Raw genomic sequence first — 72,089 nt, forward strand, 5'->3', positions numbered from 1 at the left:
AGCCTATGGACGACATCTGCATACATGGAAGACACAGGGGCATGACTAGGTGTACTTGGCGCTCTACAGAGGTGGGGTGGGGTGCAACATGGCCTGCCTTACGGAGGTACCTTGACTACGGAACTTGCTCTGGCCTAGGGAAACCCACAGCCCACCTCCCCCACCCAGACACCTCCACTGCACGCAAAATCAGCAAGATGAGAGTGTACTCACCCCCTTGTGGCTGCTGTGATGCCCTCAAGCGCCCATCCAACTCCGGTTGCGCCACCGCCAGGATCCTGAACATCAGGGGGGTCATGGTGCGACGGGCACCCCTCCCACGTTGGGAGGCCATCCCAAGCTGAGCCTCCGCCGTCTTCTTGCTCCAGCGGCAAATGTCCTCCCATCTTTTCCGGCAGTGGGTGCTCCGTCTGTGGTAGACCCCAAGGGTCCGGACGTCCTTGGCGATGGCACGCCAAATATTTTTTTTCTAGTGGGCGCTGACCTACATGAATTGTACAGGGGGAAGAGGAACTTATTACCAACTGCACCGTCACAGTAATTGGCCCCCATCCCTACCCTTGCCATGTGGCACATGCACTCACCGTCATTTCATGCACTCCGCAATCTCCCCCCCCCCTTTTTACATCCACCCCACTCCACACAGGCATAGCCCATACAGCATGCTCCCAGTGTACTTACCTGTTTGTCTGGAGGACCGTAGAGTAGCGTGTACTGGGGGAGGACCCCGTCCACAAGTTTCTCCAACTCCTCCGATGTGAAGGCAGGGGCCCTTTCCCCAGACGCACGAGCCATTGTCTCTTCCAGACTGAGGTCACAGCAGCACTTACAGTGTAGGTCCTCTCCTGTCGAAGATCAGGTATCGAGTGATTGAATAGATAGAAAATGGCGGTCATGTCCGCGGCGGTGCTCCTGGGACCCATAGGGTCCAATGTTAACCAATGCAGCATTGCGCCGCGGTCTTTGACCGCCTGCCGCAACGGTGTACAATGCCAGCGAGTTACCTCACATCCAATTGTCCCACTTTACAGGTCAGGCAGCCGCCATTTCAGGGGCCCACATGGCTTCATTTTTAACTGCGTCACACATACCTAGGCCTAGACTCAACACACATACAGGCCACTTTTGGGATTATGATTGGTGTTCTGTGTAAGCTGTGAGTACGTACCTCTGAGTTGGTTGACTCTGTGCTCGCTGTTGTCCTTCATAGGCACCGTCCGCTGGGACATGTGAGGAGATGGCGGCATCCTCCGGTGTACCGACCATTGGTGGACCTGTTGACAATGGAGGAAAGACATGTGATCATCACCTACAGGCTTGACCGTGCCACAATCCAGGAACTGTGTACCCAGCTGGAGCCTGACCTGATGTCAGCTATCCGCCATCCCACAGGAATCCCCCCTCAAGTGCAGGTGCTGTCAGTACTCCATTTCCTTTTCAAGTGGGTCATTTCAAACAACAGTGACCATAGCATCAGGGATGTCCCAGCCTTTGTTTTCCAACGTGTTGTCCAGAGTGTTGTCTGCCCTGCTGAAACACATGCGGAGCTTCATCGTTTTCCATCAGGTGGAGGATTTGCCTACAGTGAAAGGTGATTTCTATGCCCTGGGACATATCCCCAACATCATAGGTGCCATTGATGGGACCCATGTGGCTTTGGTTCCCCCCCCACAGGAGTTAACAGGTGTACAGAAACCGGAAGAGTTACCATTCCATGAATGTACAGATGGTATGTTTGGCTGACCAGTACATCTCCCATGTGAATGCCAAGTTCCCTGGCTCAGTGCATGACGCCTACATCCTGCGGAATAGCAGCATCCCTTATGTGATGGGTCAACTCCAGAGGCACTGTGTGTGGCTATTAGGTGAGCACCTGGAAGCAAGACAGTGGGAATGGTTGTCTGGGGATATCCCTACAGGTTAGTGTGGGTCTAACAGTTGTTCCTCGCTATTTGCAGGTGACTCTGGTTACCCTAACCTGTTATGGCTAGTGACCCCTGTGAGGAATCCCAGGACAAGGGCAGAGGAACGCTACAATGAGGCACATGGACGTACACAGTGGATAATCAAGCGGACCTTCGGCCTCCTGAAGGCCAGGTTCAGGTGCCTCCCTATGACAGGTGGATCCCTATTCTACTCACCAAAGAAGGTGTGCCAGATCATCGTGGCTTGCTGTATGCTTCACAACTTAGCTTTGCGACAACAGGTGCCTTTTCTGTAGGAGGATGGTCCAGATGGCGGTGTTGTTGCATCTGTGGAGCCTGTGGACAGTGAAGACGAGGAAGCAGAGGAAGAAGACATGGACAATAGGGACTCAGTGATCCAGCAATAGTTCCAGTGAGACACAGGTAAGAATATAAACCTGCCTACTACATGTACTTTAACACTACTACCTTTCTACCGTCTGTCGTTTTCACACAGTGTATGGTCACTGAGTTGTCACTTTCCCTTACGATTTCACAGATGTGTGTAACCACAGTGTGACTTCTGCTTTGATTCATCATGGACTACAGCTGTGTGACATAGGTATGTTGACATTACAAATGAAAGAGCATTTTGCCACAGTAATTGCTAATACACTATTCCGAAATCACAGACTGACTACAGATTGTTTTGTGCTTTAAAGGTGTTTATTTTAGTGCTCAATATTGGAGGGGGTAGCAAAATGGTGAGGGGTGATGGCGGAGGAATGTCCATGGCAGAGTGCAGTCTATTAGTCTCACAGGTACATTGCCCATATGGGCATAGGAAGTGGAGCTGGGGCAGTTTAATTATGGACAGGGTGACAAAGTGGGACAGTAGGATGACAATCAGGGTGGTCTCATTTCTTGGCGGGGGTCTTGGCATCGTTCTCTGTCTTTGTCCTGGATCTCAGGGACCGTTTGCGAGGTGGTTCACCCTCTGCAGGGGGTGGGGTGCTGGTGTGGTGGTCCTATGGCAGTGCCTCCTGTCCACTAGCGCCGGCGGAGGTAGTGGGCAGTTCATCGTCCAGGCTAGTGTCAGGGGCCCCTTGTAGTGCCACAGTGTCCCTCCTGGTGTTGAGTACTTCCTTCAGCACCCCTACGATGGTGCCCAGGGTGGAATTGATGGATCTGAGTTCCTCCCTGAAGCCCAAATACTGTTCCTCCTGCAGGCGCTGGGTCTCCTGAAACTTGGCCAGTACTGTTGCCATCGTCTCTTGGGAGTGGTGGTAGGCTCCCATGATGTTGGAGAGGGCCTCGTGGAGAGTGGGTTCCCTTGGCCTGTCCTCCCCTGTCGCACAGCAGCCCTCCTAGTTCCCCTGTGTTCCTGGGCCTCCATCCCCTGGACCGTGTGCCCACTGCCACTGCCCCCAGGTCCCTGTTGTTGTTGGGGTGGTGGGTTAGCCTGGGTTCCCTGTAGTGGTGGATACACTGCTGATTGACGTGTCCTGGGGACGGAGGTATGGGCCCGCTGGGAGGGTGCTGTGCTGGTGTTTCCAGAGGGGGGATGCTCTCTAGTGGCCTGTGACTGTGTGATGGGAACTGACTGTCCCTAGGTCCCCGATGGGCCGGGCTGGTCATCTAGATCCAGTTGGGCAGAGGTGCTGTCATCACTGTGGGCCTCTTCTGTTGGTGGTGTGGACATGTCTGGACCCTCCTGTCCGGTGACTTTGGGTAGGGGTCCTGCAGGGGTATAAAAGGATGTTTATTACATCTGTGTGTGGCATGGTGTGCAATGGGTGGGTGACCGTGTACCCCAGTGCTTACATTCCTGTGTGGGACCTTGTGTGATGATGTTTTAGGGGGGGTGTATGGGTATGTGCAGTGGCCATGCTTTAGTGATGTGTGTCCATGCTTTGTTGTTGCATGTAGGGCTTGGTGTTGGGATGGGTGGTTTTTGATGTTAGGACATTTGGGAGGAGTTCGAGTGATGGGGGTGAGGGTGAGGGTGGGGGTATGTGATGGCATGCAGGTAGGGTGGGGGATGTAATAGTTAAGATTTGACTTACCAGAGTCCGTTCCTCCACCTACTCCTGCGAGGCCCTCAGGATGCAGAATCACCAAGACCTGCTCCTCCCATGTTGTTAGTTGTGGGGGAGGAGGTGGGGGTCCGCCGCCAGTCCACTGAACTGCAAGGTGGTGTCTTGAGACCACAGAACGCACCTTCCCCCATAGGTCGTTCCACCTCTTCCTGATGTCATCCCGATTTCTTGGGTGTTGTCCCACTGCGTTGACCCTGTCCACTATTCTGCGCCATAGCTCCATCTTCCTTGCAATGGAGGTGTGCTGCACCTGGGATCCGAATAGCTGTGGCTCTACCCGGACGATTTCCTCCACCATGACCCTAAGCTCCTCCTCCGAGAACCTGGGATGTCTTTGCCGTGCCATGGGGTGGTGTGGGTGATGTGTGGGGTGGTGTGTGGGGTGATAAGTGTGCTGATATGTAGTGGTGTGTTGTGTGAGGTTTTTGGAAGTTATGTGGGTGATGGTGTTATGTGCTTGTGGATGCTAGTATTGTTGATGGTGGTGTCTCTCTCTGGCCTTCTCTCGGTAATTGTGGTCGTAAGGGTTTGTGGGTGTGTGTTTTATTTTGTATTGGGTGTGTGGGAGTCGTGTGTGTATGTGTTTTAGGTGTGTGTATTTGGAATTGTCCAATGTGGCTGTGTTTTGGAGATGTGTGTGTATTTTGAGCGCGGCGGTGTGTACCGCCAATGGAATACCGCGGTTGAAAGACCGCCGCATGGATTCGTGGGTCATGATAGTGTGGGCGTATTTCTGTTGGCGTGAAGGTGGAGGTTTTGTTTTCGCCAGTTTATCACTGACCTTTGGTGTGGCGGACTTGTGTGGGTGTCTGAATATTGGCGGATTCCGTGCTGTGGGTCATAATAGCTGTGGCGGAATTCTGCGGCCGCAGCGATGTGTTGGCGATCTTCTGCACGGCGGTAAGCGGCTTTTACCGCCAATGTTGTAATGACCGCCTAAGACTGACACACACCCCATCCCCTGAGCTGATGAGCTCATTGGTCGGTTAGGGGCTGCCAAATATCTGAGCACGTTTGAGTAAACGTCTGGATATTGGCAGATTGCTCTGACTGAGGGGGCCAAGGAGAGGTCCGCATTTTCCACCCCAGATGAGCATTACCAGTTTATGGTGATGCCCTATGGGATGAAAAATGCCTCTGCCACCTTTCTGAGGTGTTGGCTGGACTGGATGATTTCAGAGCCGCCTACCTGGATGACATTGCTGTGTTCAGCTCCACTTGGGAGGAACATTTGCAGTACCTCTATTAAGGCTAGCAAGTGCCAAATAGGGCAGGGTTCTGTAGTGCACTTGGGGCACCAGGTAGGGAGTGGTCAGGTGGCACCCTTACAACTCAAGATTTACACTATTCTGGCTTGGGATACTCCAAGATCCAGACTGAGGTGAGAGAGGTTTGTTAAGGGGTATGGCACCATTGTTGCTCCCTTAGCAAGTTAACCTCTAAAAAGCAACCAAAGAAGGTGATCTGGACTGGGTCCTGACAGACAGCTTTTGATGCCCTTAAGGCAGCCATATGTACGGCACCCGTGCTGACGGTGCCTGACTTTTCCAGGGAGTTCATTGAGCAGACTGACGCTTCAGAGCATGGTGTGGGAGCCGAGTTTAACAGAAAAACAAAGGGGGCGTAGATCAACCTGTAGCCCTAATCAGTAGGAGGTTACTTCCCAGGCAACGTAGGTGGAATGCAAGAGAGCGTGAAGCTTTTTCTGTGATCTGGACGCTGAAGAAGTTAAGACCCTACTTGTTTCGGACTCACTTCTGGGTTCAGACTGACCACTAGCTCCTCATATGGTTAATGCAAATGAGAGGTGAGAATCCAAAACTGTTGAGGTGGTCCATTTCCCTACAGGGATGGACTTTACGGTGGAACACCGCCCTGGAACAGAACACGCCAATGCTGATGGTCTGTCTAGATTCTTACCCTTTAGTGATGAGAACTCCCATGAGGTTGGGTAGTTCTCCCCACTTTTAGCTGGAGGGGACATATGTTAGACCTGGCATCCTTGGCATGGTCTCCCCTAACGTTTTGCCTCTACTTCCCAGGTTGTCTTTGTGTGGTGGACTCTCTTTTTGCTGTTTTTGTTACTCTAGGCACTTTCCCACTGCTGACCAGTGCTAAAGTGCAAGTGTTTCAATTGTGAAATGGTATATGTGATTGGCTTTACCATGATTGGCATATTTGATTTACTAGTAAAGTACACTAGAGGTGCCCAGGGCCTGTAAATCAAATGCAACTAGTGGGCCTGCAGCACTTGTGCCACCCACATGAGTAGCCCTGTAAAGATGGCTCAGACCTGCCACTGCAGTGTCTGTGTGTGCAATGTTAAGCTGCCAGTTCGACTTGGCAAGTGTACCCACTTGCCGGGCCTAAACCTTTCTTTTTTATACATGTAAGGCACCCCTAAGGTAGGCCCTAGGTAGCAGGGTACAGTGTATGTTAAAGATGGGGCATGTACTGATGTGTTTTACATGTCCTAACAGTGAAATACTGCCAAATTTGTTTTTTCACTGTGCTAGGCCTATCTCTCTCATAGCTTAACATGGGGCCTGCCTTTAAACATTATTAAAGTCAGATTCCCTTTGAGGGCAGATAGAAATATGGACTTTGGGGTCTCTGAACTCACAATTTAAAAATACCTTTTTAGTGAAGTTGGTTTTTAGATTGTTAGTTTGAGAAAGCCACTTTTAGAAAGTGGGCATTCTCTTGCTTAAACCATTCTGCGACTCTGCCTGTTTGTGGATTTCCTGTCTGGGTCAGTTTGACAATTGGGCTGTTTGTGCATCTCCTTTAGACATTGACACAAAGGGAGCTAGGGTGTAGCCTGCATATCCTGATGAGCCATCTGTGCTAGAGAGGAGGGAGGAGTGATCACTTACAACTCAGTGGGCTGTGCCTGCCATCCCACAATGCAGTATCCAACCCCCTGGTGTGTGAATGGGGCCGGGTTTGGGCAAGGCAGGATCCTGTAAACAACAGAGACTTTTCTTTGAAGTTGGGAAACTTCAAAGGCAGAAAGGGGTATAAGTATTGGCCCCAAAACCCCAGACTTTAGATCACTTCTGGAATCAAGAGGAACCTCTGCCAAGGAGAAGAGCTGAGGAGAAGTGCTGCCCCTTCCTGTGACTGTGCCTTGTTGGGCTATCCTGCAGTTGCTGCTTCTGCCTGTGAAAGGGGGCAAAGACTAGACTTTGTTGTGCATTCCTGCTTGAGAGGTATCTCCAAGGGCTTGGAGTAGAGCTTGCCTCCTGTTTTGAAGCCTCAGGGACAGCCAAGGCTTCACCATCCAGTCCTGAGTCTGCAAGCTGTGGACTCTAGCTTGCCAGAGGGTGCCATTCCAGTTCCTGGGCCCCTGGAACTGAATTTCTGGTGAAAACCTGTCTAACGACGCCAGACGGTGCTGTGTGACTTAGCTAAGGATGGCACTGCACGGAATCCGCAATGCCACCTGGCCTCACGTCGCTGCAGCTGTTGACCCCACACAAATTTGCAGAAATCGGAGTGTTGTAAGTCCGACATCCATGACACCCGACGCCATCGCAGCACCTGCAGCCCTGTGAAGTCGTTGCGACCCCGTGCGGTCCCCCCACAGCATCGTGACTTTGCCGGATTTCATATCTGCTGGGACCAAGGGACTGACACCACGCAACTGATGTTGCCTCACCTCCACTGCTCCGCAGTAAGGACCCTATGCCTCTTTGCAGTGCCTCTGCTCTTCTGCCCTGTAGCACCAGAACCAATGCTGCATCGGATCCAGCCACGACTCGCTCCCAGACTCCGTGAACCAACCTGTCATGGATGATTTCTCCAAATATCCACAGGTGAAGATCGTCAGTGCCACATCTGCTAACCAGACGATTAAAAAAATCTAGATAATCATGGCTACCCATGGACTGATCCATGAACTACGCATGGATAATGGACCAACGATTACCAGTCAGTACTTCCCAGAATATCTGTAATCCAGGAAAGTTTGCCACAAGAAGATCACGCCCCAGTGGCCTCAAGCGAACGGAGAAGTGGAATGCCTAATGAGGAATCTGAACAAGACCATTTGGCCCATGAGTGACACCATACCTCACATAGAACTCCCATCTGCCATCCACAATAAAGCCTCAGATGCTCTCCGTTGGAGAAAAACAAAGAACGACAAGATGGCATCTAGGAGGAGAGCTCGACATTGATGCCTGCAGGAAGGAGATCTGTTGCTCGTGAGAGACAGACACCCCGGGGAGCAAGTTCTCTCTCGCTTTCGTACTCACTCCATGGAAGAGGGGAACTCTTCTTATACGATGGTTCCCAACACAGCTCGTCCTGAGAAGGATTCAAGCACTGCCAAAGGTAGTCAGGGAGAGGAAGCTGATACCACACCCTCAACCAGCTCTAACATGATAATTCCAGGTGCCAGTCAGCAAAGCCACAGATCTCACCATCCTGGATACCATTTTCGTTCCAACCCAGCGGTGTCCAGAGTCAGAGATTTCGTCCCCTAGTGACCTTCTGTAGAGACACGCTTTTGCCTTCTCTATTATCCAGAGAGTTTTGAAGTTCATCATTGTTCGTTATGTGTTTTTCAAATTACCGTATTTTTCTATTTTTCACTATGGTTGGGAGGGATGTTATGTTTCGTCCCGTCCCAACACCCTGTGCACCACAGGGGTAATCTTAATGTGACCCCCACTCCTTATCTCGTTTTTGGCCCTGACCATGAGGTCAGGTACAATTTAATAAAATGTCAGGCTTCCCGCCGGTAGTAAGGTATTTGGTGCGTTGAGGATGTCCCCAAAGACTGGTTTCAAGGCGTGGGAGGACTGTCACCGCATGATGTCGGTGACGGATCCGCACCGGGTTTGTTTGTGGTATCTCGAGCACGACCACGCCCCAAATTCGTGCTCCAAGTGTCAGGCCATGCACCTGAAGGCCTTGAGGGAGCGGTCCCTCAAACTCATGGCGGCCCGGCACTCGACTCTGCGTAAGTCCTGGTCTCGATTGAGAGAAAGGTCTCGAGACCGTGTGCAGAGCCATCACCACTCGTCGTCTTCAAAATCTTCGGGTGCAGGTAAGAAAAAGAAGAAGTCGAAGAGGTCCCATCGCTCTCTGACTTCACCCCATCACTTGTCTGACGCAACGAGGGAGGATCATCGACGCTCAAGGCCTCCATCCTCAGAGCCTGCGTCTGGGTCTGGTCCATGGTTCCCTGAGTTTCCAGGAGCCGGAGCGACCCCCACCCAACTTAAAGAATTCTATGAGGCCATGCGCCTCATCTTTGGGTGGACTGACCCCGATACTGCGCCTTCAGGTCCAAGTGGTTCGGTTCAGGGGCCTTCGGGTTTTACACTGGCGCCTTTGGCACCGGCCCCGAGGTCCACTCCGGATCCGCTCGCGGATCCGGACCAGCACCAGTCGCACCATTGAGACCTTCTCCGGCGCTGTGTCGATTGTCGGCGCTTCTGACATCGGTAGTGCCCACTACTGACGTCAACCTGATCCTTATCCCTGATGACTCGGAGTCGGAGCGGCGTCAGCCAATGCCCCTTTGTCTTCGATGGTGCCTATTCACCCCAGGTCGTATTCAGACCCTTTTTCCTATGGGTACGAATTCGGGGAAGGATTGGAGGGGTCCCTGGACCCTTATGAGTACCAGTATGACCCATCTTTGGACTGGGCACAGGAATTGGGCGACGCCAGTGGTCTGGATATTTCTCCAGATGCTGGCATGCTGTCTCATCCTATCCTGGCTACGGCGGAGGGAGCAACTTATGGTATGGTAGTCAGAGGGGTAGCTGAGGTCCTTGGCCTTGAGCTTCCTACTGTAGAGGTCAGGTCCAATCTCGTGACGGAGTTGCTTCAGTCAGGGGCTTCCACATCTGAACCTCTTTTGCTGTTCAATGAAGCCCTCACCGATGTCCTTTTGGGTACTTGGTCCAAACCCAACACAGAGGCTCCTGTCAGTAGGACTATCGCACGCTGCCATTGGCCCGCTCCGAAAGACCCTAAATTCCTGTCCCAACACCCCATGCCTGAGAGTCTTCTCATCCAGGCTTCCTCTTTTTAAGGCACATTCCCTTCCGCACCCCTGGATAGGGAATCAAAAAGGCTGGAACAATTTGGTAAGAAGTTGTTCTCTTCCACCAGTCTCGCTCTGCGGTCTGTGAACACCACATGCTTTTTGGGCCACTATACCCACTCTTTGTGGGATACGGTTGCGCAAGTCCTGACGCAGATACCAGAGGAAGCCCGCGCTATCGTCTCCTAAGCTGTCAACGATGGGAGAGATGCGGTGAAGTTCACAATCCATTGTGGGTTGGACACTACCGACTCTCTGGGCAGATCGGTTGCTATGACGGAGGCCTTGAGACGCCACGCCTGGTTACGTACTTCTGGTTTTTCTGGGAATGTCCAACAGTTCCTCATGGACATGCCCTTTGATGGCTCTCATCTCTTTGGAGACAAAGCGGGCTCGGCCTTGGAGAGATTCACGGATTCCCGTGCTACGGCTCCGTCCCTTGGTCTTTCCTCTGTCCCTCAGCCCCCACAGTCTGCTTTTTGCCCCTTTTGTGGCCACGGAAGGGGCTCCCTGTCGCGTCCTCCACCCAGCCACTGTGCCACCCATGCTGTGGACGTGAAATCCCACGTGGGCGTGGGACAGGGAACCAGAGGTCTGCCCAGTCCACCTCTTCCCCCGCTGCTGCCTCCAAACCCTCCTAGTCTGTCCCCTCACTCCCCTCCAGTTGGCGGCAGGATTCGCCCTCACCTGCCCCACTGGGAATCCATCACTATGGACAGGTGGGTTTTCCAGATCGTTCAAAAGGGCTACTCCCTCCCTTTCGAATCTGCTCCACCAGCCATGCCTCCATCACTCAGCCACCTCCCAGAGGATCATTTGGCGCTTCTCCACCAGGAAGTCGCAGCTCTCTTGGCCAAGGGAGCTATAGAGAATGTCCCTGTGCCCGAAGTAGGTCGTGGTTGTTATTTTCACTACTTTCTGGTGCCGAAAAAGGAAAAGGGCTTACGTCCTATCCTAGACCTTTGGGACCTAAACTACTTCCTCAAGAAGGAGAAATTCAAAATGTTCACCCTGGCTCAGGTTCTATCTGCCTTAGACCCAGGAGACTGGATGGTAGCGTTCTACTTGCAGGACGCTTATTTCCACATCCCTATCCTGCCTGCCCACAGACGTTACCTACGATTCATGGTAGGTAACAAGCACTTTCAGTTTACCGTGCTCCCCTTCGGCCTTACCAGCGCCCCTCGGGTGTTCATGAAAGTAATGGCGGTAGTTGCAGCTCATCTGCGCAGGTTAGGGGTATAAGTCTTCCTCTACCTCGACGACTGGCTGTTGAAGGTGAACTCACCCCAGAAAGTCGTCTCTCACCTTTAGACTACGGCTAACCTCCTGCACACGCTGGGGTTCACTATAAACATGCCAAAGTCACACCTGACTCCCTCTCAAATGCTCCCCTTCATTAAAGCTGTTCTGGACACAGTGCAGTTTCGGGCTTATCCTCAAGAAAAGCGAGTCCAAGATATTCAGGCTAATATTCCGATCTTTCAGCCTCTGTCTTGGATTTCGGCGAGACTTATTATGAGGCTGCTGGGCTTCATGGCCTCCTGCATCATGCTAGTGACACATGCCAGATGAAATATGCAGGCTCTGCAGTGGAACTTGAAGTTCCAGTGGGCGCAGCATCAGGGGAGTCTCTCCGACATGGTCCAGATCTCGGAGGAGACTGCGAAAGACCTGCAGTGGTGGTTTTCGAATCTGCATTGGGTCCATCCCAGATCCCTCTCCCTTCCCCATCCAGATCACATCTATAGTGACAGATGCCTCACTTCTGGGTTGGGACGTCCACATCGGAGAGGCGGAGATCAGAGGCCTCTGGTCTCCGGTGGAGTTTGGGCTCCATATCAGTATTCTGGACCTCCGGACGATCATGCTTGCGTTGAAAGCATTTCCTCCCTCTCTCAAAGGAAAAGTAGTGCAGGTGTTCATGGGCAATACTACCGCCATGTGGTACTGAAACAAACAAGGCAGTGTAGGGTCCTGGGCCATTTGTCAGGAGGCACAACGCCCTGGACATGGCTGGAACATCAGGGCATTACCTGGAGGGATCTCTCAATGACAGAGCGGACAAACTCAGCCGTTGATGCATAGCCTATCACGAATGGTGTCTCCATCCGGAGGTGGTGCAAGTTCTCTTTCAGCAGTGGGGAGAGCCTTGGTTAGATCTGTTCACCTCCGCAGAGAATGCACAATGTCAGTTGTTTTGGGCATTGGAGTTTCCAAGGCGGCACTCGCTCAGAGACGCTTTTCATCTTGAGTCGAACTCCGGCCTCCCTTACGCCTTTACGCCCATACCACATCTGGCCATAGTTCTCAAGAAGATCAGGAATGACCGGGCCCAAGTCATTTTGGTGGCTTCAGACTGGGGATGGAGAGTCTGGCATCCAGAGCTATTGAGCATGTCCATCGATCCTCCACTCGCAGCAACAGGAGACAGTTCTTCACCTGAATCTGTGCAATCTCCGCCTTCATGCGTGGAGATTGAGAGGCGACAGTTGATGACTTTTGATCTTCCACCCGAAGTCTGTGATGTTATCTTGGCAGCCAGGCGTCCCTCCACCAAAACTGTATAGGCCTGTTGTTCGAATAAATTGGTGGCATGGTGCACCAAAATATCTGATGATCCCTTTTCTGCCCCTGTTTTTTTCTGTGGTTCTTTTGTTCATTCTTTCTTTGGCACAGGAGGGCTCTGCTTTGGGCACCCTTAAAGAGTATTTATCTGCCATTTCGGCCTTACTTAGGTTTCCTGATCTGCCCTCACTCTTTAAATCTATTGAGAGTAGATTCCTAAAAGGCCTCACCCATTTATTTTTTCCCACTCCATTTATCATGCCTCAGTGGGACCTCAACCTTGTCCTTACTTATTTAATGTGTTCTCCCTTTGAGCCGATGCACAATTGTCCCTTACAGCTCCTCACCTTCAAAACTCTCTTTCCATTTCCTCTGCTCGCAGGGTGAGTGAGCTTCAAGCCCTTTCGTCCAAACCTCCATACTTGTCTGTGCACCCTGACAAAGTGGTGTTGCGGACTAAGGCTTCCTTCCTTCCTTCCAAAGGTGGTTACGCCTTTTCATGTAGGCCAGTCCATCACCCTGCCTACTTTCTACGAACCCCCAAATCCTTCCATTGAGGAGGAGAGACTCCACCTTCTGGACTCAAAAAGAGCATTGACATTCTATCTTAATCGTACTAAAGATTTCCACGTGGATGATCAACTCTTTGTCGAGTATGTGGGTGCGAAAAAAGGGAAGGCATTGCAAAAACATACCATCTCTGGATGGGTACTTCTTTGCATCAAAATGTGCCATGCTTTGATCAAGAAGCAACCCCCTGAGGGCTTGTATGCTCATTACGCCAGAGCAACTGCTGCTTCCACTGCGTTGGCACGCTGAGTTCCAGTCCTGGATATCTGCCAGGCAGCTACATGGGCGTCCATGGACATGTTTGCTAAACACTACTGCCTGGACAGTCAGGTCTGTCGGGACGGCTACTTTGGTTGTTCGGTCTTGCAGGACTTCCTAGTATGCTTTTGGTTTGCGGCCTACCACTGAGAATGGCATTGCTTGGGTATCTATTCAAAGGTAAGGAATCTGCAACTAGAAGTCTCTATCAGATGTACAAGTTACTTACCTTCGGTAATGAAATATCTGGTGGAAACATATTCTAGTTGCAGATTCCTTACCGACCCACCCATCCTCCCCGCTTGCGAACTGATTTCTAGGGACAGGGATTTCTCCCTCAGGTCCTTAGCTCTGGCGCACCAATCTCAGTGTTCTTAGCGGGTCTGCTCTTTGGTGTGGAACGTCGTTAAAAGAAACTGACGTCACTGCGCGAAGGCGGTGTCTATGTCCTACTCCCGACGTCATCACGGCAACTACTTCACCAATGACACCCGTGGAGTCGACCGACGCCACCTGCCGACGTGCAAGGGTATTGCAAAAAAAAAATCTCCAGATCCAGTCTGATGCCTGGGGGAAATTCTATGGTAAGGTATCTGCAACTAAAATATGTCTCTACCAGATATTACGTTATTGAAGGTAAGTAACTTGTACAATAGGGATGATGTTATGCCATTTGTTTATTTCATGTACTGTATTTATCACAGATGCCTATTTGGGTATGTTAACGGTTTCAAATATATGTTTACAGGTTCAGACCGAGGATATTCACCAAGAAAAAGTACCGGATAAGTTTCAAGAGGGGGCTTTTAGAACACCCTCACACGATGAGAGAAGAGATGCTGATAAATCTGTTGTACACTGGGCAGATTCCAAAATGAAATACTTAGATGAAAAGGCAAAATTAGAGTATGAGAAACAGCTTGATAAAAAAAAGTTAGACCTTTTTCTAGCTACGTATGGTGAAATCTCGGGTTCTGGAAAAAGACAGAAAATCACTTGTGGCAACAGAATTCGAAAGGTATGTTTCGAAAATGACAACTTGTCTTTTACAATTTGACGTTTACGTAAGTTTCTTTAGTTTTTTTCCTATTGTTGTTGATTACAGTCGGGGTTTAAACACAAACGTTTCTTCTTCTTTGTCCTAAGAGGATAGGTATGAAATAAGCGAAAGTGACGGCATAATTAACTGTTCCAGAGTTATCCACCCATGATTATACGGAAATTTACGACATGATTACAATTGTAGAACCTAATCTTGAAAGACGATTAACCTACCCATATCTGCCAAAATGCAATAATGTCCATTTAAGACCAGTGAGCCATATTAGATGAAAAGCATAATGTATAAAATTAAGCTATCATTGCATAGTTTTTCTTTAGTGTAGAATTTACAAACTTCAACCACGGGAAAAGGCACAGGGTTGAATGGGGGAACCATTTCAGAGAAGAGCAAGAAAAGAAATGAGTGTGAATATAAAGGGTCATGAAAGGGGGCAGCAGAGAAAGAAGCGGGTAAATTAGGAGCAGTTCGGTTTTGCATCCCTAATTTCGATTTATACAACACAATTAGGGAGGTGTGATAGCTTGGACACTGTCAAGACTGTATCCAGTAGATGCAGCAGTGACCGAAGGACTAGCCTCAGCCTAATAAAAACAGCAACTTGCACTGCAGCCCTCAAGCTGAAGTACCACTTCCAAGGATCAGGATGCTATCTCGAGAATGGTAGGTTTGGCTTGCTCACCGTATTATGAGCCCCATGCAAGACGAATGTCAAAAAGGGAAAGCAGAACCGAATTAAGGGAAGATTTGAGAACGATATAATGAAAGATGAACAATGGATAAGGGCCTGTGTGAATATATTAAACATATCTTAAGGAAATTAGAACTAAATTAATTCAGTTGAAGTATCTGCAGAGGACGTAATTCCAGTGATTTTACATACATTCCTGGGCCACTTCCTTGTACCCTCCTTACTCTACGAGGTAATGACAGGCCTCTCTTAAATATTTATTTTTAAAAATACATGTTCCAAATGGCTCTACTATACTCTATTGATGAAGAGGCATAAGAGGGATATCTGCCAACCTCTCCACCACCTGTTTTCTGTCTGTCTCTTGCCCTTAGAAAGTTGGTAGAATACTATGACTGTTGCTTCGATTGGAATGGGAATAGTAAACTTGACCCTTCCACAGTCCAATGTTTTCCCTAGTATTGCTTAGGTGGAAATGGGAGTAGTATTCTGACTCCTCCAAAGTCCAGCGCTTTCCCTAATGTTGTTTTGGTTGAAGTGGGAGTAGTAAATCTAAATCCTCCAAAGTCCAATGCCTTCCCTTTTGTAGCTCATGGCCTGATTATGAGTTTGGAGGTTTGCCGGCATTGTGGTTCGACCCCACAGCGTTGGGGGTTGGACCGCCGTATTACGATGCAGGCATGTGCATAGCCACAAGACCACTGTGGTCCCCCAGGCACCACCAGTGTGCTGCAGATCACCATATTGCCTGTCTGGGAATTTCAGCTACCATAAGGCAGCGCAGGTAAGGGGGCCACCGTCCAGATTACAAAGTACCTTCCCGTCTATCCGACTGTGGCGCTGGGCACCGCCAGCCTTGAGCTGACTGAATGGAGGGAAATGTGGTCTTTGCACCCCCAATCCTTTCTTTTCATGCCGGCCCCCGTTGGGGAACCCTTTGTCCAGGCCCCCCTTCACATTAGTAACTCCACCCCCAAAACAAACAGGTACAGCAGTGTACGTACCTGCCACATTTCCTGCCTGTTGGAAATGGCCCCTCTGCAGGGTCACCCCCAAACGTTTTGTCTTCCTCCTCTTTTTCTGACCTCATTTTTGGTGGCTTTAGGACTCTGCACACGTTACCACTGCTAACCAGTGCTAAAGTGCATATGCTCTCATCCTAAAACATGGTAACAGTGGCTCATACCCAATTGGCAATTTTAATTTACTTGTAAGTCCCTAGTAAAATGCACTACATGTGCCCAGGGCCTGTGAATTAAATGCTACTAGTTGGCCTGCAGCACTGATTGTGCCACCCACATAAGTAGCCCCTTAACCATGTCTCAGGCCTGCCATTGCAAGGCCTGTGTGTGCAGTTTCACAGCCACTTCGACTTGGCATTTAAAAGTACTTGCCAAGCCTTAATCTCCCCTTTTTCTACATGTAAGTCACCCCTAAGGTAGACCTTAGGTAACCCATAGGGCAGGGTGCTGTGTAGGTAAAAGGCAGGACATATACCTGTGTGTTTTATATGTCCTGGTAGTGGAAAACCCCTAATGTCATTTTCCACTGCTGTGAGGCCTGCTCCTTTCATAGGCTAACATAAGTGCTCCCCTCATTTACTGTTTGAGTGGTAGATTTTGATCAGAAAGGGGCAAACAGGTCACTATTAGTATGGCCAGAATGGTATTAAAAAATCCTGCTTATTGGTGAAGTTGGATTCGATATTACTGTTTGAGAAATGTCACTTTTAGAAAGTGAGCAATTCTCTGCACTTAAAATCCATCTGTGCCTTACAGCCTTTCTCCAATCAATGTCTGGGCAGGGCTGGTCTGGTTGACAGCTTCCTTGTGCATTTCACCCAGACAACCACAAACATAGGATACTCAGTCACACATGCACTCAGCTGCATACTGAATGGGTCTTCCTTGGCTGGAAGGGTGGAGGGGCCTGACACTTACATTTCAAAGGCAAGTGGCCTGCCCTCACACAATGGACTGCCAAACCCCCAACTGGGACTCTGGCAGACAGACCTGTACTGACAGGGGACCTTGTGCACTTCAAAACCAATCTTTGACGTCTCACCAACTTCAAAGGCACATTTGGGTGTATAAACCGGGCCCTTGACCACACCAACTCAGACACTTCTTGGGACAGACACCCTGAACCAGAGCCTGCAACCTACCAAGAGAAGCTGCCTGGCTGCCCATACGACTCACCTGGACTGCTTTGCTGTGAAGGACTGCTGCCTTGCTGGCCTATGGCTCTGTTGAGGAGTGCTCTCCAAGGGCTTGGATTGAGCTTGCCTCCTGTTCCTGACGTCTCAGGACCAAAAAGACTTCTTCTCTTCAAAGTAACTACTTGTGCGGCGAAAATAATTTATTATATTTACATCTTTTCATTTTATTTAGTACTTTATTTTGAGCACTGGCAATATTAATGATGTTTGTTAAGTGTAATTTTCGTTATTTAGTAATCATAATGTTACATTTTAATTGTTTTCAATTTTTTATTTTGAATATATGTTGCATATATACTTACTAATCTTACACTTTTTCAGATGTCATTATGTGTTTCAATTTGTGGAAAGAAATGCTCGATAATGTATTATTTATAATATATTTCTTTATTTAAATTTATATTTTAGGTATTACATGTTTAACATTTGGTATCATATAAATAAATGCATATATATGTATTTGTAGGCATGTATTTTATATATATATATATTTTACAGATCGGTAATAACCAAACTGTAGTTATAGTTAGGGTGACGAGAAATAGGGATTTTTTCAGATTTTTGTCCCTTTATAAATTTGCACCATTTGGCGAATATGTGTGAAACTGTGCAGACCTGCTGCCCCAATTTCATTTTGTGAGGACTGAAAGTTTTGCAGAGTTTGGTCAATTCCAATGCATTTTCAATAGATATTTGTATTTCGCATAGCGCAAAAAGTATCAGGTGGATTTTTCGAAATGTGGCAGTATTACATATTAGGGGGCATGGATGATTCTGTGGAATACTGCAAGTAGGTAGAATAAGTAAACATAAGTCATAAGGTTGTTCAACTTAGTGATATCTCTTAGCACAATACTTGTAAAAGCAGCAAGAAAGTCCAAAAAAATAAACTAGACTGCATATTTAAAGTTTCAGATTTACTACATGGACAATGGAAAGACCCATTTATGGCCACATGGTAATGGAAACCTATAAACAAAAACATAACTCCACTGTACGCCACTCAGGTGTACGCCACCCCACTCTACCTCACTAGATTGTACGCTATTCCATTGGACGCCACTCCACTTTACCCCACTCCTTTGTATGCTATTGCATTCTACACCATTCCAGTGTATGCCACTGGAGCCTACACCACTTCACTATCCGCCACTGTGCTGTGCGCTACTACACTATACATTATTCCAGTGTATGCCACTGTACGCCACTCCACTCTTCGCTATTCTATTCTATGCTATTCCAATCTCCACCACTCTACTGTACTCCAGGCCATGCTATTCCAGTGTATGCCACTTCATTCTATGCTATTACACTGTAGGCAGCTTCATACGTTGACCCTCTACCGTATGGTATTTCAATCTACACCACTCCTCTGTATGCCGCTCCACTATATGCTACTACACGCTACCCCACTCTACAAAACACCTCTCCAGTCTAAACCACTTCACTGTACACCACTCCACTTTACGCGACTACACTGTACACTATTACACTTTACGCCACTCCACTGTACGCTACTGCATTATACCTATTTTACGCTATGTCACTAACTGTATGCTACTCCAGTCTACGCTACTCCAATCTATGCCACTCCAGTGTACTCTCCTCAACAAAACACTACTACACTGTATGCCCCTCTAATAGACTCTACTCCATTCTATCCCGTACACTCGACTGTCCAAATTTGCAGTCAACTCTGTGCCCACGTACTCTGTTGTACAACACACTCTGCAACAGTTTGCAACACTGTACGACACAGCTCTGTACTCTACTGTAGGAGAAGCCACTCCAATTTATAGCAGTTTCCTTGAATCTACACTATGCCACTTCAACGTATGCCACCCCAATCGGCTGTACCCTACTCCACTCCACTGTACAACACTCCACTGCATGCTATTGCACTCTATGGTACACCACTCTTTTACAATTCAGAATTCTAAAGTTATAGTTATAACTTTCATTTACAGTGTATCCACCACCTTCAAATTATTATATAAATAGCAGACCTCATAATACACTCATTTCAGCTCGCTAACCAGACAACACTAACTACACTAACTATAACTCACCACTCTATCATGCACTGTGTTCTCACAAATAATTATGCTACACTGTACAACATTACACTGTATGAGACTCTCTGACACTGTACTGCACAACCCTACACTCGACAACACTGGACTATATAACACTCTACTCCACTTATCTCCATTCTATGCCACTACACTCTACAACACTCTGCTGCACCCTATGCCAATCTACAGCACTCTACTACATGACATTCCACTCCACCACACTATATTTCATAACACTCCTGTCAGTGACACTCCACACTCAGTTCACTGTAGAACACTCTGCTCCACTCTATGATACTCCACTCCAGGATCCGACACACCATGCCACTCTACTGTATAACACATTACACTGGTGTATGCTACATCACTCCACCCTATTCAACTGTAATGTACTCCACTAAATAATACTCACCTCTATGACACTAGACCCTATGACACTCTCTTTCACTGTACTGTACTACACTCCACATTAGAACACTCTAATCAATGACACCCCACACTGAGATTTGAAACACATTTAAAAAAAAACTAAAAACCATTGTGTCCTAAGGTAACTATAAATCATGCCACCGACATGCATAGTTTTTTTGTTAAAACTTTTACTGGAAATATTACATTGATATCATCAATGATGTAATAAAAGATGTCATAAGTGCCAACATTTGTGGTTAATTATCATTGCATCATTAGGGCCCGAGTTATAGTTACCTTAGGGCACGAGTTATAGTTAGTTGGGATAACTCTAACTATAACTGACAAATTTCCAATGTTTTGTACGTTTACAATGTGAGCCTAACTATAATGTCCCTGTAACCATTGTTTTTGTTCAGTGAATTTCTATGTTTTTTTTAAACGTATATTAATTTTCATTACTATGGGGGTTATTCTGACCCTGGCGGTCATGGACTGCCAGGGCCAACGACCGCGGAAGCACCGCCAACAGGCTGGCGGTGCTTCTGGGGCCATTCTGACCGCGGCGGTAAAGCCGCGTCAGAAAAAGGAAACCAGTGGTTTCCCGCAGGTTTCCCGCAGGTTTCCCGCTGGCCCAGGGAATCCTCCACGGCGGCGCTGCAAGCAGCGCCGCCATGGGGATTCCAACCCCCTTCCCGCCATCCTGTTTCTGGCGGTTTTCACCGCCAGAAACAGGATGGCGGGACCGGGTGTCGTGGGGCCCCTGGGGGCCCCTGCAGTGCCCATGCCACTAACAGGGCCCCATTGAGATTTTCAGTGTCTGCTTGGCAGACACTGAAAATCGCGACGGGTGCAACTGCACCCGTCGCACACCAGCAACTCCGCCGGCTCCATTCGGTGACCGCGGTACGGTCTTCTGGCGGTTCCCGCTTGGCGGGCGGCGACCACCGCCCGCCAATGTTGGAATCACCCCCTATATGTTAAACCAACCACTGCTGCGTATGGCCTTTGGACTTTTTGTTGTTGTTGTTATATTATGCACATTGTGCTTTGGCCATGCGTGGCGGAAGTTGTCTGCGGCCCTTCTAGGTGTGAGAAAGTGTATTTGAGGATGAGAGTGTTTGTCAAATTGTCTGTCTGGGTGTGAGAGTGCGTACATCAGTGTTTTAGTGGGTGCGTCAGTGTGTCTGTGGGACTGTGAGTGGGTGCATAAGGGTGTCACTGGGTCTGTGAGTGGCTGTGTGACAGACTGAGTAGGCGTGTGAGTGGGTGCATAACTGTCTGTATGTCTGTGAGTGGATGCGTAAGATTCTGACTGGGGCTGTGAGTGAGTGCACGAGGGTCTGAGAGGGATTGCAAGTTGGTGGGTGAGTGTCTGAGTGAGTCTTTGAGTAGGAGAAATTGACTGAAAGAGAGATAGAAAGAGAGAAAAAATGAGGGAGAGAGATAGAGTTTTTTTAGGGTTTGATATCTGATATACTTACAATGACATATTTGTGTACAATTTAAAATCAAAAATACATTTATTAATAAATAAAAAAAATATATATATATATTTTTTTTAAAGAGTCCAGATGGACTTGAACCCTCAATGCTCAGTGGCAAGAGCTATGCATTTTCTTTTTTCTTTTTTTTTATAGTCCTTTATGGGCTGTCGGACTGTGAGGGATCCCTGAAGGGCTCCCCGCGGTTCCTATTTATTTATCTATTTATTTATTTATCTTTTTTCTTTTAAAAATAAAAATGCCCTTTATGGGCTATCTGGGACCGCAAGGGTCACTCCTTATGTATTTATTTATTTATTTAAAAAACAAAATTAAATACAATTCCCTTTACGGGCTACCAGGCACTATGCCTGGAAATGCTTTTTTGCTAAAGGACTTCATCTCTGTCAGGGGACAGAGATGAAAGCTCTGCTATTTGACAGGAGGACCTGCTTTAAAGGTCTTGCTGTCAAATAGCAGAGTGTTTGCTGTGGTTTGGCTGCAGGTGCAGCTCTGCAGCCAAGATACAACAAACAGTTATGTACCGGGATTGGTACCCCAAGGACATCGCAGGAGTAGACCCTGGGGGATGGCTGTCCACAGGGCCATTTGTGGCTCCATGACAGGTTCTGAGTGTCCCCTTTCCCATGAGAATAGCCCCGGGGTTGGTGCTCCCTGGGGCTTTGGTATCCCATGGGGACCTCCCCTTTTTTTTTTAAAGATTTGCCCCAACGGGGTGATGGTCCCTGGGGCAGTGCGGGGGCAAGTGGCCCCACTCTAAGATACACTGTTTCCCTGGGGAGTGGTGGTCCTTGGGGCAGGTGGGGAGGGGCCTGTGGCCCCTCATAAAGAAATTGGATTTTGCCCTGGGGTGGTGGTCACCAAGGCAGTCGGGGGCGGTGTGCCCCCCTCCAAATAAAGAGTAGCACCTGGGGTGGTGGTCCCTGTGGTGTGGGGGGCATAAGCCCCCCTGCATTAATTAAATGGATAGCCCTAGGGAAATGGTGGTCCCCGGGCCTGTGGGGCAGGCCATCGGGCCTCCCCCACTTACTTTTTAAAAAAAATACTCTGGGGGGTGGTGGTCCCTGGGATGCGGGGGTTGCAGGCCCCCCACTCTTATTAGCACATTTGCCCCAGGAAGGCAGCGGTCCCCGGGTCTTATTAAAGCCCAAAGCAGGGGGCCCCATGCGCCTCTGTCCTGTATATTGCCTCCGGACCTGGCCCACCTGGGGCAAATAATGAAAAAGCACTGCATACCGCATTTTTTTTTTTATTTCAACAATCTTGAAAACATTTGCAGATCCATCTGTGGATTTTTCTGATGTTTTTTAGCCCTGGCAGGGTCCCTTAGGGACCCCAGCCCCAGGGCTAGGGGATAAGGGTGACTCTTTCCTGGCCCCTTTTCTCTTATTCTGGGTCTTGGCTTAAGCCGATTTCCAAGATGGCTACCAGCACTTCTTTGCTGAAGTGTTGCCAGCCAATCAGATATCAGCACGGGGGCAGTTGGATCTACGGAGAATCCACGTCCCTATAAATCTATATTTTTTTTGGCCTTAAATTTCTCTGAAACTTCTGAACAGATTTGCACCAAATCACAAAAAGCGAGATATCCATAACAGAATCTAGCTTCATGCAAATTTGGTGTAATTCCATTCAGTGGTTGGGGCTGTGGGCGTGCCTAAAGGTCCTATGGTAAAATGAAAGGGCAACACGCTTTTTGGGACCCCCCTTTTTCTCAGCCCCCACTTGACAGATCACCCAAAACTTTCAGGACAGAAGCTGCATTTAGCAAAGTATACGTTTTGATAATTTTGTCAAGATTTGTCATGCGGCGCCAAAGTAATAGGTAAAACAAAAAATGGTCTTTCTATAGAAAGTAGGTCCTAATTATTATATATATATATATATTTATATATATATATATATATATATATATATATATATATATATATATATATATATATATATATATATATATGTATATAAAACCTTCAACGCTCCCTTCGATATCAGGAGAACCAGGACACCTCCAATATGAAAATTCAATTTATTTCAGCACAAATATCCAACGTGTTTCGGCAACAGCCTTACAGTGTTTGTTTTCTTTCTTTGAGGGGACCCAAGTTCTTCCAGAGGTGGCAGTGTGGGCCGAAACAAGGTACAACAAGTTGACCAGTGTAAATACCGAGCAGATATAATTTTCAACTTGGGCGTGGAATTCCCAGAAGTGGAAAATAATTTAAATACATTTTACTTTAATAACAATTCTCATTGTAGAACCTGTGACGCAGACAATAGATGATGTCCTGCTGAGGCCAAGCAGTATGCAGCCCTGTCACTAATACTGAGAAACATGGGCAGAGCTACCACTGGGTAGAGCCATTGAACAAAGAACATATACAGAATAGTCAACTTGCCTAATTGTCCCCACTCTGCTATTGTGAACGCTAGTACCTACAGCTGTCAAGCTGAATATATGTCATGGATTACACACCTCCAAAGGAAAAGTGAGCCAGTCATAACTGAATGTAAGCATCTCCCTACTGAGTTCTGAAAACTGTATATTAATTAGTTAAAGTAAATTTGCATACACTATTTTGAGCGTCTTCTATCTATTATTTATATTTAATATAGTTGCGAATCTGAGGTGAAAATAAGGTCAGGTAAACAGTTTGTGGTGCTCTTTAAAATGTTTGTGGTATTTACTTTAGTTTATCCAATCATCAGAAATAGAGACAATACTTTATTTTATGTTTTTTCACACATAACAGTGGATAAGTGTGGTGAGCACTATTCTTCTGAAGCCAAAGCCAATACCTTCACACAGCCATAGCAAACAGTACACATTCTGAGGATGCTGGGCAGGGGCCCCACTGTGGCCCCCACCCCTGCATTTCCACCAGCACTGGTTGACCACAACTTTGACTGCCGCAAACTTGTTGGGACTCGTGATCCTGGGGGTGGCGGTGGTCCCTTGGTGGTCCGACCGCCAGGGTTGTAATCTGGCGGTTGGACCAAACTCGTAATAAGAGCCATAATCAGTAGCACCTAAATCAGTGGTTCCGAAATTGTGTGCTGCAGCACCCTGGTGCACCACCAAACCTTGCCAGGGACGCTGCAGTTGCAATTCTGAGCCGAGTCTACACAAATCACACTGGCTTTGGGAGCACAGGTTGGGTGTGCTGAGTGTGGCACCCACTAGGTGGTGCACTTGCTGCATTGTCATAACCTTAATTGTCACTAGTCCAGGTAATGCAGGTGTTACCTCTTTTTCTGTTCCCCCAAAGAGCAAAAATTGGGGACACAGAGGACAGAGCCAAGTAAAAATTGACACCAGAAGCAAACAAGCATTGGAAAGGTCAATATGTCTGACTTTAATGTCAATGTGCTAACAAAGGCAAGCAACATTTATACCATAATTTATTTGCATGCTGTACATGCTCTGTTTGCATACATTAGCACAGTGTTTTTTAACCTTTTGACATGTGAGGGCCCCCACTAAATCATTATTGGAAGCTGGGAACCCCCACTGACTCTTTACTGGAAGACAGGGTCCCTGACCTAAGCAATTTCAGTGATTTGAACCTCAAAATAAAATATGAAAATACAAAAACAAGTGTACTTGAAACAGATGCTCAAATATGTTTTACTTAATTCAAAAGTAAGTATAGAACAAGTTTCCAGGTTTTTAATTTTGCCTTTTTATTTGTATATATGTATGTTGTTAATTTTATTTGATTCATTTTTATTATATTAGATTTTGTAAAGCAGTCATGGACCCCCAGGGCTCCTCGGACCACAGATTAAGAACCATTCCATCAGCAAATTAAAGCCAGTCCTATTAGCTTTGCCAATGTCTGCTGTCTAATGTAATACATTATTAGAGGTCCATCTTGAGTCAGGCACAGATCCTTGAAGATTCTTTAAAAAAGAAACAGTATTGCAAGCCATTAACAGCAGTTACCCAAAAAAAGTATTCTAATGGGGATCCGGGGCCACCGGGCAATTGGTCAAAGGAGCCGCGGGTTGAAAAAAAAGTTTGGGAACCACTGACCTAAATAGTAGGAAAGTAGTCTTGTTGACTAATACACCTACTGCCCATCCTGCATAATAACAAGCGTCAAAATACCAGAGTAACCTAGGATACACTGAAACGACACATAACAGCTAAGATTCTTAAGGTAAAAGAAAAAGTATGGTGCTCATTTAAAACAAAACACTGAATTGGAAGCTAAATCCCCATTGTGCTTCACTACCCAACTCAGCATTCCTTTTTAGGTAGAAATGAGACATGGCACAACATTGCAGTGTTACTGCATGCTTTTGTACATTTTTACCTCTGCATTTACCACAAGCATATTCGTGGTGGTTATGAGGTCGTTTTTGTCTTTGTTTTTTATTAATATCTTTTTTATTTTGCAATTTTCATTGTAACCACTTTGAAAAAACCAACATCAAAAACAGTGGTGTGTAGGAACGTATATAAAGTGCAGTAAAGCATATTAAACTATATTAACTTGCAATTGGCAGTACACTGGAGTCATGGTATTACAATGCATGTTGTAGTTTAGCAGCGATTAGATTAAGCATTAGCAGAAGACATCTTGTATTTAGTAACTATTGTGAACATTTCGCAGAATCCATTTTGTATTCATGGCAGCCATTTTCTCTGCCACATGCTGCCATGTGCTCACCATATGCTCTGTCCTACCTTTCTGTTAACTACTCTTGAAAATCTGCCTAGTGACAAGTTATATTTAGCATCTCCCACTTTCGCACATGCTCAGTAAGGTCTGCAGCTGTTAGTCCTTGAAAACTGTTAGCTCCTCCTACCTGTCGACTGTGCATTTCCATATGACCTTACATGTATGCAAGTCTTGCTTCTATAATTGTACCACCTCCTTTTAGCCCCTGCGTGGGTATAAAAGGACCATGCTCTCTCAGTTCAGTGTGCTACTTCAAACATTACCGAAGGGTGCTGTTTGAACTGTAGTACCACCTCATGAGGTTAATAAGCTTTGTCTTTTATTTCAGTTTCTGTGCCAACTTCTTCCTACATGGTCTGAGGACTTTGTGCAGAGAAAGGTGAACCCCTTGCACTAGTAGGCCTTGCTGAGGCTTACTTCAGCATGCAGACAGTCATAATCTCTCACACCCCTCTCCAATGCCACAGTGTTTTAAGTACTGGCCACGCAATCCCGGGGCCCTGTCTAATGTTCATGTACTCCCAGGTCTGGTGCGCTGTTTTGACTATCACCCACAAGATCAAACCCATAATAGCTGATCCTCTGGACCCATATTTTATGTAACTTTCGGGGGCAGCCCATACTGGCATATGTTCCCTTCCCTGCCACCATGTAAAGGTCCACACCTCTCTTCCATTTTGTAAGGGTTGAAACGTCCGCAAATCCCCACCTCCGTGCCACATCACGTTTTACAACCACAAGGCTCAGAGAGAAGTTGGGATCTTGGAATATCTATATCGTTTGGATTACCCAGTATGACATATGTGATGATCAGTTGGAAGCATCACCTCCAGGATCCTGCCGAGTTCCACTAGGATTGCATTCCAGTACCCCTGGATAAGGGGACAATGCCATAATGTCTACATGGAGTCCTCTCTGTCATTGTTACTCTGGAGACATGCTGGGGATGTTGCTCTACCCACTGAATGTAATTTAGCCCTGTCATAGTTAACCCTGTGCAGGATTTTGTTTTGAATTAGCCGCAACCGAGACTTAATAGCAACCTCCCTGGGATGCATGAGCGCCGACTCCCAATAAGTGTCTTCCAATTCGCCCACTTCCCCCTTCCAGCGGTTCCTATGGCTGCATAGATTGGCGGGAATATTGTTGTTCAGTGTTCGATACGTGGCTGAGATAGCCACCTTAATGAGTTCCTCTTGCAGCAGTATCCCCTCCAGTAGGATGTATTCCGGGATCACAGTGCCGGTTAGGCCCTCAGAGATCGGGGCTTGTTTTAGTTGCACATATTTCAAAAACTGGGACTTGTGCAGTTTATATTCACAACAAAAAGTCAGCAAGAATGTAAGCTCCCCACTCCCAAGGATGTCCCCAATGGTTGAAATTCAATTTATGTCCCATGCCCCAACATCTTGTAGTTTGTTAAAAATGCTGTGATGCAATCCTATTTTGTCACTAATCCCAAAAAAACACATCACACTAGTGAATTTACCACAGGAGTCATAATGCACATACAAGGCAACAAGTAGACATCTGGTTTAGGCACATAGTTACTGTTCACATAGTACGCCAACATGGAAAATAAATACCATCATATGCCTATAACACCCTGAATTTAGATCTTAATATATTGGGCAACATTACGACCCTGGTGGTCTCGCGGTAGTGGTTGGACCGCCACCAATGTGGTGGTGTGGCAGCCACATTACGACCATGGCAGTCCCGCCACAGTCAGACCGCCAGCACCACCAGATCACAACTTTTCGACGGTCTGGCGGTGCTGGTGGTCCCTTCTCCCCCATGTAAAGGCTGGCAGCGATTGGGTGCAGGGTGCCTCAGGGGGGGCCCCATTGCCATTTTCAGACAGTGAAAATCGTGACAGATGCTGGTGCACTCTACACACTACAGCATTGCCGCTGGCTCAGTAATGAGCCGGCATCAATGTTGTAGCCGTTGGCCATTTCCCGCTGGGCCAGTGGGCTGAAACTCTGTTTCTACCCCCTGATCCAGCGGGAAACTCAATGGGGCCCTCAGGAAGGGGACTGCACTGACGGTAACCTGACCGAGGGAGTTTGGCAGACTGCCTTTTCCATTTGCCAAACTCATAATGACCCCCATTGTGTTTTGGGTTTTCAGTTTGTGCCACTTTTAAATAAAAAAAGGATATACCTAAAAGGGAAAATATTTAATCACTGGAGGTTTTTGTGCGAATTATGCACAGTAAAATGAACAGGTCTTGATTTGATGAACCTAGTGAAATGTTTGTTCCACCACATTTCAGAATTAAGAGACAATGGTGCTGCTTATATGTGTGTCAGAACATATTTAACTTAATATTGTTTTCTCTTTAACACAACCCTTTAACCTAGGAACAGTGTTGTTTAGTTCAATATACAGAAGTTGCCTGGCATTTGAGAGTGTCTTTGGGCAAAAATTAACTGCTGCTACAGAAAAAACATTTCATAGACCACTTAATTTCGCATTATGGTCTGACTTGATGGTGCATCTGTTGTCAGACAATTATGTGAGCATCACTGTAGTTGGGACCTAGGAGTACATGTTTTGATTGGGCAGATGTTGTATGGATCCATAAAAAAGTGCTTGCCCTCCCACACCAGCTGGTTTATCTATCTAGCTAGTTGAGCTTGAGATTTCAGGGGCACACACATAGCACTGTGATGCTGCTTAATTGTCTTGAATAACTAGATCCTTTATGGTGTTTTTCTCTGGGAAAGGGAAACTCATTAACCTACATAAATGTTTAGGTCTTGCTTGACAGTGCAACGGTCTCCTGACCTTTTGAACCTATGCCATTATTATTCTGCAGTTCTTTGCTTTAATACAAATACATATCCATTCCCATGCTATTCACTTGCAATACCTCACATTACCATAAAACATTCCTTTAAAGCCAGGCCTGTTGGTATTGCCAATGCTTGGATTCATTTGAATTCCTACGAGTTAATTTTGGGGGTGTCGCAAGGCCTCCTGAAACTCTAGTTCCAGCACCCCTGACTTTCCAGTTTTTGGATGAAAATTCTTGCACAATTTCTTGCATTGTTGCAGTCCAAAAGTGAATTGTACGTTTGCACGTCAAACCTAGGCTTATTCTCTGCCAGAATAACTGAAAATGCAAGTTCTTTTTACATGAATACTACTTTTAATTTCATTTTAAAGGATTGAAACTCTGCAGCAGTGGTCCGTCCAGCCAGGAGCTAAACATACACTATTTGCGCAGGCTCCCGGCTTCCTGAGATGAACTTTGCTGGGCTGAAGAATTCACAGCCTTGTGGTTTTGACCTCTTCAGCCTAGCAAAGGTGCCTCGAGGCCCTTCCCCCCATGACGAGGGGGAACGCCGCTGGTTGCGGTGATGGAGATTCAGCCCCACTCCGCCAACATAGTGGCCCCCCTGCCTAATTTAATTTTCAGTTTGGCCACAGCGGAGTCTATTATGTCTCTGCCATGGCTATACTTCTCTGACAGCCGTGGAGAGCAACCGCAATCTAGATGGGAAGACCTGTAACCATTTTGTTTTACTGTTCCTTATCTCCAGACGCAACATGATGGTAAGCAACAGTAACATTGTAATGAACCTCCCCTTGCATGGGAGAGTACTCCCATGGCAAGGGGAGCAATCTATTCTTTCTTTACAAAAAATAATCCTGTTTCAGGATTTTCTTTTTGTAAAGGAAAAGGAAATACTCCATGCTACAGGGCAGTGTCCTGCAGGTGTAGCCCCACACCACAGAGTAAAATACATTGCTAGGAACTGCCATGATGGTACATCAGGCCGCTTGCTGTGGTTTAAATCACCCCCTTAGTTTTTTTTTCATACTTAAGTCTTTCCTTAAACTAGACATTCCTATAGTCATATCATCTTGATTGATTTGTTCATTTTCATCATGTGATCATTATGATTGTTGAATGGCTCAAGAATTGTAAGTATAAAATGTATTCTTAAAAACTGCCATCATTATATTCCATAGAGATCTGAGTCATTAATGCTCAGATACTTGGAAAGTAGGGTTGATATGGACAGTAATTTTAATGTTAAAGTCTGTAAAATTGTTTCCTGCTGTTCACCACCACACTTGTTGAGTTAAAAGTGATATGAGCAACTCTTTCTTTGGTACTTGTCGCAGATGCCTGCTTATATTTAAATACAATCTTATTAACACATTTTCCCAGGTTGTATCTCATATCGAAGCAGCAGAAATACCAATCAACATTATTGAACGTAATAGTGACGCATCTTGTGTTGAAAGGAGGGATGCTGAAAAACTCTTTGTGCATCGGGAAGAATGCGAAATGTATTACACAGAAGGAATGACTAAGTTACAAGAAGAGGAGACGGACCATGATGAGGAGAAGAACAATAAAGCAAAAATAGACTTATCACTGATTCAATGTGGTCGAATCACAGGTTTAGGAAAACAACAGAAAGTGTCATCTGCCCCAGAATGTCAAAAGGTTTGTATCAAAATTGCCACACTGTGTTGTTTGTTTCATAGACGCAAAAATGAAAATGATTAGACTGAAATGAAAAATTGTAGCTACAGCTGTGTATACGAGTGATCTGAATGTATGTTACAGAGTTGTACACAGCTGTGGGAAATATTGTATGTTACTTATGTAAAGAAATACTACTGCTTTACTGCTAATAACAATAATAGTAATAATATTCTAGTTATATAACCACCCTACAATAACTTCTGGAGTTGAAACTTTCATGGGGGCCGGCTTCCTTAAACTCAACAATGCAAAAAATGGGGTCATGGCTTGGATGGCCATGGAGTAGGTTGTGCGTTGTTGCACTCCTACTGAAATCGGCCCCCAAAGCCAGTAATCCTTGAAAAAGACCGCCCGGCTTCTGGAATAATGAGGGGCTCAGGTGCTGGCAGGCTGGTGGTGTGAGGGAGACTGGAAATAATACGAGAGGGAGAAGCCCCAAGGCGAGCAGTGAATAAGACAATGTATGGCCAACATGGCGGCTGCCACTCCCTGATCGGACTGTGGGGACGAAACTGAGGCCTGGTGTGACAAGGGACGGAGTGACAATTGTGGGGGTGGCATGTGCAGTTCCAGTGTGGCCATCTGAGAGAGATGGAGGGATTGTGCTGGCTGAGCAGGAGGCGGGAGATAATGATCCTCATTAGGATCACAGAAGCCTTGTGATGCAGAGGTCATGAGCTGGCGTTGGCCCCACTCCCATGGATGCAGCAGATGACATTAATTGATGTGGCCCTTCTCCTCTCCTGTGGACATCCCAGCATCTCCCCCCCTGGTTTTGACCCCCGTGCCTGTGAGTCCCTGCAGCCTAAGGTACTCTTGCTGGAGGAGACAAACTTGAAAGGTGAATGGATGGATTAGGTGGTACTGGAGCACTGGGGGAGTATTGTTCATTGGTGCTGCAGGGAAATATTGACTGGCCTGAGGCTCCCTTGGACCACAAGTAGACGCTGTGCAGAGGGCCACAGCATGGGAGAGTGAGACAGAGGATTGGGTACTGAGAGGTGCTACATCTGAGGCTCCGAATGGACAGAGATGCAGCAGGAGGTGAGGGATTGACAGAGCGTCTGTTTATCAGGTACCCAGCAATGCAGTGGGGAGATGGGGAAGGTCTGGGCTGTCCGGCCAAAATCGCAGGGCACAATGGCAGCTGAAAACATAGACGGCGTAATGGCAGGTGAGAAGAGAGGAACCATGCTGTTGGCCCATACAGCAGTGGTGTAGAAAAGTAGCCTCTTTCTATCATGGTTACCCCCACTTTTGGCCTGTTTGTCAGTGTGTTTGACTGTGTCTACTGGGATCCTGCAAATCAGGACCCAGTAGTTATGCTCTCTCCCTTACATTATGGTTGTAGGATACTGGTAATCCAGTATTTCACCCACAATTGGCATACTGGTCCCCCTTATAAGTCCCTAGTATATGGTACCAAGGTACCCAGGGCATTGGGGTTCCAGGGGATCCCTATGGGTTGCAGCATTTCTTTTGCCACCCAAAGGGAACCCATGCAAAGGCTATAGGACTGCCATGCACCCTTTCACTGCCATTTACACTGCACCAGGTCACTTATAGGTCACCCCTATAGCAGGCCCTTCAGCCCTGAGGGCAGGGTGCAGAGTATCTGTGTCTGAAGGCACCCCTGCACTAGCAGAGGTGCCCCCACGACCTCCAGGACCATTTCCTGGAAACATGAGTGCGGGACACCATTTTACACGTGTACTGGACATAGGTTACTACCCATGTCCAGCTACATAATGGTAACTACGAACATAGGCATGTTTGGTATCAAACATGTTGGAATCATACCCCAGTGCTTTTTCAAGCATTGGTTGTATGATTCCATGCACTTTGGAAGAATTCCAGCCTTCTGCTGTTTTCCAGGCAGCCCCAGCTGCTGCCACCACTCAGGTAGGTTTCTGCCCTCCTGTTGCTTGAGCAGCTCAAGACCAGGAAAGCAGAACAAAGGATTTCCTTTGGGAGATGGGTGTTACACCCCTCCCTTTGGAAACAGGTGTTACAGGTGTTGGGAGGGGTAGCCTCCCCAAGCCTCTAAAAATGCTTTAAAGGGCACAGATGGTGCCCTCCTTGCATAATCCAGTCTACACCGATTCAGGGACCCCCAGTCCCCGATCTGGCACAAAACTAGACAAAGGAAAGGGAAATGACCACTCCCCTGTCCATCACCACCCCAGGGGTGGTGCTCAGAGCTCCTACAGAGGGGCCCTGAGTTTTGCCATCTTTGATTCCAAGTTGGCAGGGAACTCTGGGAGCATCTAAGTGGCCCGTGCCAGCAGGTGATGTCAGAACCGTCCCCTGATATGTGCTTACCTGTGTAGCTGACCAATCCCCTTTTCAGGGCTATTTAGGGTCTCTCTGTTGGGTGGTTCTTCAGATTCGGATTGCAAGACTCCAACATGAATCCTCTGCATCCTTTACTTCACCATCTTACTGAGGAAACTGCATCTGGACCCTCCAGGAACTCTACAACTGCAACAAAGAAGCAAAGATGACTTCTGCAACATTGTATCTTCAGTTCCTGTAACAACTGCAACTGTTTCCTGGTCTTGTCTTCAGTCTGCACCAGAAGAATGAAAGAATCTCCCTTGGAGTGAAGGAGTCACTCCCCTGCTTCAGCAGGCACCGCTCTGCAAGGATGACCGGTTGTGTGGGACCCCTCTCCTGATGAGCTGCGTGGATCCTGCATCATGGGTGGTGGACTGAAGGGGTCCCGATGGTCCTGACGTCCAACGTGGGTGGAGGTAAGAGCTTGCCTCCCCACGCAAGAGAGTACCCCTTTGCACCGCATGTTTGGCATTTGCCAAGGCTTGTTGGCATCTTTCCACAAACTTCTTTGTGCACCGTGCAGCTCCGGCCTTAGCACTCCTTCCTATGATGCACAGCTTCCTGCTTGCTTCTCCGGCGGTGTGGAATCCTTTGTTGTAGTGCTACATGGGCCTCATTTTGCATCTTCTTTGTCCCCTTGCTGTGGGACTCCTGTGCATGCTGCCTGGTCTTCTAAGGGCTCTCTGAGTTGCTGAGGGCCCCCCTCTGGCTCACCCTCCTGGGCAGAGTCCACCAGGTCCCTCCTGGTCCCGGGCATCGCCATTTTCCACTCACCACAAGCTTTGCATATGCCAAGACTTGTTGGCGGAATCCAGCAACGCAAACCAGACTACAATCATCCATCCAGCTTGGGTACTGTTGTTCTTTACCAGTGGTTCTTCTTTTGCACCTTCATCCGGGTTAGCAGGGGCTCCTGTTCTCCCTGGACTCTTCAGTGCTTCTTGGACTTGGGCCCCTTCTTCCAGAGGTCTTCAGGTCCAGAAATACATTGTTGGTGTCTTGCAGTCTCTTCTGGTTCTTGCAATATCTTCTTTCTCATGTTCTTGTGTGTTCTAGGAAACTTACTGTGATTTACTCCTGATTTCCTGGGCTCTGGGGTAGGTTCTATTACATACCTTTGGTGTTTTCTAATACTCCCAGCACCCCTCTACTCACTACACTTGCCTAGGTGGGAAACCGACTTTCGCATTCCACTTTCTTAATATATGGTTTGTGTTCGACCCCAGGCCCATTTCTAACTATTGTGATTTTCACTATTTGCACTGTTTTCTGTTTGTACAGCTATTTTCTGCATACTAGTGTATACAATTTGTGTATTACTTACCTCCAAAGGGAGTATAGTCTCTGTGGTATTTTGGGCATTTGTGTCACCAAAATAAGGTACCTTTATTTTTGTAACACTGAGTATTTTCTTTCATTTGTGTGAGTGCTGTGTGACTACATTGGTATTGCATGAGCTTTGCATGTCTCCTAGATAATCCTTGGCTGCTGAGCTACAGCTAACCCTAGAGAGCCTGGCTTCTAGACACTGCCTACATTTCACTAATAAGGGATAACTGGACCTGGTGTAAAGTGTAAGTACCTCAGGTACCCACTACAAACCAATCCAGCCTCCTACAAGTGGCAATACTGGTGGCGCTTAGGATACAAAGGTGTCGCTCGAGAACCAAATGGCAACATTGGCCAATGAGGTGGGGATCCTAAGAGATGACAGAGGAAACTGTCAGTGCGGATGAAAGAGACCGAATCACAGCTGCTGTCAGTCCAGCTGTCAGTTAAAGACCTACCACAGCAGTGCAGCAGAATGGCAAAGAAGATCAAGGTACTAACGGACCACCTGGAAGGTGCTGAGGGAAGATCAAGGTAGCATAACGTGCACTTGGTAGAGTCCCCAAAAAGGCGGAAGTCCCCAATAAAGAACTGTTGTCAAAGAGTGGCTGAGTGGGACTGTGATGCAAGGGCACCCGTCATGCGTTTTTTCAGTGGACAGAGCTCATGAAATCCCAGAACCGATTCAAGCTGGGGGCAATGCCCAGACCGATCATAGCACACCTAATGATCTTTAGGGACTGGGACATAATTCTGCAACTATAGAAGGAAGCAATGTAAATGTCTACCGGATTATGTTAACCTGTTGCAGAAACAGAGGGGATCCTTTGTGCCGGTAAGATAGTATTGAGGCAGCGAAATATAAAATATGCCCTTTTCTTCCCTGCAAAATTGTGAATCATCTGCAAAACACACTTCTTTGTGTCGGCATAGGAGGCCTGGATCTGACTGGAACACCAAGTGTTAAGGCAGATGGCGGACACTGGCTGGAAAAAGACCCCACCCAAGAGTAGAAATGGACTAAAAACAAGGCCTCCCCGACCAAGGTGCCAATTTGTGTGGAACAAGCCAAGACAGTGCTGGAGGTCAGACAATGTACTATTGCCCTTGGCAATAATAAATGGTGCACGCTGGCATGGGAAGACAGACAAAGTGAATCCAAGGGTGCAAAAATGGAGCTGGACACTGAGTAGGAGCGAATGCCGGGAATCACCTGGATGACAGCAGAACACACTGTTTGACTTTTGAGACATTGATCCTGCAGTACTGACAGTAAGAAATACACATGATAGGATGCTTGGCCCCTTCTGAGAGGTCGAGGGTGCAGAGACAATGCTTTGCAGATACCAGCTAGAAGTGTGATGTGGAGTGGCAGGTACTGTATTGAGAGACTAAGATACAGTGAACTTGGATACACACTCAGCAACAGGACCCAGGCCAGATAGCAGTATCTCCCTGCAAGAGAAGTACTGCAGAGTTTGTTACTGTGTTTGGTTTGGGATCAAACATACTGTGAATTACAAAGGGAGTTTATGAAACACACAGACGATCCCCAGGCATGACAATCAGCCATATGATAACATACTCAGGAACAGGGAGAGGGCAAGGCGATAGTCAAGACCAATGCCTCAGGGACAAACCTTGAAATTTTTGATGTGGAAAGTCAACGGTCTAGAGAGTAAAATAAAGAGCGGCCTGGTCACTTTCCAGACATAAAGCTTCCTCCAGGAAACACACATGATGGATGGCCAAACATGAATGCCTGGGTAGGGGCAGCTTTTAGGTGGCCTGTCATGGGCAGTACATATCTGGGTTCGAGGGGTGTGGTAATCTTGCTTAAAATGGTCAGACTCACTGAGCATCTATGTGGTGCTGCAGGGAGAGTGGGAGGGAGAGGCAATCATTTTAGTGAACGTCTATGCCCCACTCGGAGCTACAGTCAGTCGTACTTTGGACTCTAGGACACCTACTGAAAAAGATACCCTAGGCCCTCACAATTCCCAATGGTGACTTGAACTTTGCTTTAGATACCCACATGGAAAGGATGAGTACCAGGCCAGAGAGTGAGGCTACAATATGGAAATTGGCAGGGTTCACGCAAGTGATAGGGTTGGGAGACATATGGCGCACACTTTACTGCCAATCATTCTACTCCAACACCCATGGTATGTTGTTCAGGCTTGACTGTTTCTTTACCTCACTTAAAACAAATCACAGACTCACGGAGGCCAAATACTTAGCACAAAGTATTATGGACCACTCCCCCTTCTCCTCATACTACTATTAGCCAGAACAAAGCGGTGCAACAAATGGAAGATGGTAAAATGAGGGGTCACTAAAAATGGCACATAAACTGTGGGAGACCCACACGCTACGATCAGAGGCTGCGTTATCTCAGGAGAGGTGGGACTATAAGAGGGAGAGACTCAAATGCCTTCATGTCTTAGAGCATGAACTGTCACAACCGGGGACTGAATATAGTACCTCCCCAACATCTCAACTTAAGAGACACATCAACCTTAAAAGTTAAGAATATAGAGTGGTGATGAGAGATGAGGTACAAGCCTCTCATTTATCCAAACAGACAAGAATCTAGGAGGCTGGGGATGGGGCAGGTAAGTGGCTGGTGTGGCTGGGGTGTCCAGAACGGGAAGGAATGCATATAAGAGAGATTGTTTGGTGGATGGGGCAAGAGTGAGTGGGAACAGCAAGTTAGCAAAGGCTTTTGTGGACTATATGACTGCTTTTTACAAATCTAGGCTAGGCGTTCCCACGGCAGAAGTTGTGGAGCTTGTGCAGCACTGCCCTGCAAAGAAATGGAGTCCTACTCAGAGACAGGAGCTGGAGGCAGACCTTTCCAAGGAAGAGGTTGTACTGACACTCTCACAAGTGCAGACTGGGAAGGCACTGGACCCGAATGGGCTCCCAGTTGACTTCTCTAAAAAGTGGCGAAGGGAATGGTTGTCCACTGCATGCAAGGTATATGGAGGTGTGCCAGACTGGGGAACTACCCACAGACCTTCACACAGCCACTATACTTTTCATTCCGATACCGGGGAAGCCCTGAGATCAGTGTGATTTATATAGGCAACAATAAACTCCTGGCAAACGTGCCTGTGAATAGGCTGCGTGCGTGGTGACCGACTTGATCAACCTGGATCAGACTGGATTTATGCTGCACCGATTGACCAGGCTAAATCTGCAAAGAGATGACAGTAACCTGGCCACTACTGGAGGGCTGTTGGAACCATGGGCCATTGTATCGCTAAATGCCAGTAAGGCTTTTGATTAGGTTGAATTCCTCTTCCTGTTCTCAATGTTGGAAATAATGAGTTTTGGGCCCCACTACATTTGGTGGGTGTGGCTACTGTATACAAGACCAAAAAACAAGGTGAAGATCAATGTGCTTGTGACCGGAAATTTACAAAAAGAGGAGAACTGTTGGAGCTGGCCCTTTCTACAGAGTCATTCCCCAAACGTTTTGCCTTCTCTTAATTTTTCTGACTCTTTTTGGCTGACGTTATGACTCACTTTATCACTGCTAATCAGTGCTAAAGTGCAAGGGCTCTCCCTTGTAAACTTGGTACGATTGGCTTATACCTGGTTGACACATTTCATTTACCTGTAAGTCCCTTGTACAGTGGTATCCCTATACCCAGGGCCTGTAAATTGAGTGCTACTTGTGGGCCTGCAGAGCAGCTTGCGCCACCCACAGAAGTAGCATTTCAAACCTCTCTCAGGCCTGCTAGCCTGTGTGCGCATTTTAATGCCACAGGGACCTGGCATCTACATTTACTTGCCAGGCCCAGAACTTCCCTCTTACTACATTTAAGACACCCCTAAATTAGGCCCTAACTAGCCCTATGGTCAGGGTGTCTAGTAGCGTGGCCTGTCCTGGTAGTGACAAACAGCCTATTTGGTTTCTCACTGCTGTGAGTGCTGCCTTCTCCTAGGTCTGCATTAGAAATGCCCTGCCTTATGTCTAGGGAGTATTGTCTGATTTATGAGTGGTAGCATAGGCATGTTTGGTATGATTGTAATGGTAGTGAGAAATGCTGCTTACTGTTGTAGGTGGATTTTTTATTACCGTTATAGAAATGCCACTCCTAGAAAGTGAGCATTTCCCTGTGCTTATGACTCTGGTGTTTTGCAGCTTGACTCCAGTCCACGTCTGGGCAGAGTGACAGCTGGTCTTTGTTCATACTTTTCAGACAGCCTGTACACAGGGAGGGTGGAGGTGTCACAGAGGTGCGTCTCTATATTGAATGGTCTTCCTGGGCTGAGAGAAGGGGGTGCGGGGAATACTTGCATCTATAAAGGCTGTGCCCTGGCCTCACACAAAGAACTCGTTTACCCCTAACTGATGTCTGGAGCCTGTGCTGGAGGAGAGAGGGGATACTCCTAGAACCAGTTGTTGTCAGGATACTTTAATTCGATTTCCTCAGAAGCAGAAGATAACTCCTCAGTCCCGACCCGAGCTACTCACAACAAATTTTAATCCTTTGTGCTGAGTACCCCGGAGGGGGAAAGGGGAATGGGACTGTAGAGAGACTGCTACAGAGATGATGAACGTCAGTACTCAGTCTGCCTCTTTACATCTAAGATTGGATGCAGCACCTGCAAGAGTCACAGTCGTAATTACTAGGAACATACAACATCAGTTTTACACTTTCTACTATTAACACTTAATTCTCTTTAATTCTATTATTTCTTCACTCACTCTGAGTTCTCTGTAGCCTTGCTTCTCTCTATGAATGATAAGATCTTCTTAAAAATGCTTATTACTGATTCTGGAAGAACTTCTCAAACTTTATTAGAGATTGGTTTTATGTTGCTATATATATATATATATATATATATATATATATATATATATATATGTATACATATATCTATATATAGTTGGTGATAATGCGTTCTCCAAATCAGCTGATGTTAGTTGGTTTCTACTTTACATTAGAGAGTTCAATTACGTTTATTGCATTGGTAATTCTTGCTTGTGAAAGTTTGTCTCTCCTGTCTTATTTTGACTTCTGTCAGTACTTGTATTTGTAAATGCTTGTTTATTAAAGTTTGTTTCTTCTTTCTTACTTCGACATCTGTTGATAACTTGTATTTGTAAATGCTTGTTTATTAAAGTTAGTTTCTCCTTTCTTACTTCAACATTTGTTGACAACTTGTATTTGTAAATGCCTGTTTATTAAAGTTCGTTTCTCTTTTAAACTCTACTTTGGTTTATTACCGTTGCATTTATAAATGCTTACTTGTTAACATTCATTTCTCCTTTAAACTCGGCCTTCGTTTATAACCTTGGTATTTGTAAATACTTGCTTGTTAAAGTTCGTTTTTCTTTTGACTTTGGTATCTTAAACAGGAACCTTGTAAACATAAGGTTTATTCATACATTAAACTCTGTAGCCTTGCCAAACCTCCACTGGAACGGTCTACTATCAAACTCCTCGAATAAACCTTGACAATATTTATCACGTTTTCTGTAAAATAGGCTTCAAGGGTAATTTTACCTCACAGGAGTTTCTGCTCTGAAGCGCGCTCTCTCTCCAAACAGCTGATTCCTGTCAGACCTCAGTTGAAGTGCGAAGCTTCCAGCTGGTGAGCTTGTAACCTAGCAACCAACCGATTGCAAGACTAGAACTGTAACTAACCTTCAGGACTCACGACAGCCATCTTGAATCTTCTCTTCTTGATTCTTCCTTTGAAATAAGCGCAAGATTACTCTGCAAACCTTCTTCCAGTTTGGGCTTTGCTGTCTCCACTGAGGATATCTCTTTGCTTTTCTCAAGCATTTCTTTGATTTGATTTTTGCAAGTTTGTGTGGTCATGACAGTTGTAACTGGTTGGAACCTCCTCTCCCCATCATTGAAAATGCTTTGCGAAACTGAGTATAAGTACAGTGGATTTTTCCCCATAGAGACACACAAGAAACATACTTGGAACTGGACACAGAATGCTGCTGGAGGGACTCACCAGGAACCCCCTTGGACTGCTGCTGCAGTGCTGACTTGTGGCCTGCTGGGTGACTTGGAGGAACTGTCACTGTCTGCATCCCCTTTGTGCTGGCCTGCTTCTGGGCCCTGCCACCCTGTGCTCCATCTATGTTTACCCAGGGGCTGGGTGCTGTGGCCCCTGACTCTTAGAATTGCATGCTAAAGCCCCCTGTGAGTGCTTCTCTTTATGCATCTAGAGCCTTGAGAGTGCCTGTTGGTCCTTTTTCTGAAGCTTCTGGAGAGCGCCTTCCTTGTTCAAGAGTTTAGCGCCTTAAGAGCACCCTTTTGTTTTATTCAAGAGCGTTGGAAGTGATGCCTCTCTGCCACCGCCAAAGTGTTACAAAACCCCATTGCCTCTGGGCCCTTCCCATGTTGTGCCAGGGGGCCCCTGTTGTTGCTGGGCCCCCACTGGATTACGAGGACTCGCGGGCAGGGCAGAAGCCTCATCGGAGGCCCACGCACCGCTGGGCCTCTATCTCTTGCTGTTCCTCTGTTTCCCCCACTCCCTTTCTCAAATCACCAGGCAGCCCCCTTCGCCCTGAGCTGGACTGAGGAGAATCCTGTTATGGACTAGGATGTTCCCATGATCTGACAGGTACTCTCTGATGCTCCCTTTCACGGGCATTTATGGTGTTGTGTTTTCTATGACTTGCCATGCATTTGCTAATGTTCCTTACATGGGCATTTATGAGGATCTTATGACATGTACATTATTGTAGTAATGTTCTTCTGACTACTGCTTATGTTGCAGAACAATAAGTAACCTGTGTGTTATATGTAGCCACTGCTGATTTCTGCAGGCTTCTTTCAGGAGCAGTTTAACCTGTGCTTGTTTCCATGCCTTTGGGGTGGTAGCAGTCTTGATGAAGGTGCTGCAGATATGAGTAAGGAAGCTGCTGATCTTCTTCTGATTGAAGTTGAAGATGTAGTATGGGCAGGGGTCATTGGATGCACTGGAGTGGGTTGAGGTCATGAAGGCTGCTGTTTCCTGTATGAATAGTGTTGTCCAGTCTGTGATGAGGTGACCTTAGGAGTCAAAAGGTGATCTATGTTGGTGGGTTGTGGAGGAAAGAAGCTGTAGATGGCTGTGATCTTGTTGTGGAAGTGGTCGACAAGGGAGTTGTAGAGGGTCTGGGAAGGTTGAATCGTGTTTCCAGTGGCTGCTGTGTGGGAAAAATCTTTGACTATCTTCAAGAGATCCTTAGGCAATTGGTGCTTTCCTCAATGTGGCTGAGTAGGGTGTTCTTCTTTGCTTTTCTTTTCTGAGGTGGCGATGGTATTTGTTCAGTACATCTTTGAAGGTGGTACGGCCCGCAAGGTCCCTCGTGCCATGCCATTGTCCTTCTAGCCTTTTGTATTCTCTCTTGAGTGTGCATAGTTCGAGGGTGAACCACCTTGTGGGCTTGCTAGATTTTCTGGAGGCGGAGCTCTTTTTGGGGACGACTTTGTTGGCCCCATTGATGATCCATTTAGAAAGGTTGCTGACATCTTGTTTGAGGTTGCTGAAGGTGCTGGGTTTGTTAAACTATATGGCAGTGGTCCATTAAGCCTCTGTGACCTTCCCCCATCTGCGGAGAGAGAGAGGTGAAAGTGTGGTGGAGGGTCCGGTCTGCTAGCTATGGTGAAATGTGCAGGTGATGGTCGGTCCAAATAAGTTCGGTTGTGTGGGTTAACATTATTTTTTCGCTGCCCATGAAGATGGGGTACAGGGTGTGCCTCACTGTGTAAGTGGGTCTGGGTTACTAGTTGTTTGAGTCCGATGTTGTTAAGGTTGTCTAGAAGATTGGTGGTGTTGTGGTCGATTAAGTCGTCCAGATAGAAGTTCAAGTCTCCTAGGAATATGTAGTCCGTTGAGTTGATAACTAAAGGGGCGATAAGATCAGCAATGGCTCTGCGGAATGTGGGTCGAGGTCCGGTGGTCTGTATGCGAGGGTTCCTCTGATGGTTGGTCTGGCGTCAGTTTGAATTATGAAGTTTAGTTATTCCATGAGGTCGGACTCCTCCTTTTCAAAGGTGGTTCATGGGAGGTTATCCTAATGCATGATGGCAAAGTCTCCTCTGTGCTTGTTGTGGCGGTCCTTGTGGACGAGGTTGTATCCTTTTGGAGTGGTGCAGGTGATGTTGAGTGCTGAGGCGGGTGTGAGCCAGGTCTCGGTGATGAACATCAGGTCCGGGAGGAGCATGGATATGGTGTCCTCGATTTCCAAGGTGTGTTTGTAAAGTGAGCAAGAGTTGATCAGCAGGCATTGAAGATGCCTCACAGGCTTGAATAGTGGCTGAACTGGTGCAGTGTTGGTCAGGGTGTTGCATGTGAAGTGTTAGTGGCGGCAGGTAAAGTTATCTATGTTATACTGACTTGGGTAAAATAGTCATTGTGCCACAAACCCTCAGAGCTCTCTGCTGGGTACCAGTCCAACATAAAATGGCACTTAGCACAGATTATTTAGTCTACAGTGCCTTAACCTTGCACCTACCTACCTGGTGAAAACATGTCCATTAACCACTGAGTAAGTAATCTAAGAAGCACAGATCAGAAACTCTTGTACAGCTTCTGACTTTGAAGAATCTTTTTTGTCAGGGGAGGGCAGAAAAGCTCATCAAGGCTTGCTGTACCAGGTCAATGAGTTCTCCCTTTGTGAGAGGGCTGAAGGTACAGAAAGGTGCTTAAAGTTTAGGTGTACAGATCTTGTAATTGGGAGGATTAAAGGATGGTGTTCAGTTTGCCTTTGCATGGAGGAGGAGGCCCAGTGCTCTAGATTTGATACTGAAATGTGCTGCTAGTGTACCATAGAGTATTTGAAATTAGAGGGGCTTCATGTGGAGTTAAACCACTATGGATTAGCCAGATCTCTGAGAATTAAACGCTGCTTATGATATAATTGATAGAATTTGTTAATTTTTATTCCAGGGGGTCTGAAATCGCAAATTGGTGCAGTGGTGTGGCACCCTGACACAGTAATGCTTGAATATCTTCAAACAAAACATATTCAAGCACACCATCTTAAATCAACCATGTACTATTACATACATGGTTGGTTTACAAAGGAAGTCTAAGCACTCATATCAAAGGAAGGAGCTATTGGTACATGAAGGAGGGAAGTGTATGACGAAGGTGATAACCTGAAACTCTGGCACCTCTCCTCGGCATGCAAGGCAGCCATTAAATAATGGAAGATGTCATGTGTCTTGAAAGCTCTGTATCTCTTATCCTTCCAGGGAGTTCCACATAACAAAAAGAAAAGGATTCACACTCCTACTGAATGCTGCATGCAGTAAAGGACATACTCTAAAGGTTCTATTTTACCTACTCTAATCTAAGCTATATTATTCTATTCACCAATCCTCACTTCAAGAATCTTAGTCCTTTATGATTATTCTTATAATATGTATTTAAAATCCATACTAAGTATTGCTAATGGAATCCCATTAACATGAAATTGGAATCAATATCATGAGAAATCTTATATAAACTAAGGGGCAGATTTAAGAGCTCCTTGCGCCATATATCGCCACATTAGCGTAATTTTTTTATGCTAATGTAATATTATGCCATAAATGCTGCTCCATCTGAAAGATTTCTTTGCACCATTTTTTTCTGATTTTTTAACGCCTGCTCAGAGCAGGCGTTAAAACGGGGCACACCATTGGTTACAATGGGCCCCTATGTTCTGTTCAGGGTTAGCACCATTTTTCTTACCAATAGCATTAGAGGAAAGAACATGACCCATGCATAAACATTTAATTTTTGTGACTCAGTATCTGAAAGATGAGTTTCTTGCAATAGGGACATGTGAGAAATCAGGTTGTTGGTTGACTGGGGTGTGTGCCATGGTCGAGAAACAGCCACACGAAAAGTCACTAAATTAACCTGTGCTTATCCTTGGGTAGCTTGGCACAAAAAGCGGTCAGGCTTACCTTAGATGCAATGTGCAAATTATTTATGCAGCACACAAACAGTAATAAAGTGAGAACACAATACAAGAAAAATCCCACAACAATTTGAAAAAGTAGGGTATATTTCAATAAATCATTTGTCACCAAAACAACAAAAATCCAATCAGTAGAAGCAGAGTTATGATTTGTATAAGCTTTTAGTTAAAATTAGTGTCTAAAAGATCAAAGCGCAATCTGCAGACATGTAGTTACGCAAGTCCGGGTCAAAGCTGAAAATTATGGTTGACTGCGTTGAAGTATGGATTAGATATGAGAAGTGGATTGGGCCTGGCTGGCGCTTACCTCCGGACTTTGAATGAATTTTGAAGAGAAAGTTCTGAGAAGGTAAAGTTCTGCAGGGCAAGACCTCAGGCGGTGTCCGAGGAAGGAGCATCATTGTCAGGGAGCCACCGCACAAAGTTGTGGGAAAGATTTCTGCATTCAGACTAGGGGCCTGATTTTGATCTCATCAGAGGGGTTACTCCTTTGCAACGGTGACAGATATACTGTCCACCGAAAGCTAAATACAATTGTTTCCTATGGTAGTTAGATTTCAGCAGATGGGATCTCCGTCACCATTGTGACTGTCATCCATCTACCGAGCTCTAAATCATGCCCTAAGTCTCTTTTTTGGAAGTCTAAATTCTCCTGCAGGATACAACAGGAGGCTGTAGCCTGTGAGGGTTCCCTTTGGTGATTGACCACTGAATAGGATTTTCTGCTACAAAGAAGAACACAGCAGGAGCTATTGCAAATTCAGGCCCACAGGCGATGCACCTCAGGGAGATTGATGAACAGGTTGGTCCTCACTCAGGCTAGGTGCAGGTGTGGGTAGGTTTAGCCTGTTCTGTCCCTGTGGTTCTGAACAGGAGGCCAGCAAACTAAACCTTGGAGTCACTCTGGCAGTCTTGGGTTAAGATGAAGAAGCAGGTCTCAAGCAGCAGGGCATGCCTCTGAAGGTTCAAGGAAGGCTCCAGGCAGCAAAAGTGTCCTTCCCGGTGCAGCAAAGCAGTCTTGTGGAGTACACAGCAGGCCACAGCAGCAAGCGGTCCTCTGAGAGTCCTTCCACAGATCCACAAAGTGCACTAAAGTGTGTGTCTGAGGGCCCTATTCTTATAACTGGTGGCTCCTTTGACATGGTGGGCGTTTCTAGAGGCTTCTCCTTGAAGAGCTTGGAATTTCCTGACTCCCCTGCCCTGGCTTCAAGCTGACAGTAAAGTCAATGTAGTGATGGCAGGCCCTTTGTGTGAAGGCAGAGCACAGCCTATTCAGTTGCAAGTGGGACTATGCCTCAACAACAACTTTGGCTCCATCCTGCCAGCAGATAGCTCATTCAGACACACTTAATCCCTCTAATGTGTGACTGTCTGGGAGGAATTCACAAAGTCCTCACTGCCAAGCATACCCAGTCATCTGACCCAGGGGAGATTGCAGGCACCAAATGGCTACCAGATATGTAAAACTTAAAGGTACATGTCCAACCTTTTAATTACAGTGCGCCCTGTCTTGTGGGCAACCTAGGGCCTACCTTAGGGGCAACATATGCAATAAAAAAGGAAATTAAGACATGGCAAGAGGGATAGATTGCCAAGTGGAGTTTAAAACTGCATTCAGGCTACAATGACAGGCCTGGGACTTGTGTTAAGGGGCTACCTAAGTGGGTGGCTAGTAAGGGCAGTAGCTTTAGCAACATTTGAGATTTTATTAGCAACCCAAAATATATGTTTTTTATCTTTGAAAGTTAAACAATTTTCAAATGGACAGTGTATTCCAAACATAGGCTCTCATTTTGTAATTGGCGGATAGCCCACTGCCAACCATGCTGAGGGTCAACAGAAGACCAGCAGTGGCGGCGGCAGGCATCCCACTAGATAATGGCGGATGCTGGCGGTCGGTGGCGTGGGTGGATGCTGCTCCACCTTCACTGCCACATCAGTCCAGACACAGCCATGCTTGAGGGGCTTGAGGGGATGAGTGGGGGTTCTTGCAAGAAGGGGAGGGCCTGTTGTGTCAAATACAGGTGACAGGAATGAGAATTCCAGTCACCCGTATGCTGTCCACCAGGGATTACCTGGCAAAGTATCCCGCCAGGAAATCCCTGGTGGAAAAGGGAACATTATCTTACCGCTGGTCTGGCCTCCACTGCCGGGTTGAAAGTGGCTACTTTCAGCCCAGTGGTCGAATCTGGCTGGCAGTGAGTAATAGTGAACTGGCCGCTTTGCAGCCAGTTCACTACTATTTTCATTATATGGTGGTCTGAACCGTCATGCAGTCAGTGGTAATTACCTCCACCGCCGTGCACCGCCAAGTACAAAATGAGGGCCAAAGTATGTTAATGCTTTGGGGTTTTGTAGCCTTTCTGCAGAAAGTGATCAATCCTTTCTACATGATGTATTCTCTAGGTGTTAATTGTCAATGAAACAGGTATTCCTACAGTTTGAGAAAGAAAGTATTTAAAAGAATGAACTTAAATTATCTTCTTTAGGGAATGCAAGGAATTCTCACGCTATGATTTATATTCTCAAAATCTTCAGCACTACCTTTGAATACAGAAATGTATTTCTCTATTTTTGAGAACTTAGGAATTGCATTTTCCACATTGCTTTTTCTTTGCTTAATTTTTTCAAGAAGTCACCACTTTTCATCCCATTTTTGTACTGATTTATTAGTTCTTCCTCAAAGGGGCAAAGTACTCTAGACTCCTTTGGCATAACTTCAAAGGAGTGATCATGTGTTGGTTTAATTGGTGATGGAGAGTCCTTTGTTGGTCTTGTTTGTCAATTCAGTTTAAATGAACACATCATTTCTAGTGAAGAGGCTTTTGGAAAGTTGGCAAATGCCTTCTTAGCTCCAGTGTCAGAATTAGATATGTTAAAAACTGAAGGATCCATGTTATCTGAGGCCCAGAAAAGTTAATTGATGACTTAACCCTCATTACGAGTATGGCGGTCCATAGCACCACCGTACCTGTGGTGGCGGTCGGACTGCCGCACTCCTGGCAGTTCGACCGCCAGATTACAACCTTGGTAGTCTAACCCAGGTAATAGTCGCTGCCGCCAGGATCATGGATCCCAGGTGGTGACAGCTGGAGTTGTGGTCAGCCACGGCAGTGCTAAATTCAGCATTGCCATCTGATTACAAGTTCCCTTTTTGACAGCCTTTTCATGGCGGGGTCTTCAACATGAAAAGGCTGGCTGAAAGGCAGGGCTTGGGCCCACAGGGGAGACCCTGCACTGCTCACAACCATGTTGTGCGCAGTGCAGGGGCCCCCCTGCCCAGCACCCTTGGAATGTGTAGGCCATCCGTGTGAGGAGTCAAGGCCAGTGTCGCTGCACTGTTTCCACTGGGCTGACCGGCAGAAACCTAATAAGGAGGTTTCCGCTGGTCAGCCCAGTGGAAACAACGTAATTGGTCCAGGTTGGCATGCTGACTGTCGGCCCTCCAGTCTCATAATGAGGCCCTTACTCTTTCCATAAAAGATGTATATTATTTCTTGCAGTAATAAGCATGACTATTTTGTTCTTCCCATAACGTGTTAAGAAACGCTAATAAGAAAAAGAAAACAATTGGATTATGGTAAAATATAATATAATTCCAGCATGAAAGGTACAGGCTGCAAAATGGAAATAAGTTAAAAAAAAACATAGTTAGCATACCAACGAATATATAGTAACCATCTCAACCCAAGAAGGATAAGTGGTGCTATAAATTAAGCCGCCCTCACTTCAGAATAATAATTTAAAAAAAACAGATGGAAAATAAATGTGCCAGCAAACCATTATCCACACTTTCAACAATGAAGTAAAGATTTAAATTGGGTTCACCATTTATTTCATGATTTTTTTAGTGCAGATTTGAAAACAAATGGCTGATGAATGATGATGATGAAAGTTCAGTTCACATTGCACCATTCTGAGATAACAAAAGGAATTGACCCTCTCTGTTACAGTAGAAGATTTCAGTCAGAATGCTGGGCTAGAAGTACTGCTTACTGCCATATTAGGATCATGAATGAGGAAGCAGTACCCGGAGATCATCTAAGCTAGAGACCTTCCAGCAAATGAAAGGCATTCAGGGCCATATTTATACTTTTTGACGCACACACGCAGTTGTGCGTCAAAAATGTTAACGCCGGCTAACGCCATTCCAAAGCGCCATGCGGGCGCCTTATTTATGGAATGACGTTAGCCGGCGGAGCTGACTGGTGTGCGTAAAAAAAAATGACCCACACCAGGCAGCGCCGGCGTAGGGGAAAATGGAGCTTGGGCATCAAAAAATGGGGCAAGTCGGTCTGAGGCCAAAAATCTGCCTCAACCCGATTAGCGCCATTTTTTTTTACTCCAACCCTCCATTGACATGACTCCTGTCTTAGCAAAGACAGGAGTCATCCCCCCTTGCCCAATGGCCATGCCCAGGGGACTTCTGTCCCCTGGGCATGGTCATTGGGCATAGTGGCATGTAGGGGGGCACAAATCAGGCCCCCCTATGCCACAAAAAAAAATATATATACTTACCTGAACTTACCTTAAGTTCCCTGGGATGGGTCCCGCCATCCTTGGGCGTCCTCCTGGGGTGGGCAAGGGTGGCAGGGGGTGTCCCTGGGGGTATGGGAGGGCACCTCTGGGCTCCTTCCGAGTCCGCAGGTCCCTTAACGCCTGCCCTGACCAGGCGCTAAAAAATGACGCAAAAGTGGCTGGACGTCATTTTTTTTGACCCGCCCACTCCCGTGCGCCATTTTTGCACGGGAGTTTAAATAAGGCGCACATGCCTTGGAGTCATTTTTCAGACCGGAACGCCTACCTTGCATATCATTAACGCAAGGTAGGTGTCTACGCTAAAAAATGACGCTAACTCCAAGATCTTTGGCGCTAGACGGGTCTAACGCCAAAGTATAAATATGGAGTTAGCTTTGCGTCGGATTTGCGTTAAAAAAAACGACGCAATTCAGGCGCAAACAGAGTATAAATATGCCCCTCAGTCATTACAGAATGTGGATGCTTACTGGATTCAAGCTGCTTGCACATTAGCAACACGTTTTGAGGTGCAGTCAATTTGGTTTTCAGAGAAAGCCACTGACTTGAGCTCATCTAGCAGAAGGGTGGCTCCTTTGATCTTTAGGTATAACCTCCCTCATAGTGCCTGGCATCCTTACTAGGGAATTAGTTCTTCAAGTATTAGTGTAACTGGACCACACATCACAACAAGCGAAACCCTCCAATCATGTTAACAGAAATTAACATCAATATTTCTGATACGTTCTTAGAAACAACATTTTTTTAATATAATTTATTTAACATATACAAAATTTGATGCATTGCCTGGCTCCCGGACACGATTTCCTAAGCATAACTACTAGACAATACGTACAACATAAAAACTAATAATACTCAATACATCAAACAAACAACATATAGACTAGTCATGGACAGATAATAAATCACCATACAAATACATAAAGACAAACACAAGCCAACAAATATGGTCTAATCATAAATATCAAATATAGACCAAAACAAAACTTAAGCGAGCCTAACAAATATGATAACAACTGTTAGCACAAGCACATCCTATGGTCCTCTTGTAGAGATAAATATCCTTTCTCAATGGTGTCAATTCCACATTATTTGCACAACAAACAGTGACCAAAAGTTTATATCTTGCCACTTTCCATAAGCCCTTAGAACTTATATCCAAGTTAGTGCACTTGTCTTGTCTTTTGTTGATTTTCTATTGCATTTAATGTCTGGCAATTTTTGGCTTCCGCATTTACTTTGTTTGTCTTAAAAATGAAAATAGTAGACATCCAGTACTCCTTTGCCACATTCAGTACTCCTTCGGAACTGGACCGCACTACATGGATGTTGCTTTCAGTCATCTGTGCACCAAGAGTGGGATTTGGATATTCTGATGGATACTCTAAATAGTCATAGATTCCTCATTTTGTGAAGATCCCCCGATGCCATACTGTCATTCAAAGATTTTTCTCAGTAATTTCCTTGCATGATAGTAGGTGGGATTGAATGGCTCTGTGTTTACTCTGTCCTGCCCCACAAATGACGCCAAAGTCACATATAGCCACCACCCCTGCATGCTGACATCAGCTCTTTTCTTTCCATGCCATCTGACGAGGATCCAGAGCTCACTCCTTCAATTTCTGTTCTTTCACTGAACTTATTTTCTCAAACTTTTTACAGTGTACAAGGGACATGTCTCTGCCTAACATTACAGGCTTCAAACCCTCCAATGATTGCCATTAGTAGACATTGGTGACAGTCCCCGACCAGGTATGTCTTTGGTGGCAAAGTCATGTGAAGCCTACTCCATGGTGAACCTAGAGTCCTGAGGCCATCAGGACTGTGAGACCAAGCTCTACATTATTGAACACTGTTGAAAAGTGGTTAAGAGCCTATCTTGCTCGAAGATGAGGATGCAGACTTGTTCTCGCTCTGTTGAGGCCATAACTGAAAGAGGTTATCTTCCCACTCCAAGTTGTTTAGTAAGTCAAAGTCCATTAAAAAAAATAAGAAACTCAAACATGACTCCTCTTGTGCCTGCCATTCTTTTCAAGATAGCTTACAGAAATGTCAGAGTGCCTCCTGGCCCCGGTCCCTTATTGCAGAACCAATTCCTCAGCTAACGTGGATCCAATCCAAATTCCTGGGTCCTTCAACAACACAGTAACAGGCTGAAGCCTTCAAAGAGGCCATGTTGCCTATATTCAACACCCTTGTAGCTCCCGCTGTTGGGCCTACTGCCCCAAGTATCTGAGCAGACCTCCCGTCAGACTACAACTGCCTCTGGAGTCAACGCCTGTCCCAATTTCTCAAGATCCTTGCCTGTTTTCCATGCGTCAATGCCATCACTGATACCACTGGTGACGTAGGAGGAAGCAATTGTCAGGACTTCTGTATGCCTCTCTGCCTCTACCTCTCCCATCCAGAATTCTGAAAAAAATCCAGAAGGACTTGGCCCAAGTCATCTTAGTAGCCCCAGACTGGGCCAGGAGAGTGTGATATCTGGAACTTCAGGCCATGAGCGTCTGTCGTCCGATCTGGCTGCCACTTCAGAGTGATTCTCTATTGAAGCAACAGGTCTGAGTCTTGCATCCATGCCTGTACAACTTGCACCTCCATGCATGGAGATTGATGGGCCACAGTTCATTGCTTTTGATCTCCCTCCTGAGGTCATTGATGTATTTTGCTATGAAACATTTGACACTTGTTGTGTTTTTTGGGCCATCCACCCTTTGCAGGCCCAGCTAGCCGATGTGTTGTTTATTCTTTCTCTAGCACAGCAAGGACCTGACGTGACTACCTTAATTTTGTCCCAGGATTCTTAATATGTACCTCATTTGAGTCGATGCATGACTGCTCTTTACATCTCCTAACCCTGAAGACAGTTTTCCTAATAGTAATAACACCATTTTGTTGCATGAGTGAGTTGCAAGCCCTCTTTGTCCGGCAACCATGTACTACTTTCTTCCCAGACAAACTGCTGCTCAGAACCAGGGCGACATTGCTGCCAAAAATCATGTCCCCATTTAATGTCAGACAGTGTAGCACCCTTCCAGATTTCTTTACTCCACCTTGTCTACCCAAGGAAAAAGAAAGGATACATTGCATGGATTGCAAGGGACCCTAGAGTTTCTATATTGATCGTACCAGAGCACATCAGGTGGACATTCAGCTCTTAGTGGGGTTCCCAAGAGCAAAGAAGTGAAAAGTAGTGCATAAAAGAGTAACCTCTACGTTGATAGACCTAAATATAGAAAGATCTGATATGCACTAGTGAAGAAGCAATCACAGAGGGATTGAGGGCTGATTCCTCCGGGGCTAAGGCTGTCACTATTGCTTTGTGCATGGGATATGTATCTTGGGCATACACATTCATAAAGCACTGCTGCCTTGATAAACAAGTCCGCCAGGAGGGACACTTTGCCAATTTGGTCCTTCAGGACTTTCTGGTCTGGTCCATTCCACAGACCAGCCACTAGGTAGGGTACTGCTTTATATCTGTTGTCAAGATGAGGAGTTTATATTTAGAAGTATCTATCAGAAGAACAAGAAACATACCTTTTGTAACACTCTTTCTAGTGGGTATTCCAGCTAACTGCAGAATTCTCACTGACATACCCACTTCCCCGTTCTGTGGATTCACTCTTTTTACCACCTAAAAATACCCCAATTTAGAAATCTGCACACTTTTAACTCTGATTTGTATTGATTCCAAGAAACTGACATCAGCGTGCAGGGGTGGTGGCTGGCCATATGTGGCTCAAAAATTATTTCCAGGCCTGGACAGTGCTGACAGAGTGACACAATGCCATCTACTAGTGCTCTGGGGAAATGTTGAGAAAAATCTCTGGATCCATTCTGGCACCTTGAGATATTCATGAGGTAAGGAAGGTGTAGTTAGATAGAATAGCCACCAGAAAGAGGGGTACCAGAGATAAATAACTTGTTCTTTTGCCTCTCAGTGAAGTAGACTAAATTTGTGCATGTTGGGAAGTCAGTTTGACACCATGGGGAGGGAGTGTGAAACGTTGAAAGAAAGGCCACTGACGATATGGGTAAGGTGACAAAGCAGAATACATTTCCTATACGTGTTGGTATACAAAAGGAGATCTAGATATAAGATGTGGAAGACTGGGACGATGAAACTGAAAACTAAGATGCCTGCCAAGGTTTGTGTTTGCTGTATCGCTCACATTCCTGTTAGTATGACACCATATTCTTGTTCCCCCTCATTTGCTATTTTCTTCTTTCCCAGTTCCCACAGGTCAGTAGGATTAGGGAGGTCCAATTGCCCTTGAGCATTTGTTTTTGCAACTACCTCCTCCTCCTCTCCTCCTGAAGTTTGATTCTCATCTGCTGACCCAATCGAATCCTCTCAGCATTGGAATGATTTTTGTGAAAGTGCACACAAAGCAAAGCAGGTTTTATGCATGTGTTTTGTACAATGTGCATGCATTTGAGTCTTTCTCATTGTCATGTTTTCACAACTGACAACTGTTTTTTTCGTATCAGTACTGGTCACCATTGACGACTAAAATGGTTGTACACTGTGATATGCACATGTGTTAACCATATGGACTGACTTGTCTAATATAGGTGATTGTTATGTGCTTTCTGCACTACACTAGCATGTTTTTTCTTTTCTGACAGTTGATATACCATGTGTTGATTTAAAGTTAGCTAGTCTTTCTATCATCTATGCTGTGGTTGTTAAATATATTCCTAGAAAATTGCTGTGCATGGAAAATATTCAAGACTTGACAACTCCATGGTGTTTGTTGACAATTTCTGGGAAGCCAAAAAAGATGAAAAGCTGGTTCAGGGTTTTCAGCAACTTTCTCATTGCTATTGAGGTTGAAAAGTATACTTTGGGTTTGCTATTTTGGTTTACTCTGTTTTCAGTGAGGAGAAAAATATTTTGATTACTTGCCTAAGTATGTCCTTCAAGATCAGGCAGTATCAATCAGGATTTGTCAATGAATCAATCAGGATTTGTAAAGCGTGGCTAATCACCCATAGGGTCTCAAGCTGCTGAATGAAGGCGTGCTGCTCAGTCGAAGAGCCAGGTCTTGAGGTCCTTTCTGAACTGCTTCAGTGATGCAGTATGCCTGAGCTTGGGAGGAAATGTTTTCGATGTCCGGGCTGCTAGCTAGGAGAAGAATCTTCCTCATGCTGTACTTTTGCAGATCTTGGGGATGGCTGCAAGGGTGAGATGGGAGGAACAGAGACGTCTGATGGGTATGTATTAGGTGAGGCAGTAGTTGAGGTATGCTGGTCCTTGAAGATGTGGGTCAGGAGTTTGTATGTGATGTGCTTGGTGACTGGGAGCCAGTCTAGGTCTCTGAGGTGGGAGGAGATTCGGCTGTGTCGGGCTACTGCATTTTGGACTTGTAGTCTTGATTCAAGTGTCTTGGTAATGCCAGCATATAGGTGGTCATTGCAACCCTGGCGGACAGTGTTAAAGCGGCGGTAAGACCGCCAACAGGCCGGCAGTAAAAATTTTGGAATTACGACCATGGCGGAAACCGCCAACAAAGACAGCCACTTTAACACTCCGACCGCCACGGTGGTACAAACAAACACCTCAGCGGTCACCGCCAACAGACAGGCGGAGGACAATGTACCACCCACACTATTATGACAGGCCAATCCGCCACCTTTTCCGGGGCGGATACACTGCGGATAAAAACATGGCGGAAACAGGAATTTCGAAGGGAAAACGCTCACCTCTACACACTCCACAAGGAAGGAGGACACCATGGAGCCGGAACTCCATATTCTCCCTGCGATAGTCTTCCTGCTCCTGTACCAGGAGCACCAACGCCGGCGGCGAAGCCCACGGTGAGTACTGCACCTACGACACAGGGGAGGGGGAGGCAAAAAACAGGGACACACACACGCAACACCCCCACCCCCACCTTCACCCACTACAACACACACACCAATGCATATCTATACATTACAGTCCCACCCCCAAGCCCCCCAGAAGAATGCAAAGACAAAAGGAAATGAGTGTAACTATTGTAATATATCAAAATTCAGTAAGCAAAAATATACATATATACACTATTAACAAACTATACACCAGGATTAGTAGTCCAGGTATTGCACCATTTATAGTCCGTGGACCACTGGGCCCAAAATGCATGGGCGAGGCCCACACACGATACCAGATCAAAACAGAGAGAACACTGCAGGGACATCGGATAGAAATACAACAGGCACCTCAGGGGGAAGGGAAGGGGTGGGGTGGGCACCTCAGCCGGATGAGTGCACGACGCCAGATCCACGAGGGGCCTCCATTCCCATTGATGTATCCTGGAGAGTGCAAAGCCACAGTCTCTCAAGTCCATACAGTGGGTGGTTTGCCCACTCAAAGCCACAGTCTCACAAGTCTCTACAGTGGGTGGTTTGCTCACTGCTGCATCCTGGGGAGTGCAAAGCCACAGTCTCACAAGTCTCTACAGTGGGTGGTTTGCCCACTGCTGCATCCTAGGGAGTGCAAAGCCAAAGTCTCTCAAGTATCTACAGTGGGTGGTTTGCCCACTGCTGCATCCTGGGGAGTGCAAAGTCACAGTCTCTCAAGTCTCTACAGTGGGTGGTTTGCCCACTGCTTTATCCTGGGGAGTGCAAAGCCACAGTCTCTCAAGTCTCTACAGTGGGTGGTTTGCCCACTGCTGCATCCTGGGGAGTGCAAAGCCACAGTCTCTCAAATCTCTACAGTGGGTGGTTTGCCCACTGCTTTATCCTGGGGAGTGGAAAGCCACAGTCTCTCAAGTCTCTACAGTGGGTGGTTTGCCCACTGCTGCGTCCTGGGAAGTGCAAAGCCACAGTCTCTAAGTGGATGTCTTTATCCACTGGTTCTGGAGGGGGACTGGTGCCCAGAGTGCTTCATCCTGCCAAGGACAGACGTAGTGGATGTCTTTATCCACTGGTTCTGGGGGGGTACTGGTGCCCAGAGTGCTTCATCCTGCCAAGGACAGACGTAGTGGATGCATGTCTCCACTGTTTCTGGAGGGGGCTTGGTGCCCAGAGTGCTTCATCCTGCCAAGGACAGACGTAGTGGATGTCTTTCTCCACTGGTTCTGGAGGGGGCTTGGTGCCCAGAGTGCTTCATCCTGCCAAGGCCAGACGTAGTGGATGTCTTTATCCACTGGTTCTGGAGGGGGACTGGTGCCCAGAGTGCTTCATCCTGCCAAGGACAGACGTAGAGGATGTCTTTATCCACTGGTTCTGGAGGGGGCTTGGTGTCCAGAGGGCTTCATCCTGCCAAGGACAGACGTAGTGGATGCATGTCTCCACTGGTTCTGGAGGGGGCTTGGTGCCCAGAGTGCATCACTCACCCCACGATGGTCCCTGTTGCGTCAGTGCCCCTGCCGCTTATGGGCTAGCGGTGCTTGACTTGGTGGTCCTTGCCCTGTTCAGCGGTGCTTGAGTTGGCGGCGCTTGCCCTGTTCAGCGGTGCTTGCCCTGTTCAGCGTGCTTGAGTTGGCAGTGCTTGCCCTGTGCAGCGGTGCTTGTCCTGTTCAGCGGTGCTTGACTTGGCGGTCCTTGCCCTGTTCAGCGGTGCTTGAGTTGGCGGTGCTTGCCCTGTTCAGCGGTGCTTGACTTGGCGGTCCTTGCCCTGTTCAGGAGTGCATGACTTGGCGGTCCTTGCCCTGTTCAGCGGTGCTTGCCCTGTTCATCAGTGCTTGACTTGGCGGTCCTTGCCCTTTTCAGGGGTGCTTGCCCTGTTCAGCGGTGCTTGACTTGGCGGTCCTTGCCCTGTTCAGCGGTGCTTGCCCTGTTCAGTGGTGCTTGACTTGGCGGTCCTTGCCCTGTTCAGCGGTCCTTGCCCTGTTCAGCGGTGCTTGACTTGGCGGTCCTTCATTGTCCAGCTGGGCTGGGGCTGCCGGTCCTTCATTGGTCAGCTGGGCTGTGGCTGGCAGGGCCGTCCTGGGCAGCTGGGCTGTGGCTAGCGGTGCCCTCCTGGGCAGCTGGGCTGTGGCTGGCGGGGTCCTCCTGGGCAGCGACGATGGGGCTGGCGGGGCCCTCCTGGGCAGCGACGATGGGGCTGGCGGTGGCCTCCTGGGCAGCGACGATGGGGCTGTCGGGGCCCTCCTGGCCAGCGTGGATGATGGCGGTCTTCTCCGCCGTGCTGCTCCTCCCAGACTTGCCGGCTTTCTTCTGGCCCTTCCCCTCCTTGGGAGGAGTCACAGCTGAGTCCACACTCCCACCGGGACCCCTGGGAGCGGCTTGGGTGGCTGGAGTCTTCCCCCTCTCCTGCCAGGCACTGGCCAACTTCTGGTGCTTCACGGGGGGGACTGGCTGTGCTGTGGCTCCGTGACACACTGGCTGTATAAGTTTTGGGGCTTTGGGTACAAGTGCATGCGCTGGAGGCTGTAGTGAGGTGGATGTATGTTGGGTGGGTGTGTGCCTGCGTTTGTGTATCTTCAGAGGGGGCGTCACAGACACACTGGGAGAGGACACAGGGGACGTGTGAATGGTAGTGGGGGTGGTGACTGCACGTGAGCGGGGTGTGGTGGTGGGTGTGCTGGTGCAGGATGTAGTGGCTGTAGAGGTAGTGCATGCAGGTGTGAGTGTAGACTAGACTGGGAGGGAGACGACGAGGAGGGGGACACAGTGGAGGCAGTGGATGTTGGTGTGTCTGTATGTGTGTGATGCTTGCGTGAGTGCCTGTGGGATGTGTGGTGCTTATGTTTGCCTGAGCTTCCCTTGTGTGGTGAGGTGTGTGCAGGCTGGTCTGATGGTGTGCTTGGGATAGGCAGAGGTACAGGGGATTGGGTCTGGGTGGAGGGAGTTGGAGGGGACACAGGGACAATGGCTGCCATCAGTGCTGAGGCCAGAGTTTGAAAGGATCGGTGAAGGGCCGCCTGACCAGAATGAATGCCCTCCAGGAATGCATTTGTTTGTTGCAACTCCCTTTCTACACCCTGGATGGCATTCAAAATGGTAGCCTTCCCAACAGTGAGTGACCTGAGGAGGTCAATGGCCTCCTCACTGCGGGCAGCAAAGGTGACAGGGGCAGGGGCTGAGGTGCCTGGGGCGAAGGTGATGCCCACCCTCCTGGGTGAGCGGGCACGGGGCAAAGGCTGAGGAGCTGCTGGGAGGGCGGTGCTGGTGGGGGGGTGGTTGCTGTACCTGTAGAAGTGGGGGGCACAGATGTTGCCGCCACCACAAGGGAGCTCCCATCGGAGGACGAGTCTGTGTCGCTGGTTTCAGCTCCTGTCCCCGCCGTGGTGCTCCCCTCGCCCTCCGTCCCACTGGTGTATTCAGAGCCCGTAGTGTGGCCCTCCATGGCCATGTGGGATGCAGCTCCCTCGTGCTCCTGTGCCACTGCTCCTCCGCCTTATGATGCTAATGCACACAAGAACAGGGAGACCACAAAAAAGGGGGGGGAACAGAAGAAAGATATGTTGAGTGCATGGCTTACCGCTACCGTTGGCGGACATGACAGACACAGAAGCCCCCTGCTCTACGTCGCGCTGTTGGGCTCTACAGTGCAATTCCTGGGAAATGGCCTGCAAGGCTATGGACGACATATGCACACATAGATGACACAGGTGCATGAATAGCTGTACTTGGCACTCTACAGAGGTGGGGTGGGGGGCCACAGGGCCATGCCTTACGAAGGGGCCTAGCCTACGGAACTCGCCCTGGTCTAGGGAAACCCACAGCCCTTCTCCCCCACCCAGACCCCTCCACTGCGCGCAAAGTCAGCTGAATGAGAGTGTACTCACCCCCTTGTGTCTGCTGTGATGCCCTCAAGCGCCCATCCAACTCCGGGTGGGCCAAGATCCGGAACATCAGGGGGGTCATGGTTCGACAGGCACCCCTCCCACGTTGGAAGGCCATCCCCAGCTGAGCCTCCGCCGTCTTCTTGCTCCAGCGGCGAATGTCCTCCCATCTTTTACGGTAGTGGTTGCTCCGTCTGTGGTGGACCCCCAGGGACCGGACGTCCTTGGCGATGGCACGCCAAATATCCTTCTTCTGGTGGGCGCTGACCTACATGAAATGTACAGGGGAAGAAGAGAAGTCATTAACAACTGCGCCGTCAAAGTGAGTGGCCCCCATCCCTACCATTGCCATGTGGCACATGCACCCACCGTCTTTCATGCATGCAGAACTCTACCCCCTTCCTTCTTACAACCAGCCCTCTCCACACAGGCATAGCCCATACAACATGCTCCCTGTGTACTTACCTGTTGGTCAGGAGGACCGTAGAGTAGCGTGTACTGGGGGAGGACCCCGTCCACAAGTTTCTCCAACTCCTCCGATGTGAAGGCAGGGGCCCTTTCCCCAGATGCACGAGCCATTCTCTCTTCCAGACCGAGGTCACAGCAGCACTTGCAGTGTAGGTCCTCTCCTGTCGAAGATCAGGTATCGAGTGATTATACAGATAGAAAATGGCGCTCACGTCCGCGGCGGTCACGTCTGCGGCAGTGCGTACCATCACCGCCGGCGCACATCGTCATTGGCTCCTGGGACCCATAGGGTCCAATGTTAACCAATGAAGCATTGCGCTGCAGTCTTCGACCGCCTACTGCGACGGTGTACAACGCCAGCGCAGTTACCTCACATCCCATTGTCCCACTTTACAGATCAGGCAGCCACCATTTCAGGGGCCCACATGGCCTAATTACCAACTGCGTCACACATACCTAGGCCTAGTCTCAACACACATACAGGCCACATTTTGTTTATGAATTGTGTTCTGTGTAGACTGTGGGTACATACCTCTGAGTTGTTTGACTCTGTGCTCGCTGTTGTCCTTCATAGGCACCGTCCGCTGGGACATGTGAGGAGATGGCGGAATCCTCCGGTGTACCGACCGCTGGTGGACCTGTCGACAATGGAGGAAAGAAATTTGATTATCACCTACAGGTTTGACCGTGCCACAATCCAGGAACTGTGTACCCAGTTGGAGCCAGACCTGATGTCAGCAATCCGCCATCCCACAGAAATCCCCCCTCAAGTGCAGGTGCTATCAGTGCTCCATTTCCTTGCTAGTGGGTCTTTTCAAACAACTGTGGCCATGGCATCAGGGATGTCCCAGCCTATGTTTTCAAACGTATTGTCCAGAGTGTTGTCTGCCCTGCTGAAACACATGCGGAGCTACATTGTTTTCCCTCAGGTGGAGGATTTGCCTACAGTGAAAGGTGACTTCTATGCCCTTGGACATATCCCCAACATCATAGGTGCCATTGATGGGACCCATGTGGCTTTGGTCCCCCCCCACAGGAGTGAACAGGTGTACAGGAACCGGAAGAGTTATCATTCCATGAATGTACAGATGGTATGTTTGGCAGACCAGTACATCTCCCATGTGAATGCCAAGTTCCATGGCTCATTGCATGACGCCTACATCATGCAGAATAGCAGCATCCCTTGTGTGATGGGTCAACTCCAGAGGCACCGTGTGTGGCTATTAGGTGACTCTGGTTACCCCAACCTGTCATGGCTACTGACCCCAGTGAGGAATCCCAGGACCAGGGCAGAGGAACGCTACAATGAGGCCCATGGGCGAACTAGGAGGGTGATCGAGCAGACCTTGGGCCTCCTGAAGGCCAGGTTCAGGTGCCTCCATTTGACAGGTGGATCCCTATTCTACTCACCAAAGAAGGTGTGCCAGATCATCGTGGCCTGCTGTATGCTTCACAGCTTGGCTTTGCGACGACAGGTGCCTTTTCTGCAGGAGGATGGTCCAGATGGCGGTGTTGTGGCAGCTGTGGAGCCTGTGGACAGTGATGAGGAGGAAGCAGAAGAAGAAGACATGCAGAACAGGGACTCAGTCATCCAGCAGTATTTCCAGTGAAACACAGGTGAGAATACATTCCAGCCTGCTACATGTACTTTTACACTTCTACCTCTATCCTGTCTGTCGATTTCACCCAGTGTATGGTCACTGAGTTGTCACTTTCCCTTACGGTTTCACAGGTGTGGGTCCCAACGTGTGTCATGTGCTTAGATTCCTCATGGACTAGAGCTGTGTGACATAGGTATGTTGACATTGCTATTTCATGAACATTTTGTCACTGTAATAGCAAATACACTATTTCGAAATCACAGGCAGACTCAAGATCTTTTGGTGCCTTAGGTGTGTTTATTTAAATACAAAATATTGGAGGGGGAAGTTAAATGGTGAGGGGTGATGGCGAAGGAGTGTCCATGGCAGAGTCCAGTCTATTAGTCTCACAGGTGCATTGCCCATATGGGCATAGGAAGTAGAGCTGGGGCAGTTTCAATGTGGACAGGGTGACAAAGTGGGACAGTGGGATGACAATCAGGGTGGTCTCATTTCTTGGCGGGGGTCTTGGCATCATGCTCTGTCTTGTTCCTGGATCTCAGGGACCGTTTGCGGGGTGGTTCTCCCTCTGCAGGGGGTGGGGTGCTGGTGTGGTGGTCCTGTGGCGGTGCCTCCTGTCCACTAGCGCCGGCGGAGGTGGTGGGCAGTTGATCGTCCATGCTAGTGTCAGGTGCACCTTGTAGTGCCACAGTGTCCCTCCTGGTGTTCAGTACTTCCTTCAGCACCCCTACGATGGTGCCCAGGGCGGAGCTGATGGTTCTGAGTTCCTCCCTGAACCCCAAATACTGTTCCTCCTCCATGCGCTGGGTCACCTGAAACTTGGCCAGTACCGTTGCCATCGTCTCCTGGGAGTGGTGGTATGCTCCCATGATGGAGGAGAGGGCCTCGTGGAGAGTGGGTTCCCTTGGCCTGTACGCCCCCTGTTGCACAGCAGCCCTCCCAGTTCCCCTGTGTTCCTGGGTCTCCGTCCCCTGGACCGTGTGCCCACTGCCACTGCCCCCAGGTCCCTGTTGTTGTTGGGGTGGTGGGTTATCCTGGGTTCCCTGTAGTGGTGGACACACAGCTGATTGACGTGTCCTGGGGACGGAGGTATGGGCCCGCTGGGTGGGTGCTGTGCTAGTGTTTCCAGAGGGGGGAAGGTCTGTGGTGGCCTGTGCCTGTGTGAGGGGAACCGACTGTCCCGAGGCCCACGATGGTCTGGGCTGGTCATCTAGATCCAGGTGGACAGAGGTGCTGTCATCACTGTGGGCCTCTTCTGTGGGTGGAGTGGAGATGTCTGGACCCTCCTGTCTGGTGACGTTGGATAGTGGTCCTGCAGGGGTGTAAAGGCATGATTATTGCATCTGGGTGTGTCATGGTGTGCAATGGGTGGGTGACCGTGTACCCCAGTGCTGGCATTCCTGTGTGGGGGTTTGTGTGATGATGGTTTAGGGGGTGTCTGGGTATGTGCAGTGGGCATGCTTTAGTGATGGGTGTCCATGCGTTAGTGTTGCATGCAGGGCTTGGTGTTTGGATGTGTGGTTTGTGATATTGGTATATTTGTGAGGAGTTGGAGTGATAGGGGTGGGGGCGAGGGTGGGGGTATGTGATAGCATGCAGGTAGGGTGGGGGATATGGTAGTTAAAGGTTTGACTTACCAGAGTCCATTCCTCCACCGACTCCTGCGAGGCCCTCAGGATGCAGAATCGTCAAGACCTGCTCCTCCCATGTTGTTAGTTGTGGGTGAGGAGGTGGGGGTCTGCCGTCAGTCCGCTGAACCGCCTGGTGGTGTCTTGAGACCACGGAACACACCTTCCCCCATAGGTCGTTCCACCTCTTCCTGATGTCCTCCTGATTTCTTGGGTGTTGTCCCACTGCATTGACCCTGTCCACTATTCTTCGCCATAGCTCCATCTTCCTTGCAATTGAGGTGTGCTGCACCTGTGATCCAAATAGCTGTGGCTCTACCCGGACGATTTCCTCCACCATGACCCTGAGCTCCTCCTCCGAGAACCTGGGGTGTCTTTGCCGTGCCATGGGGTGGTGTAGGTGATGTGTGGGGTGGTGTGTGTGGTGATAAGTGTGGTGAGATGTAGTGGTGTGTGGTGTTTTGTGCGTGGAAGTAGTGTGGGTGAAGGTGTTGTGTGCCTGTGGATGCTAGTTTGTGGATGGTGGTGTCTCTCTCTGGCCTTCTCTCTGTAATAGTGGTCATAGGGGTTTGTGGGTGATGTGGGTGTGTGTTTTATATTGTAATGGGTGTGTAGGAGTGGTGTGTGTATGTGTATCAGGTGTGTGTAATTTGAATTGTCCAATGTGGCTGTGTTTTGTAAGAGTGTGTGTATTTTGAGCGCAGCAGTGTGTACCGCAAATGGAATACCGTGGTTGAAAGACCGCCGTGTGGATTCGTGTGTCGTGATAGTGTGGGCGTATTTCTGTTGGCGTGACGGTGGAGGTTTTGTTATCGCCAGTTTATCACTGACCTTTGGTGTGGTGGACTTGTGTGGGTGTCTGAATTTTGTCGGATTCCGAGATGTGGGTCATAATAGCTGTGGCGAAATTCCGCGGCCGCGGCGGTGTGTTGGCGGTCTTCTGCTCGGCGGTAAGCGGCTTTTACCGCCAATGTTGTAATGACCCCCATAGTGTGTTGCCGTAGTACAGTTTGCTGGTGATGACTGCGTGGGTGACTGTCTTCCTCGTGTCGGGGGAAATCCATTTGAAGATCTTCCGCAGGAGACAGAGGGTGTGTAAGCTTGATGAGGAGACGGTGTTAACTTGGCAGGTCCTCAATAGAGTGGAGTCCAGGATGAAGCCCAGGTGCGCACATGGTCCGTGGGGGCAGGGGCGTTACCCAGTGCAGTGGGCCACCAGGAGTCATTCCAGGTAGAAGGAGTGGAGCCCATCACAAGGATTTCTTTCTTGTCCAGTTGAGCTTGAGGCAGGAGGCCTCCATCGAGGCGGCGACTGTTCTCATCCCGTTATGGAAATTCCTCTTGGCTTGCGCAGAGTCCTCGGACAGGGAGAGGATCAGTTGGGTGTCATCAGTGTAGGAGACTATGTTTAGCTTGTGTTATCAGGTGATCTTGGTGAGTGGGGCCATGTAGACGTTGGAAAGCGTCGGGCTGAGTGAGGATCCTTGGGGCACTCCCCAGCGAGTGTCTTTAGGGTTCTGATGTGAAAAATGGTACTCTGACCTTCTGTGTTCTTCCGGTGAGGAAAGACCTAATCCAGCAAAGGGCTTTGTCTCGGATGCCGACCTTGTGCAGTCTGTCGCAGAGGGTGGAGTGGGCGACATTGTCAAATCCAGCAAAGAGGTCGAGGGGGATGAGTGTGGCAGTGCCTCCGTGGTCCAGTGTGATGTGTATGTCATCGGTGGCTGCTAAGAGTGCAGTTTCGGTGCTGTGGTTACTTCTGAAACTGGACTGGGAAGGGTCCAGGATACAGTGTGTCTTGAGGAACTCAGTGAGTTGCTGGTTGACGGCCTTTTGTATTACCTTTTCTGGGGAAGGGAGCAAAGAGATGGGTCAGTAGTTCTTCAGCTCCCTAGGGTCGGCAGTGGTTTCAGCGTGTTTTCAGTCTGAGGAGAATGTGGCATTCTTGAAGGATAGATTGATGGTTTAGCAGAGTTCCGGTGGTATGGAGGCTCTGACCAGGTTGAGGATGTAATGAGGGCATAGATCCTAGGGTGCTCCCAAGTAGATGGAGTTCATCAGTTTTTGGGTGTCCTCTATGGTGATGGGGGTCCAGGAGTTCAGTATCTGATGGGGTGTAAGGTTCGTGGTGGCGAGGGGTGCTGGCAGGCTCCTGAAGCCTTCGTAGATGTCCTTGATCTTACGGTGAAAGATGGTTGCGAGGTTGTCGCAGAGGTCTTGGGAGGAGGGATGGTTGATGAGTCTGCCCCAGGGTTCGTGAGCTCTTTGAGAGTGGTGAAGAGTTCTTTGCAGTTGTGAGTGCTGGTGTTGAAGCATGCTTGAATGGTGGCTTTATTGGCAGTTCTGATGTTCTGGTGGTGCGTGGTGACTGCTATTTTGTATGCTGTGCGGTCTTCTGTGGATTTGCTGAGTCTACATTTACGTTCCAGCCATCTGTCGTGGCGCTTGGATTCCTGTAGGTCTGGCGTAAACCAGTTGGGTGTTTTTCCCTGTTGATTTCCTTAGGAGGGCTACGAGGTAGGTGCAGTCTGAGAACCATCGGTGTACGTTGTTTGCGGGTTCGTTCGCATCTGTTGCATCTGGTGGGAGGGAGTGGTTGAGAGCGTTGGTGAGCTGTGCTTCTGTGACTTTGCCCCAGCATCTGCCAGGGACGGGGGTGTAGTGGTGTGCGTTTTTTTTGTGTAGGTAAAGTGGATGCACTTGTGGTCGGCCCAATTGTGATCGGAGGTGTGAGAGATGGTGATGTTGTCCCCTGCTGAGAAGACAAGGTCGAGAATGTGTCCGGCTCTATGGGTGGGGACTTTGACAAGTTGTTATGGGCAGAGAGTTGTAAGGTTGTCTAGGAGGTTAGAGGTTTTGGGGTCATTGAGGGTATCAAGGTGGAAGTTGAGGTCACCGAGGAGGATGTAGTCAGACGAGGTGAGTGCTTGAGGGGCAACGAGGTCGGCAATGTCTTTGCAGAATTGGGGTCAGGGTCAGGGTCTGGGTGGCCTGTAGATGAGGCTAACATGTGGGGAGGTGTTTAGGTTGGTCTGGATCTGGAGGTGTAGGTGCTTGTGCGTTGACTGAGACCGTGACTCTGTGCTGTTAGTCAGGCGCAGGTTGTTCTTGTAGATTATGGCAATGTCTCCTCCAGGCCTGTTGGCTGTGTCCTTGAGGATGATTTTGTAGTTGTCCGGAATGGCTGTGGCGATGTCTGGGCCAGTGGTTGGGGTGATCCAGGTCTTCGTGAAGAAGGTGAGGTCCAGGGCTGTTGAGTCGAGGAGGCCCAGACTTCTACTGCGTGTTTAACGAAGGAGCGTGTGTTGAGTATGCACTTGAGGTGGCTGTCCGTGCTTGATGCGGGAACACGGAGTGGTCCTTGGAGGGTGTTGGAGCAGGTGCGGCAAGGAAAAAGTCAATGGGTGTTCCTGGGGTTGGCTTGGTGGCAGACTGAGGATCTTCCAGGGTTGAGGGCACGCAGAGTGCTGGTGTCAATCCGGTGGACAGGGCGAGAACCAGAGTCCGTGGTACCGGACGCAGTCAAGCAGGGGCTGGCACAGATGGGCTTGCCTTTTGTGCACCAATGGCACGGCTGCTCTGCAGCCGCCATTAAGAAGGGGATGGAGGCGGGGGGTCTGGTCAGCTAGGAGCCGGGAGGGTGGGAAAAGCGCTTCACTGGGGAGGGGGTGGGGCCACAGGGGCAGCAGCAGTGGAGGGGGAGAGGGTAACAGAAGGGACAGAAAAATAGAGAAGAGACAGAAAAAGAAAAAAAACAAAACCATGTAAAAACAGAGGTAAAAGGCAGAAGTAAAAAAGCAGGAGTAAGGAGAGACAGGGAGAAACAGAAGAGACTTACTTGCAGATGGCCACTAGGCCACCAGGAATGAGGCGCAGGCAGGAGCCTGCGGGTGTAGGAGGGCCTCGAAATGAGTCAGGCAGGCTATCAGTTCATTCACAAGGCAGCAGCAGCAGCAGGAGCTGGGTAGGGCAACAGACGCTAAGAAGGGCAGCGGAGGCTGACCAGGAGGTCAGTGGAGTTGCCCTCTTACGGAGCTGCAGCCGCCATTAAGAAGGGGAGGGAGAGAGGGTCCAGTCAGGTGGGAGGCCAGTAAAAGTGCTTTGTGAGCGGGGTAGCAGCAGCGCGGGGAGAGTGTACCAGAAGAGACAGAAAAATAAGAAGAGACAGAAAAATAAAAAATAAAACAATGTAAAAACAGAGGTAAAACGCAGAAGTAAACAAGCCGGTGTAAGGCGAGACAGAAGATACTTTCTTGCAGATGGCCACTAGGCCACCAGGGATGAGGCACAGGCAGGAGCCTGCGGGTGGAGGAGGGCATCAAACTGAGAGTCAGACACGCTCTCAGTTTGTTCCCAAGGCAAATGCAGCAGCAGCAGGAGGAGCTGGGGAGGGCAACAGACGCTGACCAGGAGGTCAGCGTACTATTAGACATTGACCAAGAGACTGTTATTTATTCGGATAGTCACTGTTACTCTGCAGAGCATTATTGTGGATAGAGGAAAGTTCTTAGCTCACTACCAACAAGTACAACATCTACAGAGCAATATGTAGCAGTGTTGCATATGCTTTCTCCTAATTACCAGTAAAAAAACGTTGTAGACAAGATTATTAGTGACAAAGTAGTTTGCCATTACTGCATAAATAGAGTGCAGGAAAGGCTTTGAGCCTGTAGAAATCCTACACTAACTCAAACTATTGCTATAGGTAAAGCGTTTTAAAAATCGTTGGAGTCTACTAGAGCCCTCAACCAAGAGAATTATGAGGCGCCACATTATTCGACATCAGTTAATACGTTAACTATTGACAAAAAGAGTTACTATGGAGTTAGAAAGAATAGGGATAAACTTAGACATAACAGTAAAGGCATGTGTTCAAAGATTCTGTGCTGCACGTTCTGGTACTGCAATCACCAGAAAGTAAAAGTGAAATCTTGTCTAACATTCTGCAAGGAATACAGTGCAGCAAAGGGTATTTGTGAGCATGTGCAGAAAGAAGCATGGCGAGAGAGTCGTGTGATTAACGATTTAGGTGAGGTCAAGGAAAATTTAGAGGAATTCATGGTGAAAAGCAGGAGTAGTTATAAATCTATGTGTATGCCAAAAATACAGTCTAGGAACATAGGGGGCCATTACGAGTTAGGCGGATGGAAAAGGCCGTCTGCCAAACTCTCATGGTCAGGTTGCCGCCAGTGCAGCCGCCTTCCTGCAGGCCCTATTAGGAGTTTACCGCTGGCCCAGCAGGAAGCAGCCCCCAACATAGACGTCGGCTTATAATTGAGCCGGGGCAATGCTGCTGTGAGTAGGGTGCACTAGCACCCGTTGCGCTGTTCGCTGACAGTGAACAATGCAATGGGGTTGGCCTTTGGGGCCCCTAAACTGCCCAGGCCAAGTGCATGGGCCCCCATATGGCCCCCTTGACCCCATATCCACCAGACTTTACATGGCATTAGTACCGCCATGTAAAAGCTGGCAGAGAGTGGGGTCATAATCCCCAGGGCAGGTCAAACTGGCAGTGCTGGCAGTCCGACCATGGCACAACCGCCAGAGTCATAATGTGGCAGTCAGACCACCACTGCTACTCTGGTGGTCTGAGGACCGCCATTGTTGTAATGAGACCCGTAGAGTACATGATAGATTTCAGATCTCCCATTACAGTCATTGAAAGAGCGGGAACTTACAAATACTGGTCAAATATCAAACTAAAGGAGAATGACATCAGACCTGGTCCATAATGGAAATATTCACACATACGGAACGTTTTTTGCAGTGGAAGATGGTGAAAACGTAATAGGTAGACAATACTAAGCTTTGATCCGTGCACCAATTCACAGTTGTCACTAGTTGAGTTGGAGAATTCCACCATCATTCTTGAGAGAGACAAGGAGGTATTTAGTGTTCAAATGGGCAATCTTTAAGGGTTTTTCCACATGATAAAAATGAAACATGATGCTGTACTAGTCCAGCATAAAGTGCATATTTTACCTTCCTGAGTGATACAGGAAGTGTGTGAAGTATTTGAATTTTTTTTGCTTGTAGAGTAATTGAGTCCATTAAGTCACCGTTATATCTTTGCTCTTTAGAAGTACCCAGAAAAAAAGTAGGGGACTGAGACTTTGCTTTGATCTACGTATTGTAAATAGGAACATTTGGGTAGGTTGTGAGCCATTACTCATAGTTAATGAGTATGTATCCACGATGGTGCTCTGGTGTTTAGTGCGTTAGATTTAAAGAGTGTATAGCATCAGCTTGTTAGGCCTTTATAACTCCTGAAGTGGCATTCTGTCTCAAAAGTATACTGTATGAGCTTGCCCCAGCGGCATCCATCTTCCATCAACTAATGCACGAGTTGTCTGGGAAAATAAAATACATAAATGCCCTCCAGAACAGTATCTCAGTATTTGGCTGTGTGGAACGTAACGTAGCTTTGGCAAGAGCAGTGACTATTTTAAAGGACAAAAGATTAACTTAAATAAGAAGCAAATGTGTGTTTCAGAGAAAACAAATTAAGTATTTGGGCCACATGGTATTTCTGACAGCTGGCGTGTTGCATAAGTTCCAACTTTTAATGTAACTCTACAAGGCGTGCTTTCCCACCCACGGATGACACAGGTGAACTTGGTTCCATGCACCAGTGATTATTGTGAAAGACAGGATACTGTAGCCTTGCAAAAGTATATGGGCCTGAGTTAGATCTTGGCAGATGGGTTACTCCGTCACAACGGTGATAAATAACCTGTCTGCCGAATTATAACTCCCATTGGATATAATGGAATTTATATTTTGGCTGGCGGGTTATCTGTCACTGTTGTTAAAGAGTAACCCATCCGCAAGGATCTAAATCAGGCCCTATGTAATTGAGAAAGAGCTTTTGGATTACTAACAATCCCCTAAAGGGATTAGGTGCAACATGTTACAGCAAAAAACCTTATATATTATTCATGGTATCACACTCTCACACACACACACTGTACTAAGAAGAATTAATATTTTTAAATAAAAAGTATTTATTACTACAGGAATAATTTGTTTCTCAGTTCTTCCAAACCTACACAGAATATTATAAAAACAGCACAAATGCATGTTATAAATAACAAGAATAAAATGAACATTGCTAGAATGTTTTAAAATGTAATCTTAACTCCCTAATGCCTATTTCTATGTGCTACACTAAGGGAGCCTGGAAGGCTGAGCAACTTGCAGTCTGGAGCTTCTTAGGGACAAGAGCCTCACTACATACCTTTTTGACAGCAATGCTGTCTTTATCAGCAGAGGCATGAAGACTGCGTTCCCTGTGAAGGGCAAACACACGCTGTGGTAGCAGTCAGTTTGTCTTTCTCTGGGACTCAGCCTTATCAGCTTCAGGCGAGATGCAGCATCTGTGAAGTGCGAAGTGTGCTGGCAGTAGGTGAGACCATTTCTGGCAGACTCTCAGGCAATAATCTGGACAAAGGACCTCTCCTGAAAAGTGGTCAGTTAGTAGTACTTATATACTAAATATTATTAGAAATTGGAATTTCTGACATAATTTTAGGAATGTCTGACATAGATGATGTGCATCAAGGGGTGCGTCCCAGACCTTTACTTGTAAATATATTAGGTAAGAGGACATCAAGTCAGACTACATTATTTTGGTTGTAAGACAATATGGTGGTCATTACAACCCTGGTGGTCGGTGTTAAAGCGGCGGTAAGACCGTCAACAGGCTGGCGGTGAAACCGCCAACATAGACAGCCACTTTAACACTCCGACCGCCACGGCGGTACAAACAAACAGCTTGGCGGTCACGGCCAACAGACAGGCAGAGGACAATACACCGCCCACAGAATTACAACCCACCAATCCGCTACCTTTTCCGGGGTGGATTCACCGCAAACAAAAACACGGCGGAAACAGGACTTCGAAGGGAAAACGCTCACCTCTTCACGCCCCACGAGGAACCAGGACGCCATGGAACCAGAGCTCCAGATTTTTCCAGCCTTTATCTTCCTGCTCCTCTTCCACGAACACGAACGCCAGCGGCGAAGACCACGGTGAGTACTGCACCTACGACACAGGGGAGGGGGGAGGGAAAAAACTGTGACACACACACGCAATACGCAACACCCCCACCCCCACCCTCACCCACGACAACACACACACCAATACATCATGATACATCACATTTATGCCCCCCAACCCCACCTGGAAGAATGCAAGGACTAAAGGAAATGAGTCGAATTATTGTGATATATTCAAAAACATGATTCGAAAATATTTACAAATATATACATTTATACTTTATACAATTACATACACCAAGAACACAAGTCCAAGGTATTCCACCATCATAGTCCGTGGATCACTGGGCCGAAAAGGCATGGGTGAGGCCCACACAAGATACCCGAACAAGACAGAGAGAACACTGCAGGTGCATCAGATAGAAACAAAACAGGCACCTCAGGGGGAAGGGAAGGTGGGGGCACCTCAGCCGGTTGACTGCACGACGCAAAATCCACGAGGGGGCCCAATGCCCACTGTTCAATCCTGGGGAGTGCAAAGCTACAGTCTCTTAAGTCTCTACAGTGGGTGGGTTGCCCACTGCTATATCCTGGGGAGTGCAAAGCCACAGTCTCTCTAGCCTCTGCAGTGGATGGTTTGCCCACTGTTTAGTCCTGGGGAGTACAAAGCCACAGTCTCACAAGTCTCTACAGTGGGTGGTTTTGCCCACTGTTCACTCCTGGGGAGTGCAAAGCCACAGTCTCACAAGTTTCTACAGCGGGTGGTTTGCCCACTGTTCAGTCCTGGGGAGTGCAAAGCCACAGTCTCTCAAGTCTCTACAGTGGGTGGTTTGCCCACTGTTCAATCCTGGGGAGTGCAAAGCCACAGTCTCTCAAGTGGATAACAGTCTCCAATGGTTCTGGAGGGGGCTTTGTGCCCAGAGTGCTTCATCCTGCCAAGGACTGAGGTAGTGGATGCTTTTCTCCACTGGTTCTGGAGGGGGCTTTGTGCCCAGAGTGCTTCATCCTGCCAAGGACTGAGGTAGTGGATAACAGTCTCCACTGGTTCTGGAGGGGGCTTTGTGCCCAGAGTGCTTCATCCTGCCAAGGACTGAGGTAGTGGATGCTTTTCTCCACTGGTTCTGGAGGGGGCTTTGTGCCCAGAGTGCTTCATCCTGCCAAGGACAGAGGTAGTGGATAACAGTCTCCACTTGTTCTGGAGGGGGCTTTGTGCCCAGAGTGCTTCATCCTGCCAAGGACTGAGGTAGTGGATAACAGTCTCCACTGGTTCTGGAAGGGGCTTTGTGCCCAGAGTGCTTCATCCTGCTCGTGCCGGCCTCAGTAGCATTAGGGCTTTTGGCGCTCATGGTCCTACGGTGCTTGTGGCGGCGGTGTCCTTGGCAGCGGTGCTTGTGGCGGCGGTGTCCTTGACAGCGGTGTTTGTGGCGGTGGTGTCCTTGCCAGCGGAGCTCGTGGCGGCGGTGTCTTTGGCAGTGGGATTGCTGACGGTCGCCTCCTGGGCTGCAGGTCTGCTGCTGGCGGTCCTCTCTGGGGCAGCCGGGCTGCTGGCGGTCGCCTCCTGGACAGCGGGGCTGCTGCTGGCGATCCTGTCTGGGGCAGTGGGGATGCTGGCGGTCGCCTCCTGGGCAGCGGGGCTGATGGCGGTCTTCTCCGCCGTGCCGATCTTCCCAGACTTGCCGGTTTTCTTGTGCCCCCCCCCGGCTTTGGTGGCTGGTGTCTTCCCCCTCTCCCGCCGGGCACTGGCCAACTTTTGATGCTTGACAGGTGGGGGACTGTCCGTGCTGTGGCTCCTTGCCACACTGGCTGCCCTGCTGCCTGGTGCACTACAGAATCCGGTGACTACTGGCAAAACTGGTCCTGCTGATGTTGTGGCTGAGGTGCTAGGTTGGGACCTGGAGAGTCGGGCCCTAGGAGACTGACGG

The sequence above is a fragment of the Pleurodeles waltl genome, chromosome 5 (genome assembly GCF_031143425.1).
Source record: "Pleurodeles waltl isolate 20211129_DDA chromosome 5, aPleWal1.hap1.20221129, whole genome shotgun sequence".
Classification (NCBI taxonomy): Eukaryota; Metazoa; Chordata; class Amphibia; order Caudata; family Salamandridae; genus Pleurodeles; species Pleurodeles waltl.